Below are 72,089 nucleotides of genomic sequence, written 5' to 3' on the forward strand. Positions count from 1 at the left end.
CGTTTGGCCTTTGAGGAGATAACACAGCTTTTGCAGTCTGCTGTTTTGGAATCGTTTTTTCAAGGTAATTTGCGTTTTCTTGCATTTCACTGCAATTTCTTAAACACTTACTACAGTAATGGAGCTGTTTAGGGATACTATTGTCATGTTCATGCTGAATGCCAGTGTGGAGGAGGAGGCAGATATGGTGGACAATGGCACTAGTATTCCGGCGATAGCTCCATTAGGTGAGTCGGTGCGGGTTTCAGTCCCACGTCCACGCCAGTTTCGTACTAGGCGTGAACTGGGCGATCTCACAGAGGCGAAGGTGATTACTAATTATCGCCTTTCGTCTGCGGCAATCCATATGCTGTACGATCTCATGGAGCCAGACCTGGTCGCACGGAAACGGGGCAATCACGCACTCAACGGTTTCCAGAAACTGTTAGGTGCATTGCATTTTTTTGCGTCGGGCACATTCCAGCCCACTTTGAGCCAAACATGCGGTTATTCACAGCCAACCCTCTCACGCTGTATAGGCCAGGTCATAAAGGCATTCCGCAAATTAACGACCCAGTTCATTAAATTTCTTGATCAAGACAGTGGATGGAATGAGATCAAATTTGGCTTTTTCTCAAAATGGAAGTTCCTCAGTGTCTTGGGCGCGATCGACTGCACCCATGTGGCGTTCAGACCACCGCGTGCATCAGAGGAATGTTTTCGGAACCGAAAACACTTCCACTCGATGAACGTTCAGGTGGTCTGCGACCACCAAATGAAGATCACCAACCTCCTTGTGGGTTTTCTTGGGTCGGCCTACGACTTGTTCATTTTAAGCAAGTCTGCCCTGTATGCCGATTTCGAGCACGGCCGAATGCCGGACGGCTGGCTGTTAGGTAAGTAGATTTTTTACATTTTTTTTGTTATTTTTAATTTTGTCTTCAAACCCAAACATTGATTATAATGTAATTTTTTGGGGGGGTTTCCATAGGTGATGCGGGTTACCCCAACAAGGACTGGCTCCTGACCCCATTATCTGATCCTTTGGGCGAAGCTGCTGAAAGCTACCAAAAGGCTCACACGACAGCAAGGGCAGTAATTGAGCGAACCTTCGGTGTCCTTAAAAGCCAGTTCAGATGTTTAGACAAGACCGGTGGACAGGGACGTGCAGTCAGGGGAGGCAGGGGAGGCAGTGCCTCCCCTGTCATTAATGATGAACATAAAAAAAAAACACAAAGAAAATAATTATGACACATAATATATGTCATATATATATGCTTTATATTAGTCTAATATTTTTTACAACATCGTTTTTATCTTTAATGGTTATGGAGGCACCAAGAGCGGTGCCTCCAGCTGACAATGTTGAAGGACAGAATCATGGGGCGGGCGGTGGGCAGAGCGAAGCAGCAAGCTTCAAAAGATCATTAAAAATTACGTGCATAAGCGGCACTATAGAAGTGCCTCAGTGACAGGGACGTGCTTTCTGTCTATATGAAAGCACACCCCTCTCACTGAGGCAGATCTGTGATTGGTGTGTGGCTGTCTGCTGCTTATGTGCCTGCCTGTCAGCGCCATACCCGCAGCAACCCTCCCCTCCTCCCACCGGGACCCACCAGCAGCTGCTTGGCCTTGTTGTGATGCCTGACGAACGGATCTCCGCATCGTCGTCTCCCCTCCCCAAGCGGCAGGTGCACGGACCTCCGCACCCCAGCCCCTCTCCATGGCTGACCGCTGCACAGACATCCGCACCCCCATTTCCCTACCTGGCGGGTGCATGTACAGACGTACCTGGCATCCACTAAAGACCCGCTGCACCCGCTTTGCTGGTCGGGCAGCGGGCTCGCACAGCGCCTGGCCTGCGGAAGTTTTTAGAGGTATTTTTTTTTGTAAAGGGGACGTGGCCATGCCTATATGACTAGGTCATGCCCCCGATTTTTGCTGAGATTTGTAGGAGATAACTGCGTGGTGTGTTGCTGGGGGAGCCAGCTTACTGTCACTGTGTGTGTGTAACTGTGGTAATGCTGGCGTGTGTGTGTGTGTGTGTGTGTGTGTGTGTGTAACTGTGGTAATGCTGGTGTGTGTGTTTGTGTAACTGTGGTAATGCTGGTGTGTGTGTCAGCCAGTCTTGCAGGAGGGAACTGTGAGTACTGTGGCAATAGTGTGTGTGTGCGTGTATATACATATATATTTAATTATATACACACATACTGTATGAGGGTCAATAACAGGCAGCACCCACAGGGCTTGTAATAAGTGAAGAAACTGTTTTTTTTTATGTGAAGTATTTATATGGGTTGGGTATGAGATCCTGGAGCTTGGGATGACAGTGGTCAGAAATCTGACAGTGGTATCCCGAGGCGCACAATCCTGACACCTCCCCACCCTCCTAACCCCAAACCTCCCTACCTGCAGCCTAAGCCTAACAACCCGCACAAGCAGCCTAACCCTAGCCCCCCCTTTGTTCCTAATCACACCACCTGGCCTTCCCTTCTTAGTGACTTACCCTAACCCCTCCTTACCTCCCTTATACTGCCTAATCCTATACTCCACACTCCCTCTCCTATTACCTAACCCTAACCATCCCTGGGATACTCATGTTCAGGAAGCCGACAGTGAGAATTCATCTCCCCCTCCCTTGGCGGGTGCATGACAGACGAATCTTTCCTCTCCCTTCACCAGAACAGACCTCTGCACACCTCTCTCCAGCTGCAGAGTGGGCATCTCTCCGTACTCCTCTACCCAACCGCTGGCTGCAAAGCGGATGACCTTCTCCAGGAAAAGGCTGGAGCCATAGAGAACCGTGGCAGTAAAGCAGTGGTCTGGTGAGTAACATAGGGATGCGGTAGGGTATCCATAATTTGTGCTCAACACCAATCCCCCTTACTCTTCCATACACTCACTGTTTCATACAACTACCCCTACACTGCTTCTGAAACTCACTGCTATGGCACCCTTGATGATTGTAGGACTCGCTGCTCGCTGTACCAAGTCATGCTACTGTCATTGCCTCACCAACCACTGACCTCACCGCACGTCACTGCCGGTGGAGCCCTTTTATACTCACCGTCGAAGGTTTGCAGCAAAATTAACGCATGTTGTATTCTACACAACATTTGCCGGTGACTGTGGATGCTGAGGTTTTCCGGCATGGGGACCTTTCAACAGCTTTGCACGAGGGCATGAATGAACGAGATGATGCGAGAGCTCGACTCATCCGGTCGTATTTTGCCCACTGTGAGTATTTTTAGTCCAAAGTTTTCTACTTGTTTAATTAGTTTTATGATTTTTACATTTTTTCCTTAATTTATGTTTTTCAGAGTTCCGTTTGGGCGTGTTGATTAGTTGACCTGTTGCCGCTTTTAATTCCGTTTCTGAGGGTTGATTTGCTGTGTTATGGCTGCTGGCCTGTGTGGGTGCCTGGCTCCTTTCCCTGGGCTTATGTGCTGTTACCCGGTGAGTATGGCTTCCCCTGGGGAAAGGTGGGCAGGGATTGGGCCCTGTTAAGTGTCACTAACCCCTTCTTTCTTCTCCACAGCCTATTCCTGTTTATTAACTTATGCGGGACCCTAAAATCTGATGGATCGTGTCTGCAGTGGTTGCCCCCCTGATGTTCGGTGGCTGCTGGCTGGTGTGGGTGCCTGGCTCCTTTCCCTGGGCTTATGCGCTTTTACCCGGTGAGTATGGCTTCCCCTGGGAAAAGGTGGGCAGGGATTGGGCCCTGTTAAGTGTCACTGTTCCTAAGAAGACGAGTCGAAGAAGGAAAGCCGGCGATCTGCCCAGAGGGCAAGGTAAAGGGGTTACTGACCTGTCCATTCCGGTTTACCACATCTAACTTTGGCGTCCGCGAACAGGATCGGAAACATGTCGGAACCCGGCACTCCACCCCCGTCCCCCCGCAGACGTCTTCCGCTACTACCAGAGGACAGAGAACTGCCGAAGGCAGCGGCGGCACAGATCACGATGCCTTACTACTTCGGGGTCACATGGCTACTCACGTACTCAGGAGACACGCGGACGAAAGGCACAAGCACTTTTAAGGCATTCAAGGACCGCATGAATTCGACGTTCACCCTATATCAACTGAACGAACAGCAAAGCAAAGAAATATTGCTGGCGCAACTGAAAGGGTCCGCCCTAAGAGAAGTCAAATCATGGTCGGAAGGCGACAAGGAGACGGCGGACAAGATATTGAAAAAACTGGCAAAGATCTTCGATGCCAAAACCGTGCCAGTGCTGAAGAGCAGGTTATATGCCAGGAAGCAGAAACAGGGAGAATCACTGTGTGGTTTCACACTGGCATTACACGAGGCCATGAAGAGTATAGAAGCCGAAGACCCGAGAGAAGTACAACTAGCGGATGAAATGCTGATAGACCTCTTCGTAGAAGGGGCAAGAGAAGAGACCACCCGCACCCAGCTCGGAATGATAAAGCGGCAAGAATAAGGCTGCACATTTGAGGAACTCAAGGAATCGGCACTACAGGTGTTGGAAAAAGTCCAGAATGAGAAGCCAGAAGAAGGAGCTACGGTGGAAGAAGAGATGGAGGATCACTGGGAAGCCAGACGCCAGGGACCTGGTAGTGTAAAGAAGAGAACAGTACTACAAGAGGCACAATCACCAGCATGCCCAGACCCACTGTCCGCCATTAACAGCAAGCTCACAGAACTGGCCCTAAACATCGCCAGAATGGGCCAAAGGCTGGAGCAGAGCAAAGCCAGACATAATGAGTGGTGCTCGCGAAGAGAGAGAGGAAGCCGACCACGTTGGAGCACGCCCAGAGAATCGGGAGGAGGCTCATTCGATCAGTTCGATGAAGAGGGATTGCCGATATGCTGAAGATGCCAACAGAGCGGACATATTGAAAAAAATTGTCATCAGAATACTTTAAATGAGGAGACCCCGAGGAGGAGGACCGATCCTCGGGAAGAGACCCACTACTAGGTCCGCAGAAACAAAATTGGTGGCCCTGCTCCATACAAGATCCATCGATCAGTCCGCCAGAGCTCGTGCAAAGTCAGACCACGTAACACTGAGGATCGACGAGTCAGAACAAGAGGAGTGACCGGCCAGGTATCATGGTTCAGTGTAGCACGTGGCTATGGCTTCATAAGGGCAGATAACAGGAAGACCATATACGTACACTACACCGGCATCCAGAAGACCCCTAGGAACAAATACTTCCGAAGCCTAGAAAAAGGAGAATGGGTCGAATTCGAAGTGACCAATGGTAGGAGAGACGTCAAGGCAATTAACGTCACAGGCCCCAGTGGTGCTGCAGTAAGAGGCAGCAGATATGCAACAAGCCACAGTCAATATCGATGCCTCGTGAACCACCACAACGATCCATGAAGGCATCAGCCACATAGTGAGTACAACCTGAAGAGGAGAGGACCACAGGATGTTTATGGCGCGATCGATCGGCCCATCAGTAATCATCCCCGGCCTGACCAGATGCCACGGCCGCCAGGACCTAAAGGCTCGATGAGAAAAAAATGGCTGGAGACCAGTGAGAGAACAGACATACGGAGTCAGAGTGAGGCAGTGCGACAGTGCCATGAAAATGCCATTAGATTGCAGGGTCTTCCAGAACCCATTAGGCCACCGTCTCAACCGTATGTCCTTGTGGAAACCCCGAGAGAAGCAAAGAAGGCCAAAGCACAGCCGAAAGAAGTGAGGTCAGGAACTGAACCCAAGTACACCTCAAGAATGGTAGATACGGGTGACCAGACAGCAACTCTACAGCAGACAGATACAAGTACTGCCGAATGGAAGAGATGCCTTGAAGTTGTGGCCCACATGACCATGGCAAAGAAAATGGAGCCATTGGAACCTGAAAGCCCAAAGGCAACTGTGCCATCGCCCAAAGCAAAGGCCACCACAGAAATCCCAAACACAGCTGAAAAGGCCGAAACCCGTCCCATGGAAGAGAAAACTGGAACAGACCAAGAGTACATGACAATTACAGGAGAAGAATTCGTGTGCATGATACAACAGGCCATCAACAGATCCAGAAACAGTGGGACACCACGTGCTCATTGCAGACCACATGCTGTGATCTAAGGTGCAGTCGAAGGACCACTTTGAAAGTTAGGAGATCTGAGCGATGCACGAAGTGGGTGTTACCAGTCCGATATAGAATGTAAAACAATACTTGAATGTATACCCTGCATAACTTGTATGTGTGGAAAATTGTGTACAGTGTTAAGCTTGTAAATATGTGATGTTGCATATGGCCCATTCCTGAAAGGACATTCAGGGCCTTATGTTCATGTTCAGGACTTTATCCAGGACTTTTTGCTAACCCTTAAATTGATACCCGGGGACTGGCATCATTCGAGCAGGTGGCATGTGACACCCCAGAAGACTGGGACATCACTTCCTATGCCCAAAATGTGCATTGGTGGCCAGCGTAGCCCTACTTACACAGGACTACAGGGGGTTGCTAGGCAACCGCCCTGCAGCCGCACTTATCCAAGGTGCTGGCAGACAGACAAGAAAGGGTGCCCTGGGATTGGTGGCTAAAAGGCGCAAGAAGGAGGTGGGGCTGTCCAGGAGGCACGCAGAGAGAGCCGTTGTGCACGGACAACCTGGAAGGAAGCCCAGCAGAGACTGTACTGAAGAGAGGCAGCGACAGCAGAGAGCCCCGCACCTGACATCCAGCAGCAGTGAAAGGCTGGAGTCAACGTGCGTCCGAAGAGAGGGAGAGACTGCGTGCAGTTGCGGATGGGCCCCAGCGCAAGTGCAGCAGAGCATACAGGAGAGTCGGCGGCTACAGAGAACAGACACCTCCAGACTCGCAGCAGCAGCACCTGAAACCCGGCGGCAACACAGGAGTCGGGAGGGGAGAGACGCTGGGGAGCACCCGGCGCCTAGCGCCACTAACAAGCCCAGCGGTGATTGACAGCCTAGAGAGCACATATGAACAGCGTCGTCGGCAGAAGTGACACTGCCACCCCACACATCTGACCATCCAGGGGTGAAGGCCACAGCATGGTGGAAGGGAGCAACGCAGTGGCAGGCACCACAGGAGCCTAGCAGTAAGTCCCAAATGGCAGGTGCCGCAACTAATCGTAAGTTCTCTATACCTGCAACCTGCCCACCTAAAGCCAGGACCTCAGTAGGAGCCCACCAGAGGACCCGTTACCAGGCCCTCGAGAGCCATTATGCAGTAAGGGACACTCACCCCTCCAACCAATAGGAGATTGCCTCCCTTAATCCCCAGGGAACTATAACTAAGGAGATACTCTAATTACAGCGCTCCATAGTGGGCCAGAAAAATAGGGACTGGCATCCCATCCTCCTGATCAGAATCCCGAACAGTGCCCTCCTACCAGGCCTGCGCATTGACTTTCCAAACCGGGGAACATACCTACCTGTAGGCCCCAAGGAGGCCCTTGCCAAATAGTGACACCGATTGCCAGGCTACAGAACCCCACGACCACCGAGAGCCCCAGTGTTCAGATGTCATGAAGTCCTGGCCCCTGCGCTGTGAAGTAGAAATCCTCAGAGAAGGAGACACAGCTGAGGCCATTTCAAAGGAGATCCAGCAGCGCCATCACCTTCCCTATTTGGGACATTGTCCAATCCAGTTTATCTTTCTTACCTAAGGAGGACTGTTATTTCATGTTGTAAGAAGCACTGCGCAGTAGAACTTTCAGAGGCCTCCAATGGACCCTAAATCCTTGTGCACAGGTCTGTCTTAGAGACAGTAGGTTGTCATAGAAGCTGGGTACCCAGTAAGCATAGAATTGTTTAAAGTAAAGTATTAATGTGTGATGGTAACTTGCACGGTGAAATTGATAAGCTAAGAAGTCAGTATAATTTAATGTGATTGTTAATTGACTTACATTGTTGCAATGTGATAACCGTGATTGACTGAATTATCCTCCGAATGGTTTAGGCCCAAAAAGTGATTATATTCTGTTATAGAACGAGATGGTAAATATGTATATTCAGACTTGCCTTATGTTATTACTGTAAACCTACTGTGTTATGTAACGGTGCTCCCCTTTCAGTGTAAGCTATGCAATAGGTAGCCTTGCCTGCTACCCGATCTCCAGTATCCTATTTAATTATAAATAAAATCAGTTGCACCGTCCCCTTGGTGTGGTTCTTGTCCTGTTCCTAAGAAGACGAGTCGAAGAAGGAAAGCCGGCGATCCGCCCAGAGTGCAAGGTAAAGGGGTTACTGACCTGTCCATTCCGGTTTACCACACTCGTCTCACCTGAAATAGAAAAAAGAGGGGAAGGGGGTCCAGGGGTCCTGGTCTGATTTGACATTCCTGTGGAATATAAACACAAATAAAACAAAATTAATTAACATTTTTGCTCCCTTAATGTTAATTTAGACCACTTTAATGGAAATATGCAAAATGGCATTTAGGGGTGAGCCAAACCCCAAGGGGTGCGCTGTGCAGGCATGCATTTCAGGGAAGCTGGGGTGTGGTGAGGGGGATCACGACATGCTTCGGCCGTGACCCAGGGCCCCCATTTCAAAATGGCTGCATGATTTGTTTTTTTAAATGTCTTTTTTTTTTCAGTGCAGTCATTTTGAAATGGGGACACACGACCATGCCCAAAGCATGAAGGGCACCCCCCACAACACCCCAGCTCCCCAAAAAAGCATGAAGCATGGCTGCACATTGCACCAAGCACCTGTTAAAAAAAAAAACATGTAAAACTAGCAGGCACAGCAAAGTCCCCCCCAAAAACCCACAAGCATAAACACAAAGCCACTGCATGAGCTTGGGTGACCCACCCCCAAAAGCCATCCTGCAAACTTGCTGGGGAAACTGCACCCGCCCCCCCCCCCACCCCCCCCCCCCCCCAAAAAAAACCCCAACTGGCAAATATGCAAAATGGCATTTAGGGGTGAGCCAAACCCCAGGGGTTTAGGGGTGCAGGCATGCATTTCAGGGAAGCTGGGGTGTGGTGAGGGGGATCCCGACATGCTTCGGGCGCAGGGTTGCCGACCCTCCCGGAATTTCTGGAAGTCTCCCGAAGATCATCTATCTAAGATAAACACATCCAAACCCATACACAAAGGTTCCAAGGCATGTGGAAATTGTAAAGCGTGTAGATTTATGACTCCACAACAGAATTTCTCAGACAAATTCAATAAAATCTGGAATATTGAGAGTCTTATTACATGTACCACAGTGGGCACAGTGTATCATCTTGAGTGCCCATGTGGTAAAATCTACATCGGCAAAACAGCACGCCCACTGAAAGTACGCATCCTGGAACATGTGGGGACAATTTGGAACGCCTCACGAGATTCCCAGAGATATAAAACCCTCACCTCTGTGGCCAGACACTTCTTAATGAACCATGGGGGAAACCCCAATGGGTTGAAGGTGTTTGGCATGAGACACATCCAATTGGGTATAAGAGGCGGGGACCTTGACAGATCACTGTTACAATTTGAGACGAAGATGATCTTCTTAATGGACAGTTTGTTCCCAAAGGGCCTCAATGAGTACAACAGTTTTGTACCGTATCTGTAATAACACCTGGACAATCGGACTTTAATAACCTGGTCGATATGAACATCATGAATTTGTGGAACTTGACCTTCTACAATCTACAAGATATGAATATCGACTGACTAAATGTAGGGACCAGATGCCATGATGTCACAACTGCATCATGGCCCTGGGGATCTCACAGACATAATCCGTAACTGTGAGGATACTATACAACTACCCTTCTTCTAAGAAGATATCCGAATATACAATCCCCTGTATTAAGAAACATTATAACCATAATATACTAGTATATAATCTATTCCATACACTATGAGGGTCTACACATATCTATTGGAAGCTCTTTTACTTTTCTAAACTGCATAAACAGTTTTTGTAATAGAACTATTAATTTCGGAAGGGATGGTGGGGACTCCTCCTCACAGAGGATCACCACTATAACCTGTCCGTATTTGATCAGTCACCAATAATTATGATAAATATTTTATCTTATCTTTGCAAATACTTTATTTCTGTATTTGAGCTGCTAATTTCGGAAGGGATGGTAGGGACCCCTCTTCACAGAGGATCACTACTATAACCTGTCCGTACCTTATCAGTTATCAATAATTATGATAAATATTTCTCTATTTTTGCTATTAATTTTCATAACAATATATTTTTAATTTTTGATCTAATCCAATACCACGTTATACTTATCTAATATTAACTGTCCCCAAACCCCCAGCCCCAAAGTGTGACACTCACCATTATAATGACTCAATTCACCTCTCAATCCCAATGCACCCTATATTATGAGGCTAACACTCATATCACAACACTCAATTTATTACCACTGATGTTTTTATACAGTATTTACAATGCACATTGCATAAACACTTATATTAGAATCTCACCTTTTCTAAAACTCTGATTTTCTCAAAATTAGGGGATTTGGCACACAATCATATAAATAGATTGTAGTATATATAATCTTATTTTCACTCACAGTACACTGTATTATATATATTTCTTTATTTTTTCTTGTGGTTTTTCACTTGTTTTTTCACCCCTATTTATTTTATTTATATATCTACATATTTACCCATTTATTGGTGACCTTGTTATGATTTGAGCAATATTGGTCCAATGGAATGATATGTATGCTTATACTGAGTGTATCCATAACAACATCATTTTACATACTTTCAAGTATGGAAACCATCCATATGTAATTTCAATAGTACTAGACAGATACAATTAGAAATGGCAGTGATGTAACAGATTTATTGGGGTTGCTATATCCCTGTGAAAGCAGAAAGATTATTACCTATTCAGGTTCCAGGGCGAGGGCATCGTTACATTCATTGTGCCCCACTTCCTGGTCTATGACACACGACCCCCCGATTGGCCGCTACGCGATCACGTGACTGACTACGAAATGGGATGAACCCGTCACCTGACCTAGACTGCTAGTCAGATGACGCGGCACTCTAACTAAGGCCAGTCACATGATGCGGCTCACTGATCGTGCGACGCAAGACGCAGATCATGTGACACAGGACGCCGGTCACGTGACGCGGGACGCCGGTCACATGACGACGTACCTGACGAATACAAGCATATGCAGATGAGCATCACGTGATGCCCAAACGGCCTGATGATTGGCCGCCACTAATAGATAAATATAATTGATGTGAGGCTATCTGGTTGGCCTTGAAAAAGCTTAATAGCGAAACGCTGCGTCGGCATCTGTCAGAATAGGGACAAGTCCTCTCAGCTTACCTTATAATTGTTATAGGTAGAAATGAAATGTATTGCATGAGATAGGACGTGGATAGACTTAAGTTATGAGAAATAGAAGATATTGCAGCAGAAAATGTATCCAGTACACTCGTTAAATACAATGTTGCAACAGTAGTGTGCCTACAATTCATGTGGTTTAACCACTAGAGGGCAATCTAAGCCAGTAAATAATACCACTTGAATTGCTGCAATATAGGAATTTCACACTGAACTGTGCAATAATTTCTAGTGTTTCTACACTGGTATATTATCATACTGTACATGATTATTGGGACTAGCAGGAAATGCCAGTGAGAGTGGCATCACTGCTATCACTTCCAGGGTAATATAACCCAATTATCAGTGTTAATAGGTAATGCCAGTGAGAGTGACATACCTAAAAATAACACTAGATACTAGTGTGGTGATACATTACTATTGGTGGCAATTGTGTGGGAAAATTCTTCTCTTTTCTGTGTATTAAAATTATAAAAGGCACTAACGGGGTACTGCAATTAAGTACTACCCGACAGAGAATTTAATATAAATACCTCCGAATATTTGAGGAGTGTTATTCTAACCCGCCTCCTTTGTGAGGGGTGAACCAGTGAGAGGGGGTCACCCTTCACAAGAAGTGTCCATCTACAAGTACAAACACACGAAATACACTAATTTGCCACCACCTGTGATTGGGGAACCAGTGAGAGTGACTTACCCATCACAAGTGGACAATTTTGGTCCTGACTGTAATATAAACCACCCACTGTCAATATATACTTCTCCATTGTTATTTGCCAAATATATGGCTTAATGAACTGATCCTCAAATAAAGGATCTCATCTATCCTTAAGTCTATCCTATAACATCGCTCCCTAACTAACAAATGTGTTTTTAACACACAAACTCTTTATTCTTCCATCACTTACTTTGTCTGTGTAATATATGTAATTTTTTAACCTCTTCATTATTTTCGCTATTCATGAAGTGCCCTCGATGTGGATATAGGGCATCTTAATACATACCAATAAAAGTTACGTTTTAATAATTTGTGCGTTCCCCCATACAGCCTTTCTCCTCTTCTTGTATAAATACACTGTTTCTGTAGGGAACTGCACCCCCCACGCTGTGGATTCAATATCTGGGGGTCTCTTTTTCCATATTTTTGGACCAAAATCTTGAATAAGGTTGTGCGGGTATATACCCAACCCTGTAAAGGGTTAACCCAAACATTTCTGGAAGTCTCCCGAAAATCGGGGCCCCCTCCCGGCCCCCCGGAAGGGTGGGCAACCCTCCCGGATTCAGGGGGGACCCCCGCTGTCCCCCGGATCGCGGCATTAAAATGCTGCAATCCTCGGGTCTCAGAGGAGGGGGCGGAGCTAAAACGACACAATCGCAATATTTTAGCCCAGCCCCCTCCACGGAGATCCCTGAATTCGCTGGTTTAAAAGCATGGGGGCGGGGCTTAGTGATGTTACACTTAAGCCCCGCCGCCTGAGCGGCTACTGAATCTCTCCTCTCCGGGCTTCTCCCTGAGAGGAGAATAAGAAAGTCGGCAACCCTGTTCGGGCGTGGCCCAGGGCCCCCATTTCAAAATGGCTGCATGATTTGTTTTTTTAAATGTCTTTTGGTACTTATGTATTATCTGGACTCCCATGTTAAATGCACCCCATTTTTTCATACTCCTACTATCCAACTACGCATGGAGTTGATTTTATATAGTGTGGCGAGCGCAGCGAGCCACCGTGCCCGAAGCGTGGTGAGCGCAGCGAGCCCCGCGAGGGGACGCGGTCTCATAAGAAAAACGGGAGTCCAGATATTACATAAGTACCTGTCTTTTTTTTTCAGTGCAGTCATTTTGAAATGGGAACACACGACCACGCCCAAAGCATGAAGGGCACCCCACACAACACCCCAGCTCCCCAAAAAAGCATGCAGCATGGCTGCACAATGCATCAAGCACCTGTTAAAAAAAAAAAAACATGTAAAACAAGCAGGCACAGAAAAGTCCCCCCCAAAAACCCACAAGCATAAACACACAGCCACTGTATGAGCTGGGGTGACCCACCCCCAAAAGCCATCCTGCAAACTTGCTGGGGAAACTGCACCCCCCCCCCCCCCCCACCACCACCCCAAAAAAACAACTGGCAAATATGCAAAATGGCATTTAGGGGTGAGCCAAACACACATTAACACTCCCAAAAGCAGAAAACAGTGTAAATTCCCCCCCAAAATAGGGGGGCACCCACCACCACCCACATTAGCTATGCTACCCACTAAATGCACCATGCAAGAAAAAAAAAACTACAGATAAAAACGAACTATAACAAACACACAGCATAATACAAACAAACAAACATTCACCCCAGACTCCCACACATACAGCAAACCCCCATAGCAAATGCAATATAAGTGCATCACAATACTCACCTACAAAAGAAAAACTGCACTCTGCACTCTGCTCTCTCCTCGGGTCCTGGGTCCTGGGATAACCATTAGCTGCAGCAACTCACTCCACCCCTGCTGAAAGCTATTGGCGAAGCTACGCAGCAGGGAACTCGCTTATATGAGCGAGGAAGAGCGGGAAAACATGCTCCCGCCCTCCCCCCAGTCACCTGATACGCCGGATTGGCTGAGATTTGTCGTTAGGGGCGGCGAATCTCAGCTACGTTGAATAGGGTGACTCGTCGAGTCTCGGCGAATCGCCATACATGGCGAATCGCCGCAAAAAAAGCCGGCGAATTGATGGCGAGTGTAAAAATGGAATCGCTGTGGCCGGCGATAAAAGTCGTTGAATACTGCCCTTAGTAGCACACCTGGACTGATACGGCACACTTAGTAGCACCCCTGGACTGATATTGCACACTTGGCAGCAGCCCAGGAATTATACAGAAGACGGGTCACTCCAGAAATTATACAGCAGATCTGGCTCACCCCAGGAATTATACGCCACAGATGGTGGCACCCCTGGACTGATACAGCACACATGGAATTATATGGCACACATGGTGACACTCCATAAGTAAAAAAAAAAAAAACTTTTATTCTTTTAATAAAAAAATGGCAGCACCCTTGAATTGATACGGCAGACTTAGCAGCACCCCATGAATTATATGGCACACTTGGCTCACCCCTGGACTGATACGGCACACATAGCAGCACCCTGGACTGACACTGCACACTAAGCATTAGTGCTTAATGTGGTCCAAGGAAGGTGGTGGAACTCACACCCACCCTTGCGGGCCACACCCCAGCACCTCCCAACTGGCAGAAGCCACACCCCTACTGCCACCCTTACACGGTACCAAGGTTATTCAGTGGCGGGGGGCAGGTATTCATCAGGGCAGTGTCTCAGGCACTTGGTAAGCTGCCATGCTGCTGCGTGAACAAGCCCAAAGCGAAAAGTACGTCACAGGAGTTGCCGATCACATGAGCGCTCACGTGACCTGCTGTCGGTCTCCGCTCCATCCAGGATCATACCGGCGGCACTAGGAAACACAGGCATCGGTGTCTAGAACTGGTAATCGGACCCCCCTCTGATGTCCGTGGCTAACCCGACACAGGGTGCTGCTGATAGTCAATAGGGACCGGTCCGTTCAATTGTCTCTTTCCTCCCACTCCGTCTTTCTCTGCGCTTTATTTTTCTGTTTTCCACAAGGTTGTGTGTAAAACCCGGTAGATACTCAGGGGCAGCATAGTATTGCATATTGAAATGCATGGAGTAATTTTTAGTATGGTCAAAATTCGACCTACCACAGTCTAATGTTGCAATGAGAATATCATTACAAATGGCAACAGTGTTGCATTTGATAGCTGTTTTAAACCTTGATCTAGCGCTGTGTAATGAATGCTGAACAGTATAGCCATGCTTAAACCTTATATTTGTGAATGCTGTATGGTGTTTATTGTTCATTAATTAACACTTAAACAGCGCCTGAAAAATTTGCGCTAAAGTTGTGTCTAAAAATTGTGTCAGAAAATCAGTGGAAAGTCGACACAATGCTGCAGCATGATTAGGATGTTGATTTGAGTGGCAACACTGCTCTCCATGTTTCACATGATCTGTGCATGCTAAGCAAGGTATTGCTATATAAATCTTTTCCACATCATATAGCGCATAAAAATGTCAGGGTACTTTTGATTACAGTTATTATAAAGAGAAGGACTGAGTCAAATGTGGATAATATTTGTGCAATTGTATATATGTATATAAAACTGGTGTATATACTTTGTTTGTTATATGATGCATTTTTTCCTTACTTTTGACCAATGATTAGACCGTTATCAATCAAATTGAGTGAAATACCCACAACATCTATGGTGCATTGTTGATAGGGTTATATGATGGTCATCATTTTTTTCTAATAATTGTTTCTATTTTTTTCTAATAATTTTTTCTAATAATAATTTTTCTAATGAGTTTTCTTTAATTAATTCTTTCCAATAATCTTCCATCTATCAATATAATATCGATAAACATCAAACAAAGTTGCACCAGCTAGATATACCAGTATCTGCATAATTAATCTGTTAAAATCGCAGGGTTCTTGCATAAAATTAATTTTCACACAGCCATACATTGTATAGGTTTTAAAAAGCAATAAAAAACATAAAAAAAAAAAATCCTTCACACTCGTAAATCATAAAAAATATTTTCCAGAAAAAAACATAAATTGTATAAAAAAATTAAATAAAAAAATACCAAAAATTACAAAAATTGAATTTGGGCACAGCAGACAAAATTGTAAAATTGACCACCCAAATGGTGGTATGACCATTTGACGATGGGAGGTCAGTGATGAAATCCATTGATATATGAGTCCAAGGACCCTGAGGGATGGAGAGTGGCATCAATGGACCAACTGGAACTGAATGGGAGGACTTGTGTTGAGCACAATGAGGACAGGAAGCAATATACTCTTTGACATCTTTTTTCAAGGCAGGCCACCAATACCTTCGGGACAGAAATCCGTAGGTCTTCTGAATCCCCGGATGACCGGAGAAATTGGAATCATGAGCCCAACGTAATATTTATTTCCTTGAACTTGGCTTGACAAAGGTTTTACCTGGGGGAACTGACACCTGTACAGTTGTTGCAGAAAAAGCAAGAGGATTAATGATAGGACTTCCTTCATAAGACTTAGATTCCTCTTCAGTCTCCCATGATCTAGACAAAGCATCTGCTTTGCGATTCTTTACTCCAGGACAGAAGGACAATTTAAAGTTGAATCTAGAAAAGAATAATGCCCATCTGGCTTGTCAAGGATTTAGACACTGAGCATTTTTTAAATATAGCAAGTTCTTGTGATCAGTGATGATGTTTATGATGTGGGCTGCCCCCTCGAATAGATATCGCCACTCTTCTAAAGCCATCTTGATCGCTAATAGTTCTTTATCCCCAATGGCATAGTTTTGTTCAGCTGGGGAAAACTTTTTGGAAAAGAAGCCACATGGATGTGAATATCCGTCAGAACTTGTCTGGGAGAGAACAGCCCCTACGCCTATAGCGGTAGCGTCGACTTCCAGAGTGAAGGGTAAACTGACATCTGGTTGGGCCAGGACTGGTGCTGAGATGAACTTTTCTTTGAGAAGAGAAAAAGCTTTGGAGGCATCTGGGGGGCCAGTTGGAAGGTTTGGCACCCTTACAAGTGAGGGCAGTTTTTGGAGCTACAATAGTAGAAAAGCCTTTGATGAACTTTCTATAATAGTTTGCGAATCCAAGGAATCTTTGAACCCCTCGGAGGGTGTGAGGACGAGGCCATGTCTGGATTGCTTCAACTTTAGCTGGATCCATCTCCAGACCGGAACCTGATACGATATACCCCAGAAAGGGTATGGATGAGACCTCAAAAATACATTTTTCTAGTTTACAGAAAAGAAGATTCTTCCTGAGGCGAGAAAGTACTTCTTTGACAATTTCTCGATGTTTTTGAAGGCTATTGGCAAAAATCAGGATATCGCCGAGGTATACTACGACATGTTTGTAGAGAAGATCACGAAAGAGTTCGTTCATATAGGATTGAAACACCGCTGGCGCATTACTCAGGCCGAATGGCACGATGAGATATTCATAATGTCCATCTCTGGTATTGAAAGCGGTCTTCCACTCGTCTCCTTCATGAATGCGAATGAGGTGTTAAGCTCCTCGAAGATCTAGTTTTGAAAAGATGGTAGCCCCCTTGATCCTGTCAAACAGTTCTGTGATAAGAGGCAATGGGTAACGATTTTTGATGGTGATTTCATTTAACCCTCGATAGTCAATGCAAGGCCGTAACCCTCCATCCTTTTTCTTGACAAAAAACATGCTGGCTCCAGCAGGAGAGGAAGAGGGGTAAATAAACCCTTTGGCTAGGTTCTCTTGTATATATTCAGACATAGCCTGTGTTTCAGGTAAGGACAAAGGGTAGGTGCGACCACGAGGAGGACTCTTTCCAGGCATTAAGTCAATTGAGCAGTCCCAAGGACGATGAGGAGGCAACTTTTCAGTAGCTTTTTTACAGAGAACATCAGAGAAATCTTGATATGGAGTAGGTAATGCTTCAGGAAATTGAAGAGAGACTTGACGTGTAGGTGCCACGGACTTAAGACACGACTCAGTGCAAGTGGCACCCCAGGCTTGGACCTGGGACGTTACCAAATTGATACTGGGATTATAGGCACGTAACCAGGGGAGACCCAATACGATTGAGTAGGAGGACTTAGGAATGACGAAAAACTGAATTTTTTCAGAATGCAAAAGTCCGATTTGTAAAGTCAGTGGTTTGGTTTGAAGAGTAACTGTCTCACCCAGAATACGGCTACCGTCTACAGCGGTGAGATAAACCGGGTGACGGAGAGGTATGGTAGGTAGATGCCACCGCTTGACAACATTGGTGGTGATGAAACTTTCTGCCGCTCCTGAATCTAGGAGAGCCGGCAATTGTCTGAACTGCTGTTTGACTTGAAAAACATTTGAAGAATACAGTCTTTATTGTTTGGAGAGGTAACAACAACCCCTAACCTGCCCTCTCTCTTACAGGTTGGGTTCTGGCGTTTCCCGGTTTCCTGGGACAAGAATCCATGGCGTGATGAGGATCGGCACAGTAGAGACAGAGCCGTTCAGTACGACGACGCTTGTGTTCATCTGGAGTCAACTTGAAATGGTTAACCTGCATAGGTTCCTCCGCTGGTGGTGGTGGAGGTTTAGGAATATTAAAGGATGAACTAGTATTAGCTCAACTTTTCTCTTGAGCCCTCTCTCTGAGCCTTAAATCAATTTTTGTGCAAAGGGATATCAAATCCTCGAGTCTAGGAGGTAAATCTCTTGCTGCAAGCTCATCCTTGATTTTATCGGAGAGGCCATTCATGAAGGCCGCAAGAAAGGCTTCCTCATTCCAGGCCAGTTCAGCTGCCAGAATCTTGAATTGTATTAGATACTGTCCTACTGTTCGAGTACCTTGGCGTAGGCGAAGGATTTCAGTTGCAGCTGAGCTAAGTCGGCCTGGTTTATTGAAGATAATTTTGAAGGTGGAAATAAAATGAGGATAATCAGCTAGATGATGGAGATGCCCAATTTAGAGCAGAACCAGAAAGGAGGGATATTACATATACCACCTTGGTGCGATCAGTAGGGAAATATGAGGATTGAAGTTCAAAGTGAATTTCACATTTATTAATGAAGCCTCTACAATTTTTTGGATTGCCATCAAATTTAGTTGGAGTAGGAAGTTGGAGATGAGCTGTGTTACCTGTCGTTGGAGACACGTGTCTAGGCGATTGCGCTGGTGCGACTGCTGACCCTTGGCCCTTCTGAAGTGTTACTTGAATCGTATCCAGTCGCTTTGACAGTCCTTGGAGGGCATGAATGACTTGCTCCTGTGCAGCTTCCTGTTGATCTAGGCGGGCCACTAGTTTTTGAACTGGAGCAGCCCCTCGCTCCTGTCCCGATGCTGGATCCATGGAGTCACTACAAACTGTCACGTTTCGTGAGCTGGCTGAAGCACCAGCCAGAGTGTAACTGAGGCTGGGTGCTTTAATGTAGCGCTGTTGCATGAACGACAGAATGGAGTGAAGCAATTGAATAAAATTAAACCTTTTTTGGTACTTATGTAGTATCTGGGCTGCCGATTTTTTGATTGTATGCCTTAAGTTAAGGCATACAATCAGATGCGATGCGATGCGATATCGCATCGCATCGCATCGCATCCGATATCGGATGCGATGACCCGATTTTTCCATAGGAATCAATGTTAAAATGATTCCTATGGAAAAATGGGTCCTTTTCATACCCCTACTATCCAAGTGGGCATGGAGTTGGATATAAACCTGTGGCGAGCGTAGCGAGCCACCGAGCCCGAAGCGTGGCGAGCGAAGCGAGCCCCGCGAGGGGACGGTATTCGTCCCCTCGCGGGGCTCGCTTCGCTCGCCACGCTTCGGGCTCGGTGGCTCGCTACGCTCGCCACAGGTTTATATCCAACTCCATGCCCACTTGGATAGTAGGGGTATGAAAAGGACCCATTTTTCCCATTGAATTCCATGTTAAAATGGACTCAGTCCATTTTAACATTGATTCCTATGGAAAAATCGGGTCATCGCATCGCATCGCATCGCATCGAATCGCATGGTCGCATGGTCGCATGCGATGCGATGCGATCTCCCGATCCGACCCGATTTAGAAATCGGCAGCCCAGATACTACATAAGTACCCCTTTTTTTAATGAAGATACTGCGGTACAAAGATATGAATGATGGCACAATGAATTACTGTACATTTTGGTTAGAATGACAAAAGACAATAATAAATAATACTTATTGAAGAAGCTTGAAGATGATTGGGAGTTTGGATGATTGGATGATTTGAAGATTGGATGATTTGAAGATTGGATGATCGGATGGTTTGAAGATTGGACGATTGGATGATTATAAAGAAGACTGGATGATTGGATGAAGATAAGAAGATTGGATGATTTGAAGATTGGATGATTGGAAGATTGGATGATTGGATTATTTGAGGATTGGATGATTGGACGATGATAAAGAAGATTGTATGAAGATAAGAAGGTTGGATGATTGGATGAAGATAAGAAGGATTTGAACTGAGATGAAGTCCAGTAAAATCTTGTGCTGATTGAGGTCGTAGCTGCCAGAACCAGGGATGCTGGCCACGGATGTAACCGTCAGGAACCTAGGAAGAAGATGACACCCTTTGGGGGGTTAACCTTGTCCTTGTCCTAATTGGCGGCAGAGGATCTCCGTGGACGGATATGGTGAAGCAGAAAGATCAGGATAGACTTTACCCAGGAAGATGAGAAGTCAGCCTGCAGCAGACACTGCAGGAGTAGCCAGGATGCACAATGCTGCTAACGAATGGACAACATTGTACTGACTGTCGGTCTGGCCCGGCTAGTCAGTATTTAAGGGTGGAGCTGACGACTGACCGGCTGCACGTGTGACCTCACGATTAGAGCCGCGCAGCATAGGCTGTGGAAACCAAGAAGATGGCCGCCGCCTGTTGTGGCGACAGAAACCAGCCGGCGGAGGATACTACGCGGAAGCGCTGCAGCCGGCGCTTCCCAGTCTGAGGCCTAGAATGACGCAGACACCATCATGGCAGATCATGCCTCACGCTACCCGAAGCCAACACGCCAGGACACTGTACACCACAGCTGACACCTGGCAGATGGACACGGAGCCTGGGTGACAGAGGGACAGAATGTAACCAGTCAGTGTTGGCATCAGCAGCGGAGGTGAGCGCCAGTGCAGAGGGTATAGCGCCAGAAGTCTGTGAGACTGGAACAGCACAGGGAGCCAATGGTGGTCGTGACAGCTAGGCACCGAAGAAACACTCAATAACTTCATTTCATATCTCAACCGCAATAGTTTTACCACCACCTACAGTCAAACAAGAGTAGAATTCCTGGACCTTGACATTCACATAAAAGATCACAAAATCAAAACCAAAACCTTACACAAAAAAGTAGACATAAACAGTTACATTGCATCTGACAGCGGACATCATCAAAACTGGCTGAAAAGCATACCACTTGGACAGTTGCTCAGACCTAACCACATTCCAATCACAAAGTAAAGAACTCAAGACTTAGGGGCAGATTAATACCCCTTTTACACCAAAAACCCTGGTTGGACCCTGGTCTTTGAAGGCTGGAGTATCCAGGGTCTGACCCTGCTTTATACCCCATTTACACAGCACTTTGACCTGGGTCAGACCTGGGTCTGCACCATTTACACTGAACCTGGGTCAGCCCTGCCTTAAATATTATATATATATTTATAAATAATTACTACTGTTTGAATACAATTTTTGAGGGGGTAGATGGGGAGTGCTGTCCCCGGGTGCTGGGAGGAGGGGGGTCCCTGCGGCTGCTGAGGGGACGGGGGGTACCTGTCAGCCTGCGGTCGGAGCTCAGCGGAGGGGATGATGTGTGCCGCTGCTGTACCTCTCCCCGCAGCCGCGAAGTTCCTGCGGTGAATGTACAGTCAGTGGCGGGGGTGCCTCTGGCGCATGGGAACTAGTACTAGTTCCCATGCGCTGGAGGGACCGCCGACACTGACTGTCCATTCGCCGCAGGGACCGGCTGCCAGGGGGGTGGAACAGCAGCGACGCACATCATCCCCTCCGCTGGGCTCCGACCGCAGGCTGACATGTACCCCCCCCTCCTCTCAGCAGCCGCAGGGACCCCCCTCCTCCCGCAGCAGCTGGGCACATCTTCCCCCCCTCCACCCGCAGCAGGACCATTTACACCGCCATTTACACGGGTCCTGTCCGGGTTCTACCCAGGTCAGGACCTGGGTAGAGGACCCGTGTAAATGGACACGGATATACCCCATTTACACCGCCGATGATCCGGGTCTGACCCGCAGCTGACCCGAATTTTTCGGCGGTGTAAAAGGGGTATTATTAAGCTTGGAGAAGAGATAAACTGGAGATAAACTGGAGAAAAGGCAAAATCAGATAAAGTGCCAGCCAATGAACTGTGTTTGAAAATGACAGTTGGGAGTTGATTGGCTGGTGCTTTTTCTCCTTTTACCTTATCTCCAGTTTATCTCCAGTTTATCTCTTCTCCAAGCTTAATCTGCCCCTCAGTTTCTGGACAAAAACTATGACATAGAATTAATTAACAAGGCTTACCAATTAGCAGAACAGATGGAGAGAACCAAACTTCTGGAACCCAAACTCACAGGTCCCGACACACAGAATACCCATGACGACGTATATTTTATCACACAATTTAGTGACTCAGCACAACAACTAAAAACAATGATCAACAGACATTGGAAAATCCTTTTAAAGGATGAAACATTAGCAGGCATCCTACCCAAAAACCCCAAAATAGTTTACAGGAAAGCACCGGACATTGGCCCTTATTCAGATCTGATCGCAGTACAAATTTTTTGGAAAATGGGCAAAACCATGTGCACTGCATGTGGGGCAGATGTAACATGTGCAGAGAGAGTTAGCATAATTGAACTGTATCCCCCTTTCATTCCATTCGCCAATCTAACTTTGACCAGCATTTAACGACCCAAGCAAGCAATACTATCTCACCAACTTTATCACTCGGTTAGTATCCCGGAATCTCATTAAACCAAGTACATCCATCGTCCCAACACCAATCCGGTGCTCCCCTGAGAGTAAATATTACTATGCAGTACAGGAAAGAGAAGCACTCTCTTTTTTGGGGGGCACACTTTATAAAACTTAACGTTTATTTATTCATTTTTAAAACATTTAATAATTAGATAATTGCAGAAACACATATATGACATACACAGGAAACATACACACATATCAATCGAATGATACTTATGAATACATTAAGGGCATTATTCTAGTTCACTCTTTCTGACAAAATCCTTCTTAGATGGACAAAACCATGTGCACTGCAGGGGGGCAGATTTAAAATGTGCAGAGAGAATTAGATTTGAGTGAGTTATTTTGTTTCTGTGCAGGGTAAATACTGGCTGCTTTAATTTTACACTGCAATATAGATCTCACTTTGAAGTAAAACCCCACCCAAATCTAATTCTCTCTGCACAAGTTACATCTGCCCCACATGCAGTGCACATAGGGCCTTATTCTGATCAGTGCGGCCGGATCCGAATATGCGGCCAGGACCGTGCGTGCGAAACCCCGCCTTCCATACGGATCGCCAACTCCGTCCGTACGCGGTAAGAAGCTGGCCGAACGGACCGCACGTGTATTTTTCATGGAATATGCCTCCTCCGTCTCAGGGAACCTCCCCCATCATTCGATGGTCGCAGACCATCGAATGCAGGACCGAGTGGTCCACCAGCTCCCGCAACCTCAGACCACATGGACATTTTTCAGTGCAAAAGCAGGGATCTGGGCGGGCAGCTGACATCCGGCGATGTCATATGTCCGCCCCCTACACGTGCGTCACGACTGCATTACCATACGTACGCCCAGCGTTTGCATGGGAACGCTCATGAAATGCGGGGCGTATGCATATGGTAATGAGCCCAAATAGCCCTTCACGCCCCTCTCCACCCCCTGTTCGGAGTGTTCACATTTCATGCGGGATTTGGCCGTACGCCCCGCTCGCACATGCGCAGAGACGCCTCTGCACATGCGCAGACACAAAACATCGGCGGCACGAACGCACGCGGATATTACCGCACCAACCAGAATAAGGGCCATAGTTTGGTCCATCTAAGAAGGATTTTGTCAGAAAGAGTGAACTAGATTAACCCCCTGATCATTCAACAGATAATACATTTTTTGAACTAATCAAATAATCTTAAATTGGCAAGGACTGTTACTCAGACAGTGATCTCATATATGATAAATGTGTGGCGAACCGCGAATATTCTATATTGAAATCTTTTTATAAAGATTGTACATAGGCTAATAGTGTGTACAGAATTCTATGAGAAAAAAACAGTATTTTGTACTGTATCCTTTTCTCTCCAAAAGAATGTTATATAGGGGGAAATTTACCAATATGAAAAACCTAGTTTTTCGTATTGGTATTTCCCCTACGGCTGCATACGACTGTTTTAGTCGTATGCAAAGTCGTGTTCCGGAGGGGAAATTACAAAGCAGTCAGATACGACTGCTTTGTAACCCTCCGATGGTGTAATGATTCGTATTAGCTGGCCATATATACGGCCGCTAATACGAATTCGTACAGGCAGTCTGCACGGATCAGTCAGATCCGTGCAGGCTGCAAGGTGTAAAAAAATAGAAAAATTAAATTTAAAAAAAAAAAAAACGGCGTGGGGTCCCCCCCCCACAGCTATAACCAGCACCAGGCTGAAAGAGCCGGGGCCGGTAATTAAAAATCAGGGAACCCGACAAATAGGGGTTCCCCGATTTTTAACAACCAGCCCCAGGCTCCAGGTCCGGGGCTGGTTCCCAAAATACGGGGGACAAAATGACTAGGGGTCCCCCGTATTTCAAGAACCAGCCCCAGGCCAAACCAGCCAGCAGGGTAATGCCACAGCCGGGGGGAGACTTTTTATACAAGTCCCCCCGGCCAAAGCATTAACCCTACCGACCAGTCAGCCTGGCCAGGGGCAGGACTTACCTGGCCAGGGGCAGGACTTACCTGACCAGGCTGAAGCCTGGTGCTGTCCTCGATGCCCCTGGGCGGTGGGCATCGAGCTGATAAATGGTGTAAAAAAAATATGAAACTATTGTCTAATACTGGGGCACTATGAGTCCCAGCAAGCCTCCCCCGCAAGCTGGGACTTGGAGAACCACAAGTCCCAGCCTGCGGGGCATTAAAGGGCCCGCTGGGTCTTGTAGTGCCACAGTATTAAAAATAGTACAATAAAACACACTGACACACACTTAAAATAAAACTTTAATACATACAAAGCCCACACATACTAATACTTACCTATCTTCTTTCCGTAGGTAGCCCTGGTCCTGTGTCGTCTTCTGGTCCTGTGTCGGCGGTCTTCTGGATCCATGTCGACGTCCTTCTTCAAGTCGACGACGCTGTCGGCGATGGCGTCCGGATCCGACGAAATCCATGGAGGAAGCTGTGGAAGGAAACCATACTCACCTGTCCCAAGGCGACGTAGTCCAGGTAAGGGTCTTGGCAAAAAAACAAACCGACACCCGAAACCAGCCGGACAGAGGGAGCCGCACGGTGTTTGTGTACATCGTGCGGCTCCGCCTCCCGAATGCCGCTATTGGCCGCCTTGCGGCCTAGCGGCTCCTGATTGGCAACTAGGCCGCAAGGCGGCCAATAGCGGCATTCGGGAGGTGGAGCCGCACGATGTACACAAACACCGTGCGGCTCCTGCTGTCCGGCTGGTTTCGGGTGTCGGTTTGTTTTTTTGCCAAGACCCTTACCTGGACTACGTCGCCTTGGGACAGGTGAGTATGGTTTCCTTCCACAGCTTCCTCCATGGATTTCGTCGGATCCGGACGCCATCGCCGACAGCGTCGTCGACTTGAAGAAGGACGTCGACATGGATCCAGAAGACCGCCGACACAGGACCAGAAGACGACACAGGACCAGGGCTACCTACGGAAAGAAGATAGGTAAGTATTAGTATGTGTGGGCTTTGTATGTATTAAAGTTTTATTTTAAGTGTGTGTCAGTGTGTTTTATTGTACTATTTTTAATACTGTGGCACTACAAGACCCAGCGGGCCCTTTAATGCCCCGCAGGCTGGGACTTGTGGTTCTCCAAGTCCCAGCTTGCGGGGGAGGCTTGCTGGGACTCATAGTGCCCCAGTATTAGACAATAGTTTCATCTTTTTTTTACACCATTTATCAGCTCGATGCCCACCGCCCAGGGGCATCGAGGACAGCACCAGGCTTCAGCCTGGTCAGGTAAGTTCTGGAGGGGGGGGGACCCCTTCATTGGGGGGGTCCCCACTCCCCCAGGGCCCCTGGCCAGGCTGACTGGTCGGTAAGGTTAATGCTTTGGCCGGGGGGACTTGTATAAAAAGTCTCCCCCCGGTTGTGGCATTACCCTGCTGGCTGGTTGTGCCTGGGGCTGGTTCTTGAAATACGGGGGACCCCTAGTCATTTTGTCCCCCTTATTTTGGGAACCAGCCCCGGACCTGGAGCCTGGGGCTGGTTGTTAAAAATCGGGGAACCCCTATTTGTCGGGTTCCCTGATTTTTAATTACCGGCCCGGCTCCTTCAGCCTGGTGCTGGTTACAGCTATGGGGGGGACCCCACGCTGTTTTTTTTTTTTTCTATTTATTTTTTTTTCTATTTTTTTACACTAAAGCCTGCACGGATCTGACTGATCCATGCAGGCTAAAGGCATATACGACAGGGAAAGCAAGGTGTATTTTCCTGTTGTATTTGCGTGGGTGTTTTACACCATTTAGCAGCCGTATTATCAGTACGGCTGCTTAGTACATCAGGAACCACCATTCTTTTGAATGGTGATTTCTGTTGTATTCTATCGATGGTGTAGACATTCGTATTTGTAAATACAAATACGAATGTTCCATCTTTAGGAATACGAATTGTTGTATTTTTGGGATTGTAAATCCCGAAAATACAAATTCGTAAAAAAAAGGTGTATTTCTGCCTACGAATACACCTTTTTTCTAATCCATTTTGGTAAATGTCCCCCATAATTTCAGCTTATAATCATGACTATGGTGCCATCTAGTGGAGAAACACTAGAGAAAATAGAAAAATCTTTACATCAGGTAAGGAAGAAAAATAGGAAAAAAGGAGGAATCAGGATTGTGGTAGTATATCCCTGCAGTGTGCTTGATACACGGTAACTGCTGCTGATTGTTATATCTGGGTTGGCTTAACCAGTCCTCACAATTGAGCGAGTCAACCCGTGTGACAGTAGCAGATATGGATATTGAAACAGTGGGTGACTACTTTCTACGTTAGCGTGGGGACCCCCCTGATTGGCAAATAAGGCCCTTGCAGGGTGTTGTCTCCACGATCGCAGATGAGTGTGTCCAGAAAGTGGTTATAGATGGTGCAAAGGAAATTTACTTAGGACTACTATACACGCTGCTTTCTCCCATATGCTTGTAGTATTGAAGGGCGATGAGCGGTGTATTAAGTCTCCAGTATATTCGAAAGAGACGGGGGGGAGTGGGTTTGGTGGTATATAGTAAAAGATAAAGAAGAAGAGGGAAATTAAATAAAGAAGGAAAAAAGAGAAGAGAAGAAAAGAAAAGAGAAAAAAGTTTTAAATCTTTTATCTGCTCACAGAAAATAAGGTACTATGACACCAAGGCTGATGTATGTATATATATATTTATATATATATATATATATATATTGGTATCAGATATCTCACTGTGTGGGCAATCAAGCAATCTCTTAGTATCCAATCCCCTGCAAACAACAGCAGGTGAAAAAGGTAGCAGTATTAAATAAACCTCTGCTGCAGTGTGAAAAGGTTATGACACCAAGGCTGATGTATGTATATATATATATATATATATATATATATATATATATATATATATATATATATATATATACAATACCCAATAATCCACCACAAGCTGAAATTATAGGTCAATTATTATCAAATGAAATTGTCTGCCTCACCACAGTGTCCCCCGAGGGTTAAGGGACCAAAACAGATAGTATACAACACAATTGTGGTGTGGTGCCTAAATGTCCATACGGTGAATGATCCGCTGTCAAGTGAAGCAAGAGGAGACGATAAATCCAATTTCTTATTTTATTGTAGTAGATCTTGTTGTTACAGATAACATATGTACATGAGCCCAACGCATTTCGTCTATAACGACTTCATCAGGGGAACATAGCAATATATCTTCAGAGGAGATAAAAAAAAACTCCCCAGAATTCCTTGAGGGATACTGGTCCCTTTAAATTTCAAATTTGGTCTCTTATGCTTTAATGAGTACTCGATATTAAATTCGATATTTTCATCCAAAGTGCGTGTATATGCCGACAGGTAAAAATAACCCTCTAAGGGTTAAAAAACTGGGATTCCTTCCCTGTATTTAAGAGTCTCCAATATGAGCCAATACTGAAGTCTAACAATAGCTTCTCCAAAGTTTGGTTAATAGATCTCTCTCCAAGGGATCTCCTTTTCCTACAGGGAAAGGCTGCATCCTTTCCCTGTAGGAAAAGGAGATCCCAACCCTTAGAGGGTTGTTTTTACCTGTTAACAAATGGTCCCTGAGACCTGATTTTACATTGGTTCCGATGTAAAAATCGCATCGATCGCGTCAATCGCATCACATGCGATTTGGTTGCATGCGATGCGATCAACGCGATTTTTTAGGACCCGATGGATACAATCAAAATCGCAGGCGCCATGCTAGGAAACAAGTACCTAAAAACCATCTGCTACAGTGTAAAAAGGTATAAGTTGCCCTATAAGGGTCTTACCACTACCCAGGATATTGTATTGCTGCTGCATCTGTGGTGAGATAGAGATGGTGCTGCTAGTTGAATAAGCTGAAAAGGTCTTCTGGCACAATTATGTGAAGCCTAGGTAATCAGGCAGGGGTCTGGTATCTCCAGTCTGACATTGAAATGTGGACACAGAGGTTATGAATGGAGACTTTTGAAACACTGCATTATCATTGAAAAAGGCTGGTATAGGCCGAAACACATAGGACATCAAGGCACCAAGACCACACCCCTAACACAGCAGGTGTCACACCATCCAAATCGGCACAGTCTCCTCTGGCGCGAGTTAGAGCGCACCGGCACTGAACTGACATCACCCGGGGTATCGCCGCTGGTCTCGCAAGACCCGATACCCGGAAGCGACGCTGCAGACAGTGCAGGTGGAGCCTGGCCCCTAGGACAAACTCTGGGAAGTAAGACGCTGCGGCTGCAGCGCAACCCGAACGCACACACACAGACAGGCACCCGCCAGGGTGAGGGCAAGAGCGGCTGCACTGAGAACATCACTGTGCCACTCCCCGACACAGGCAAGGTAAGAAGTAGGTTAGCGGGACGCCGCTCCCTGCTTATCCCCTTATTCCACAGCACCATCTCAAAGACTTCCCTCGGGAAGCCCCAAGACTTTTTTTTTTTTTTTTATATAATAATATTTTTATTAAAACACTGTTCAATACATCCAGTTACATAAACGTATTTCAAATTGCAGATAACAAATGTTCATACAGTACGAAGTTATTATTCGTAAAGATAAGAAGTATGAAATTTCAATGAGGGAAAGAAACAGGCATTACATAACGAATCTCACTTGGTTTTCATGTTCAAACAGGTAGGCTTCGCAAGGTGTCCAGTTTCCCACATATCATAGGAAACATAGAGAGATTTAACGGTTCCCCCAGCCAAGCCCCCCCTCCAGAAGAGCGGCTCAGGGTGTAGGAGCCAACAAAGGGGTCCCCCTCTCCTGTAGTACCACTACGAGACCTCGATGGGTGGGTCCCCAGCAATCATTCTCATAATATACCATTGAGTGCCCTTAAAGGAGTCGTGCAGTTTCACTCTTATCTCTAGGGATAATGTTGAGATATAGCTCTCCCATGTATTAAAGAATTTTGCTGTTCGCTTATCTTTCTCCAAAAGGCACTCAATCCAATCCATATTAAATACATGGTACAGTTTTTCCTGAAAAAGTCTCAGGGTAGGGGGTGTGGTGTCGATCCATGTCTGCAGTACAGCTTTCCGTGCCACCGCGCTTATAATCACCAGGAGTCTTTTACATCCCCTAGTCACTCTTTGGCCCTCCGGCATTATTCCAAAAATGGCCCATTGGTCCGTGAAAGGAACGTAATTTACCAAGTGGTCAAGAGAGAACTTCCTGACCTTAAGCCAGAAAGTTTTTAGAAGGGGGCAACTCCAAAAGTAGTGATAAAGACCCGCTTCCCTGTCGTGGCAACGTGGGCAGGCCGCCGACCTCGTCATCCCAGCCAGGAATTGACGGTGTGGGGAAAAATAGGCTTTATGGAAGATGTTCAGGAACATCTCTTGATATTGCATGGCCAGTAACAATTTTCTAGATGTTTGTAAGGTCTTAACCAGTTGGTCGCATGTCAGTGAGGGCATCACTAAGGTCCATGCTTTCATACCTGAGCTTATATGATCATGATCTAGAATTTGGCGTAAATAGTTATAGTGTATAGAAATGGCTTTGCTCTCCGCAATACCCGCGGAGAGCATGGTATCTAGTGTGTTGTTCCAATCGGCTTCTGAGAAGGCTCGGGTGACCGTATCCACATAGTGTTTGGCCTGTATGTAGGTAAAAGGAAATTTTTTAAAGGTTGGGAAGATGTCTGTTGCCTGCGTGTATGACATTGGTTTCCTTGAGTCCCTGTCAATCAGGGCATGTATTGTTTTTAGGCCCTCTTTTTTGAGGTTGAGGAAAGGTTGAGAGGTAGTGCCACCCTAAAATTCTGGGTTGTTTAAGAAGGGGAGAAACAATGATTTATGTGCATTAAGATTATTTTTATGCCTGAGTATGTGCCAGAGTCTCTTTGTCGACCATAGTAAGGGGTTATTCCTAACCTTTTCTGGCACTTCTCCATCATGCATGTGCAGGAAACCCACCATTCTCGATTTTTGTATTAGCATAAGTCTCTTTGTTATGAATCCAGTCCCTAAGGAATCGTAGAATGGCTGCGTGGTTGTAATTCAATATATGGGGGAAGTTAATGCCCCCATTGAACGTCGGCTGCTGGAGTTTGACCAGTCCGATGCGTGGGCATTTTGAGCCCCATATAAATTTCCTGAATAACATATTTAATAATCTTAAGTCTTTTTGGGTTAATAAGAGAGGTAGGGCCTGTAGAATGTATAATAGTCTGGGGAAGGTTACCATCTTAATGAGGTTGGCTCTGCCAACATAAGATAGTCTCAACTGTTTCCAGCCATCTAGCTCCCCAGCAGTCCTATTCACCACCTCTGTGATGTTAGCCCTGTACAGATCGGAAGGACGCTTTGGGAGGCGGATCCCCAGATAGTCAATCATCCTCGGTTCCCACTTTACCGGGATGTGTCTCCCCCAGTGTGGTGTAGTCACATGAGGGTGCAGGTATAGTCCTGAGGACTTGGATAGATTAATCGTGTACCCCGACATCTCTCCAAAATCATTGAGTTTGTCCAGTATTTGGTCCAGCGACTGTTCTGGATTTCCTATATATAACAGTAAATCGTCAGCGAACGCAGACAATTTTAACTCTGACCCACCTACCATTATTCCTTTGAAGGACTGCCATGACTGTAAGATCCTAAATAGGGGATCGATACATACATTAAATAACAAGGGTGAAAGAGGGCAACCCTGACGGGTGCCTCTAAACATCTGAATTTGTTCACCTTTTTGCCCGTTTATTAGCAATTTGGTTAGGGGTGTGGTGTAGAAGTATTTAATTAGTTCAATAAATGAGTCGTCGAAATTTCTCTTTTCTAACACCGCAAATAGGTAGGGCCAGGCCACTGAATCAAAAGCCTTGTTTGTGTCCAGGCTCAATAACGTGCCTCTAGGGTGTGTTTTTTGGGTTTCCGCTATCACCCCCGCTATAGCCATCCGTATGGCCTTTACTGAGTGGCGGCCCTTCACAAATCCTGTTTGATGGGGCGTGAGCAGGACTGAAGACAATAATTGCAATCTATTGGCTACTATTTTGGTGAGAATTTTAAAATCTACATTCAGTAGGGAGATTGGCCTATAGGACTCTGCTAGCTGGGGGTCCTTTCCCGGCTTAGGGATCAGGGATGTATATGCCTCCGTGAATGACGGCAGTAGGGGCTTCTCCTTCAATATAGTGTTATACAAGTTCAACAATGTCGGTGTGATCCCTGGCTCTAGTATCTTAAAATATACTCCCGAGAACCCGTCTGGGCCCGGAGCTTTATGGGATCGTAGGTCTTTTATTACCGAGTGGAGCTCTTAGGCCGTTATTTCCTTCATAAGGCTATCCTTTTGTTCCTGACTAAGAGGGGGCAAGTGGGCGAAAGTTAGGAAAGATTCTTGCTTAGCTTCTTGTACCGGCCTTGCTTTATACAGGGATCTATAATAATCCTCGAAATGTGTTAATATATCTTTGGTAGTCAGGTAAATTTTATTGTTTTGGGGGTCTTTAACAGTGGTGATGAATGAACGTTTTCTGTAAGGTTTAGACATTAATGATAATAGTTTACCCGACTTGTTACCCCATTTATAGTACGTTTGTTTGGCAAAATCCAGTTTGAGGCGGGCCTGTGCTGTTAGAAATGATTCCAGGATCTTTTTATTGTTCAGGTAGGCTTCTAGATTATTATGTGTAGGTGTGTCTTGATATGTTCTAAAGGACTGTGACACCATGGAATGTAATTCTCTATAATGTTTGGCCTGTTCCCTTTTCCGTCTAGAGATGTACTGGATTATGTGTCCTCGTATTACCGCCTTGGACGCTCCCCAGAACAGACCAATATCCTCCCAGTGTTCTAGGTTATCGTCATGATAATTGTTCCATGCGTTAGTCAAGAATTGTTTAAAATCGTCTGATTTGTCTAGATAGTCCGGGAAACGCCAGAGGCGGTCCGCTACATTGCCTGAGTCCAGCCATAGGCTCAAGGAGATGGGGGCATGATCTGATATCAATGTGTCAAAGATGTCGGCCTGTGTCACTCCTGCCATTAAACGCCCCAAGACTTTTATACAGAGAGAGACATAAACCCATTTGGGCTTATGGTAAAAAGGGATCTGTTGATGCCCTGATTACCCAAGGGGCTCTCAGCATTCACCGAGACGGAATAAACACTGGTACCGGTCTTAGTACTGCCAGAACGTTCCCCGTATCCCTCTACGTGTTTCTCCGCCTATTCTTGCGATCAGCGGCTTCCTCAGGAGATGATACATCTCCTGAGGAAGCCGCTGATCGCAAGAATAGGCGGAGAAACGCGTAGAGGGATACGGGGAACGTTCTGGCAGCACTAAGACCGGTACCAGTGTTTCTTCCTTGATAGGACCGCAGCAATCTGGATAAAGTACCAGCGGTCGGGGAACATCATTGGGGACTGGCAGCCGAACCCCCATCTGCAAGTATTTACTAACCAACTAAAAACCACTAATATGTGCACATGAGTGGGGGACTGTGACTTTTATTATCATCAAGTTGGATACAAAAATCTGCAAATACTAACTTGTCACAAGGACAGCATGCATGCATCTAACCCTTCTAATTTAGTATAATACAGGGGAATTGTATGTTTCATGTGTATGAGTCTTGTCTTTGTTGCTGGTTACAACAGTATTAACACTGTATTTTTATAAATATTTTTATATTATTTTGCACAAGCGCTGCTCAAATCTTTCTTTTCGTTTGTTCTTGGGAGTGGGACTTCCCAATATGCAGGTATACTATTTAGGGTACTTGTTTCCTAGCACGGCGCAACCGTCAATTTTGATAGTATTGATCGAGTCTACAAAATCGCGTCGATCGCATCGCATGCCAACCAAATCGCATGCGATGCGACCGACGCGATCGACCCGATTTTTACATTGGAATCAATGTAAAATGGTCCCTGAGACCCGATTTTACATTGATTTCAATGTAAAAAGCCCCCAAAACCCCCATTTTAATAGCAACCCCCCCCCCGATGGTTGAAATGGCCCCCCATTGTTAACGCCACCCCACTATTGATGCCAACCCGAAGCGTGGCTAGCGCAGCAGGCCCGCGAGGGGCGGCGGTACGCGTCCTCCGACCTTTTCATACCCCCACTAACAACGTCGGCGTGGAGTTGATTTTATATAGTGTGGCCAGTGCAGCGAGCCACCGAGCCCGAAGCGTGGCGAGTGCAGAGAGCACCGCAAGGGGACGCACATAACTTCATTATAATGGCCCCGGATGGACCCGATCAACGCGATTTTGTCTTTCACCGGCAAATACACTGGTGATTGACATAAAATCGGGTCCATCGGGTTGATAGCAATGCCTTAAGTACCTTAAACTTAAGGCATGCGATCAACCCGACAGGCGCCGTGCTAGGAAACAAGTACCCTATTTAGCTACACAATTAGTCCATATTTCTGATTGGCTACAGGAAAGAGGGTGAGATACTTTCTTGGAATTTGACTCTATACATAGAAAGAGGCCTTTAGCCCTTATACAATTTCTGATGTCTGGTAATCCGACATCAACATTACCTCCCTTGCTTAGACAAGCTAAACTTGTATGGCAACAATTACATAATATATATAATATAAGAGATTGATGAGAATCAATCCTTATGGTATAATCTAGCATTTAAAGAATTATTTCCCTTATCTCAAGATAATATATGGAGAAGGGCAGGGGTTAATACAATAAAACAGATATATGGGGAAGGTACATTTAAAACATTTGAACAAATTAAAAGAGATTTTAATATCCCAAATGTATTATTCTTTAGATATCTGCAGTTGAGACACACGATACAAACACAATTTGGGAAATTAACCATGGACATTTCAAAATCACCAATAAAGATATTGGTTTATAAATTAGGGGTGAGAAAATATCTTCAGTATACGCTGCTCTGAACAGTCACATTAATTCTCATACGTTCGATCCTCTTAAAAATAAATGGGAGCAGAATCTGGGGGATATATCGCAGGAACAATGGGTACAAATACTGGGATCAGTAAGATCCACAAATCCATGTATAAGATATCAGCAAATATACCTGTATATCATGCATAGAGTATACCATACCCCAGTCTCCTTGTATAAGGCCCATTTACACTCTAATACACTATGCTATGCCACAAATGTGGGGGAGAGGAAGCTGATTTCGCAGGTTTTAATTGCGAGAAAATGGCTAGCGACAGAGGCACCTGATATTTACCAATGGAGAGCACTGGTAGATGAAACCTATGGACATGAGACATTTACATTTCAAAGTAGAGAGGCAATGGTAACATATCATAAAAAGTGAGATAGATGGAAAACATTAACAATAAATGTGGACTTTAGAATGGGGGAGGGATAGCAGTATTAAATTATTTTATTATAATATAGCATACTAATATAATTGATAGTGCAAAAGTAAAAGATATAAAATAAAAATATGATAAATAAATGAACAATAAATAGATTGATGAAGAAATGAGATTTATTACCTAAAAGATATATAATAAAGACATACATGAATTAGTAGATAAGAGATTATTTTGTTCTCTTCTTTTCCCTTTTTCCCTTGTTTTTTTTTTTTTGGTCTATTTATTTTTTTCCCCTTTTTTTTCTTTTTATTATGTGTCTCAGTATGGAAATGTATAAAAACTGTAAATAGCTATAACAGTGCATTATATTGCAATTTTGAAAACAGTGAGAAATACAATAGTATAATAAGGTGGATTTTAGGAGTCATCAGTTATGACTCCTATCTGTCTTGCCTGTCATGGGTTATTTCTGTCTGTTTTGGGAATTTACTCTCTGGTGGCCTCCAGTGGTCAGCCTGTGCTATTTCAGCCTAGTCGTCTGTGTATTAACTATGCACAAGTGTGTGGTCATCAGCCTGCTGGCCTGAATGGTGCACAGCTGCCCTAATCACCTGAGGTCTTCTTAAGGCATCCTCACCTGCTTAGCCCTGCCAGTTATAGTCTCACAGTCTGAGCTCATAGTCCTGTGGGTGCATGCTTGTCAGTCATAGCTCCTGGTTCCTGCCTTGTTCCAGCTCACCTGTTTGTGGAAGTGTTTGGTCTCCTGGTTCTAGCTGTGCCTGATCTCCAGAGTCTGTCCTGGTCAGGAGCGGGCTGGGCCAGGGGGCAGAGTGCCATGTGCCCCCCGGGCCACTCATTCAATTTGTTTGCGGGTCGCTTTTGTTAGGCTGCTGCTGCAGCCACGGCTGGCTGTCCAGCCTCAGACTGGTCTCCAGAAACATGGCCGCCGGCCTCCTGCGCTGGGGACATGTCTAGTGAAGGAGGCCGGCAGCCATGTTTCTGGAGACCAGTCGGAGAGAGAGACTGTGTTCTACTTCCTGCCTGTGCGTTCCACTTCTACATCCTCATGCTGCATCCCACCTCAGTCCGGCATCAAGATCAGGTAAGCCAGAGCAGCCTTTGGCCGGGGTCCAGTTATTATACAGGAGGGAGCAGCCTGTGGGGGGTCCAGTTATTATTATTAGGGGGAGCAGCCTTTGGGTGTCCTTTAATTATTATACAGGAAAAACAGCCTGTGGGGGTCCCATTATTATTATACAGGGGGAGAAGCCTGTGGGGGTCCCATTATTATTATACAGGGGGAGCAGCCTGTGGGGGGTCTCATTATTATTATTATTATACAGGGGTGCAGCCTGTGGGGGTCCCATTATTATTATACAGGGGGAGCAGCCTGTGTGGGACTCATTATTATTATTATTATTATTATTATTATTCAGGGGGAGCAGCCTGTGGGGGTCCTATTATTATACAGGGGGAGCAGCCTGTGGTGTCTTATTATTATTATTATTATTATAATACAGGGGAGCAGCCTGTGGGGGTCCCATTATTATTATACAGGGGGAGCAGCTTGTGGTGTCCTATTATTATACAGGGGGAGCAGCCTGTGGGGGTCCCATTATTATTATGCAGGGGGAGCAGCCTGTGGGGTCCCGTTAATATTATACAGGAGGAGCAGCCTGTGGGGGTCCTATTATTATACAGGGGAGCAGCCTGTGGTGTCCTATTATTATTATACAGGGGAGCAGCCTGTGGTGTCCTGTTATTATTATGAAGGGGAGCAGCCTGTGGGGGTCCCATTATTATTATTATACAGGGGGAGCAGCCTGTGGGGGTCCCGTTAATATTATACAGGAGGAGCAGCTTGTGGGGGTCCCATTATTATTATACAGGGGGAGCAGCTTGTGGGGTCATATTATACAGGGGGAGCAGCCTGTGGGGGTCCCGTTAATATTATACAGGAGGAGCAGCCTGTGGGGGTCCCATTATTATTATTATACAGGGGGAGCAGGCTGTTGTTGTCCCGTTATTATTATTATACAGGGGGAGCAGGATGTTGTTGTCCCATTATTATTATACAGGGGGAGCAGCTTGTGGGGGGTCCCGTTAATATTATACAGGAGGAGCAGCCTATGGGGATCCCGTTATTGTTATTATTATACAGGGGGAGCAGCCTGTTGTGTTCTGTTATTATTATACAGCGGAGCAGCCTGTGGTGTCCTGTTATTATTATACAGGGGAGCAGCCTGTGGTGTCCTGTTATTATTATAAGACAGGGGGAGTAGCTTGTGGTGTCTTGATATTATACAGGGGGAGCAGCCTGTGGGGTCCTATTATTATACAGGGGAGCAGCCTGTGGTGTCCTATTATTGTTTTTTTTTTTTTTATAATTTTTTTTTTTTTAAACTCAATTTACCTATGCACTGTTACTTATGGGCCGGTGCTCTGGACTTGCCCCCCAGGCTAAAAGTTGCCAGCCAGCCCCTGGTCCTGGTCCCTGGATTCTCCTGTTAGATATCTCTGTGATTCCTGCTTGTCAGTGCTGCTGCTTTATCTGTGGTTCACCATCTCTCCCAGATAAATCAGGGTTCTCCCTGCAGTCTTTTCCCCTGTAGCAGTTGTTGTCCCCCCCTTTGTTGTGCTAGTGGTCCCACACTGTTTGGTGGTGCAGCCCTGGTGGTTTTTTACCTCAGTGTGGGGTCGTTAGGGGCAGATTTATATTTATTTCATCACTGTGCATTGTTGCGCCCACACTGTGTGTTATTCCATCATAATCACCAGTGTGTCCTATTTCATTTGTGTGTCATCTCGAGTATTGTTACTCCCCTGGGGCTTCTGGGGTTTCCCCGTCTCTTGCGGGGTTTTAGTTAGCTTGTCCCCTTGCTATCTTCTGGCTTTGACGGATGCGTTGTCAAAACATAAGACCTGACTGCAATGGAGTCTGGGCTGACCTAATTCGCCCTTACAGCCGGGGCGGTTAAATGTGAAGACTAGCTCTGCACGAGTCCGTCAACTCCAGTCTGAGGCAACGGAGTCAGGGGTTGGCGGGGATACCCCCAGAGCCCTAACAGTGGGAAGGAAAAGGGGAGACGGTATTAAAACCGATATTTTAATAAACCAGTGGATAATGTAGTAATTATACTGTATATGTTACCTTCTAAACCATGTAACCGGTTACCCTTAGCAACCGCAGGTTGCCACAATGATTTCAGCAATCAATAGCTCTTCCAGTGTAATAGCTTCCCCATTCACAGACAATGGGATTGGCTAAAAAATACATTTGCATATGAATAGAAGCCGCTGGCTCTATTGTACAGATTCCATACAAGATTAACCTGTTCCCTGCTATATAGGAATTAAAGCCATACCCTTTATATGATGTCTGATCAATGCAGCCGCACAACTAAATAAACTTGCTATACAGACGCATCTGCGAATGAGACTATCAATGAGAGTTTATGCATTGAATATCACTTTATAACCTTAAGTACATGACCAGCTCACCAATTACATGTTATGGATTTGGGTGTTACCCACTGTTGGAGTCCGGAGACAGGGACGTGAGGATGTTGGTGTGGTGCTGCAGGAGGCAGGGAGCTGGAGATCAGGCGTGAGCCCGTGGCTGGGACCGCCGGTTAGGACGGCCACAGCAAAACCTACACTGACTCTGTTGAGTCCCCCGGGCAGATGGAATACCCCTGCAGAGTGCTAGGCTTCGCCTGTAGCCGCCGCGTTCGAAAGAGCCAGTTAAGCCGGCTCAAACCCCGATGCAGCCAGGTGTTATGAGATGACAATGGGTAAGCGATCACCAGGGAGTATCTCAAAAGGACCGTCTAATTACCGGGCCTAACGGGGGGAGAACCCCTGACTGCCGGCACCTGGCCAAGAATGGGGAGAAGCGACCCAGCCGCAGACACAATGAGGGAAATAGGGAATCTCGGAATGGAGACACTGAGAGACTATGATTCCCCAAAACCAGGTGCAGTGGGAAAAGGGTACAACCCCTGCCTGACAGAAGCTAGGGCGACAGACAAAAATAAAGCAGAGGAAAAGACAGGTACTTATGTAATAACCAGATAATGGACCCATGGAGGGGCGCAGCCACGGCGGGCCTGAGGTGTGACAGCAAATAATAATAACAAGGCTCCAAAGGAGCACTTACGTGACCCACAGGCAAGGAGGGTAATGGGAACAGGCACAGGGACAGCCTGGGACAAGATGAGAATCCTGCAGACAGAACGGCTAGGGAGCTTGGACAAATAGAGAGAACTCCAGGGACAGGAACAGAAGAGATCCTGGGACCGGGTATGGGCGCTGAATGCTTGGGAAGCAAGAAGCTGAGCTGCAGAGGGTATATCCTGGGATCCAAACAGGAGACAGGAACAAGGGACCATGAAGTGTGGCTGGGAGCAAACAGAAGTTCCCTGCATAGGCAGCAGGAACTTAAACAGGAAGCTATCACTGGCACAGATCCCCAGGAGAGCATGGCTTATAAAGGCCTCAGGTGATTGAAACACCTGGTGGGTCTCCAGGCAGCTCCTGATTAACGAGCTAATACCTAACAGCCTGTGAATAATGCTCACAGAACCCAGGGCTGTAATGGCAACAGACCTACCACTGGAGGCCACCAGTGAGTCAAAATGCCAAACAGAAACAAAACAGACTGAACCATAAAACCTGGCTCCTGACAGTACCCCCCCCCCCCCCTTGAGGAGGGGTCAACAGACCCCAAAATCCAGACCTCCAAAAAATGATGAGCATCTGGACCCTGGAAAGAAGGGGCAAAAACAAAACTAAAACAGACACAAACTGTAACCACAGCTTTGACAGTGCCCTCCTGAGGGTGACCACAGGGCACAACAGAAGAAAAAAAAATGATGATCCAGGAGAAAGATTAATGTTTCTTTCTTCTCTCCTTCCTAGACTTCGAAGGAAAAAACAATTTCAGACCCCACACATTATCAGATCTGATGGTACCCTCTCCCAAGATACCGCTATGGGTTACCAAATCAGAATCAGGGTTGGAACCCCGAACCAAGGGAATTATGAACGTCTCTTTCACAGACGGGATGGGGAAAGAGGAAGAATGAATGCCTTGACCGTAGATGGAATTTTTATGGAAGTCTTAAATCTCAGACTTTTAACTGGACAACTCAGCCGGCACTCTTTTGTCCTCCATCATTATGGCAGGAGCAACTGCTAGACTCTTGCATGTAGACCTACAAGGTGAGGCAAAAGCGCAATTGATTGGTTGGGAATTTCCCAACGCCAGGACCTCATATCTCTGGCTAATGTTGGAGACCACATCTCCAGGAGCTGGTGAAGCCTCAACCTTCCTCTTGGGACTGAATTTCTTAATAACAGCATCACAAAAAGAGGAGAGATCCTGAAGGCAAGGGTCACAACACCTGATCAGCTTGTAAGCCCATGTCTGAGGTCTTCCCCTAAAGGCAGAAATGATGAGGTCTACAATGTTAGCCCAAGTGACCCCTGAAGATGGTCCTGATTCAAACAGGGAAACATAGTGTCCAACTAGGGCAATAAAATGGGCAAGATCTCCATCAAATACGATGGACGTAGGGACATCCACCTCTGGGACCTCAGAACTGGAATTCTCTATGGGAACAACAACCTTGGGGGCTAAGATTTCTGAAGCCTCCCGAGAAGCTGGCAAGACAGAAACGCTCACCGGGTTTGCAGCCATCAAGACCCTTGCTGAGGCTGCGGTCTTTGGGACCTCAGACAAGGATATGGCCACCCCTTCCGGGGACACAGCTTCTATGATACCACTTGAGGCTAGATGGACTGAGCCCCCCTCAGGGCCCGGACTGACAGAGTCCCCTTCCGGGAACGGACTAACTTGCCCCCCCTTCTGGGGCGAAACAGACTTGCCCCCCTTCTGGGGCGAAACAGACTTGCCACCCACTCGGGGCTACGGCCTTTGGGCCCCCACTCGGGGCTACGGCCTTTGGGCCCCCACTCGGGGCTACGGCCTTTGGGCCCCCACTCGGGGCTACGGCCTTTGGGCTGAACACTTTCCGCACGGTTTTTAGGAAACCCGGAAGATCCCTTAGGATGGGATCGTCAGCCTCTATGAGAGGTTTAACCCACTCCAAAGATCTTCCTCTAAAGCATGATAAGAGATAACGGACAGCAGAAGTAGGAGTTATCTTCATATTATGTGAGAAGTCCCTTTTAGCGAGGAATTACTGAGCAATTGGTCGGAGCTGGGCCAAATCTCCATCGAAGTATGGAGTGTTAGGAGTATCATCAGACACGCCCAGCGGGCCTTGGGCATCAAATTGGCTCAACTGACCTCGAGCACCACAAACGTTCAATGAGCCCCAAGCGCCCTTGCCGCTAGATGGCCTATGGCCTATGGAGACAGGGACTCCTGGATCCACAACCTCAGAGGCAACTCCGAGAACCCAAGATCGGGGAAGATGTCACTAGAAATCCCGGCTGAGACTGATGTCAGGGATTCTTTTTTCGGAGTTATGCCTCATCAGGAGCAATGACCTCCATAACTCCATGTGGGGTTAAGTTCCCCAAGACCCTCTTAGGGGTGACGGCTTCAAGGACCCCCTCTGGGATTATGCCGCTTGAAGCCCCTTTTGAGGGAAAAACCTGATACTCCTCTACGGGACTTAACGGTTCCAATGTTGAAAGAACGTTGATCTCCCTGACTGGAAGATTAGTATCCAACGTCTTTCTGTCTGGAATCTTTGTGGATGAATTCCACATTCCCGTCTGATTCCGTACCTCAACATGGGGCGCTCTAGTCTTAGGACCCCAGTTGTAAGTCGGAGCGTTACATATGTGGGGTGTGTGGTCAGGCTCCTCCTGCTTAGAGGAGACAGGCATAGATGTAATCTCCTGATACCACTTGGATTGAGAAAAATCCTTCCCAGTACCACCACCAGGTCTGCGCAATTCGCAATACTGGAGAAAGTGGCCTGATTCCCCACAATACAGACATAGGTTAAAGTCTTTACGCCGTCGCCGCTCTTCTGGTGTGAGCCTTGGCCGTAAATAACTTCTATGTCCCTTCTGAATCTCCTGATCTGAAGTTTGACAGACTAACCCTTTAGCCAGGGTCTCCTTAGGAGCTGGTTGAGCCCCAAAAACCTCAGACAGGTCCAGGAAAATTTGGGTTAACAGATCTTGCAATCGCAGAAATGACTGCTGCAGACCCTTAACCCGCTCAGGTTTTAAAGCTGTAAAGGCCGTATTTAAGGCTATCAAGGAAGCTTGCAAGGCCTGCATAATTAAGTACAGCAATGAAACAAACACCAGACCACCTGGGCAAGCTGAATAAAGCAAAGCCCTATACCGGGCAAAATACTGGAAGGGAAAGAAGAGAAAAAAATAAATCTTGATATGGAAAAAAACTATTGGTCCCGCAAACAATCAAAAACACCCAAAACACCTTGAAACAAGATTTTATATATGCATGTATCCCTATGACTACCGTGAACACATGCATATATCGGTAGGGCCAGTGATAATGTTATGGATTTGGGTGTTACCCACCGTTGGAGTCCGGAGACAGGGACGTGAGGATGTTGGTGTGGTGCTGCAGGAGGCAGGGAGCTGGAGATCAGGCGTGAGCCCGTGGCTGGGACCGCCGGTTAGGAAGGCCACAGCGAAACCTACACTGACTCTGTTGAGTCCCCCGGGCAGATGGAATACCCCTGCAGAGTGCTAGGCTTCGCCTGTAGCCGCCGCGTTCGAAAGAGCCAGTTAAGCCGGCTCAAACCCCAATGCAGCCAGGTGTTATGAGATGACAAGGGGGAAGCGATCGCCAGGGAGTATCTCAAAAGGACCGTCTAACTACCGGGCCTAACGGGGGGAGAACCCCTGACTGCCGGCACCTGGCCAAGAACGGGGAGAAGCGACCCAGTCGCAGACACAATGAGGGAAATAGGGAATCTCGGAATGGAGACACTGAGAGACTATGATTCCCCAAAACGAGGTGCAGTGGGAAAAGGGAACAACCCCTGCCTGACAGAAGCTAGGGCGACAGACAAAAATAAAGCAGAGGAAAAGACAGGTACTTATGTAATAACCAGATAATGGACCCACGGAGGGGCGCAGCCACGGCGGGCCTGAGGTGTGATAGCAAATAATAATAAGTAGCAAATAGAAATAGTATCCTGCACAGGACAAGAATTAGGTTATGTAGTAGTCATGGAACCAACTTACACACTAATATGTCCGTATGCATAAAGGGGATATTTGATGTTGGAGGTGCCCCCAGGAATCAAGTACTAGTATACTTAGAAGAAAGGGAAACAGTGGTCCATAGATAGAGGGCCACCGTTCACAGAAAGGATTCCTTTTTGGAGGCACACTTTTAAGTAGATGATGATGATAATGTTACATGAGTGAGATAAAACTTAGCTTTTATTTCCAAATATTTCTAAAAAATGTCAACTCTATAATCACATAGATACACAATTTATCATAAAGAGTTGAATGGGTAAAAAAGACAAAGAAAGGCTTCTGAAATTTTACAATGTATTTCGGTTGATGCCGAGGCAGTTAGCCAAGTAATATTATCAATAAAGTAGCCGTAGGTGGTTACATAGTTACATAGTTACATAGTAGGTAAGGCTGAAAAAAGACTTGCGTCCATCTAGTTCAACCTGGTATAGATATCCATTGCTGATTTGGTAGGTTCTGGTATTTTACAGACAAATTATATTTCTTATTTGTACCCATGGATGTTTTTCTCCAGTAAATGTCTGTCCAACTTTGCCTTGAACGCATTTAATGAGCCAGCCGTTACCACCTCTCTGGGAAGAGAGTTCCAGAGTTTGACTGTTCTGACCGTAAAGAAATTCTTTCTACTAGCTGAATGAAATCTTTTTTCTTCTAATCTATACTCATGCCCTCGCGTCCTAGATTCCTTTCTAGTAGAAAATAGTGGTGTTAATCAATAATCATGTACTGTTAGTAAATTATAAATTGGGTTCCTTAATAGGTCCAGCTGATGACACGTCCAGCGTCTGTGAAAGGTCTATAATACTGGTATCTATTGTTTTATCAGATAATGATTTTTAGACCAGTTACAGAGATTTAATCACAGAAATACCCGTTGATGGTAAGAGATGGTATTAATATAAATTCTGCGTAATAGGTATATTAGGTATCCTTGAGGGAAGTAAAAGTACAGTGAGTTAGATTCAACTCTTTCTGCTGCCCAATGTCTTCACTGATAGGAGCGGACAGAGGGTGAGAGAAGAGGTTGATACACTGATAGAAAAGAAGCCAATGAAAAGAGGACACTTCTGTAAGTGGTGTTAGGTCCGCCCTGATACCTAAGCATTGCAGGTATCATTGCATTATGTAATATGATGACACCACTGATACAGAGCAACAGTTTCTCTATGTTGTCTATGATCTCCTGGGACCACTCTTAACCCAATGCCTTGGGCTCCACCAGGAGGTCCCTTTTCTAATTTGTTCATAACCTCCTGTGCAGAACCAATTCTCTGATAGGCTTGTAGCTCTTTTACGGTGTATCGGAATGGGTCATCATATGTCTCCATTATGTTATCCATTAAATCTGTCAATACTTGTTAGTATTGGAAGTTAATTATTCTCCTGGCAGTATGGGTGATATCTAATGCGAGGGGAATTTGACACCCGACGGTCTCATGGACTAGATCTGAAGCCAGAAGTTTCTTTCTGATACTCAGATCTCTTCTATGCAATTTTATGAAGCATGTATGAGTATAAGGAGAAGTTATACATTTGTGGATCTTTACCATTGAGTCATGTGAACGGTTCATCACTCCACCTAAATAACATCGTACAATATGAGTCCTAGAGCACATTTAGATGCTTGCCTGTTACACATAAAATAAACATCATCTGGAAGGAAGTGAGGTACAGAGAATTTCATAACCTTGTTATACAATATCCACATTCCCATTCCCTCCTTCCTGACCTGACTTTTACAAGAGTTAGGCTGTATGCACTCTACCGGCCATGATCTTCTTCTGTTTTATTGATAAGATAAGTTTATACTGCCTCCCGCTTGTGCGGATTTCTAACAATATTTCTTGGTCTATTGGCTCTCCATCTGGATGCTGCGAATAGGTTATCGTCTGATTATACCATGTCACTTCCCATATCCCTTGTAGGAGACCTGGTGCAAATGTATTTCTTATGCAAGGGTCTTCCTTTGCTTAGATTATGTATCTCAGCCAGAGATAGAGGGTATGGGATTAGATCCCTACTACTCCATTTCTGGGGTACTTGCGAACATACCCAACATTCCAAAGCTCCTCCTACGAGGAATGTTGCTTTACATCAGCTGTCAAGTTATGTTGACATGTGTGGATACAAGTTTCCTCCATATCAGGGCTACACCTCCTGCAAATACAATATTCATCAGACGACAACCCATCACATTACCTTCACCCAAAATATTCTTCAGACTCCTTACCAACTCCAGGGTTAAGCAAAGTATCAGGACTACTCAGGGATCCTAGCATGGCTTGATTATGATCGGCCAACTTACTGTCAGAACTCCGCCTTTCCTTATCCACCCTTTAGTAACCAAGCAACACCTTGGGGAGAAAAGAAATGAGAAAACAGGAACAAAGTAAGGTCTTCATCTTCTGCGTGTTGCTTCTTTCTTCGCCTGGCCAGGGGATAGTCAGGGTAGTCTTTCCTTTGTCTTTTCCTTCATTAGATATCTCGGTTTTAGTTGTCTCTCAGTCTTCCCGGAACAGCGCTTCTAGCGATACTTCTTTTTCATCGCTTCTAGCATCAACCGCTTCCGGATTATTAACCTTTTTACAACGGGATGAATGGATCCAAGTTTCCTTCTCTGCAACCTTTACTGATGTGGTGCTCATCATTAGTACTTGGTTTGGTCCTTTTCACCGATCTATCAAACAACTTGACAAATTTGTATGTGGTGGAATAGATTAGTTAAGTGTTGATTTGTTTTTGCACGCAGAAAAGAGGGGTGTGATGGTGCACATGCACACTGCTACTGAGCATTGTAGTGTATAGCCCAACATTCTGAATATGGGATGTATTTTAAGTTATACACTATTTCAACAACCCTTGTTATTTATAAACAGCCACAAATTGCTTCTGGAATTATGGTCATGTGTTTCTATAGACTTAGATGCAAAATACAAATCACATGTCATGTTGCTAGGGCCAACCAACATGAGTGTCTGTCTCATTTATGTAGCACCCTCAACAAGATAATAGTCAGGATGTGATTGTTTGGCCATAGCAACAGGACATGTTAAGTAAATGTAACATCTTACAAAATAAAAGGCCATGGCCTGTATGACACCTTACTAACCTATGATTGTAAGTATGGGAGTAATCATATGGTTTTGTTGAGCTTAAACACTTATACAATCTTTTTTTTATGGTATTGGATGTCATAAGTAAAAGGCATAAATAAAGCATATTAAATGGTGACATTGCAGTAACTGGTATGTGAAGGGGAACATCACCCCCTTCCCCAGCAGCTGACCCCCCAGCCCAATGGGGGCGAAGAGCTGCAGGACCAGGAAAGGGGCCTAGCAAGACCAAACTTGGCCAAAAATAATGATGTTGTGCCCTCCCTATTGGTCTCCTTCATTATTTGGTCCCAAACTTTGTCCTTTTGTGTGTGGCCCAGCTTCTTGTTTGCAATGTCTGTCCTATTCCATGCAAAGGGTACCCAAATTGCAGGTCCCTTCTCTTGAAAGGCTTTATCTTTGTTTCTTGATGTTGACGCAAAAAGAATGGGATATAGAAAACTATATTGGTTTATAGCTGCTTAGTATGGGTGTGCTTGGCTAGGAGCAGCAATCTAGGAAAAAGGGGGAGTCACCCCCAATACAATATACAAGAAAAAAACAAGGTGGTCGATTGCGCTAACACTAAAATAAATTTGTATGATATATTATATACGAAGAAATCTGGTCAGGTGTCAATAAGAATACCACCTTAAGAAAGGAATCAATAAAATTATTAAAATCAAAAAGATATTAAAATTAATACGGACAGGAGGGCAATAGTCACCCATTTGTAGATGAAGCAGTGAGCCAGTCCTTTAACTGTGACCCAAGTGGGTTTTGGTTGGTATCCGATGGTAAACAAATATTAGTAAACCAAAACTTTTTTCTTTTTCTTTGTGTATGAAAGAGAATGGATACTCCGGTACTGGTGTCACTTTTTCCACAACGGGTTGCCGGGCCTTTAGGAGGTGGCGTGCCTCCAAGATGTTCTTTTTGCCATGGAATGTGGTAAATGGACCAGTCCACTTTGTCTTAGGAGACAATGTCTCGAAATGGAGATTCAATTTTTGGGGATCCACAGTGTAGGAGGATGGAGTTCGTCTGGCAAGGGTTAAATGACCATGTGCCCTTTTGGGATAACCCCTACGCATTGACCACAGCAGCTTTTTCTTTTATCTTTGTTTCTTGATGTTGACCCTGGCTGCCAGGATTAGTGGCTGATGCCCAGGCAGTGTTGGTGTGGTGAATCACTTGGGAAAACACCTGTTGTGTGACTGTTGAATCTGCTGATGCAATATTTTGTCCTGCCTGTGTAATTTATTTTATATATTTTTTTTTCTTTTTACTTAAAATTTTCCTGTGAAAGTTAACAGGAATTAAATAAAAAATAAATAAAAACTGATTAAAAGATAACTTTGTGTTGTTTGTGAATGGATTTATCTGCATATTTCACAATAGATTTGTGTTAACAGGATAAACACACTTATGTTGTAAGGGTGTCCATGTAGTAATGGGCAAATAGAGCACATATGGCATCAATCAGAGATATAACTTAAATTAATGTTCCTTTTCCAAAAAAATGCTAGACTTCTTTTTGTGGCCTGCAATGAGGAATGGATTAATTATTATAAATTGAGCAGAGGACTCAGGGCCGGTGCAAGGCACCGGAGCGCCCCAGGCAAATCGGGGTGGGGGCGTCCCGGTGACGGGGGGGGGGGTACCTGTCCTGCGGCGCTGTGTATTTAAATCTGGCGGCGGAGGCAGCGGGGGTCCCTGTAGTCCATTAGAAATAATGAGCGCTATCCGCCGGGCTATGCGGAAGCGCTTCTAGTGCGAAAACACTGGCAGCACGCTGATTGGCTGCAGGGATCCCCGCTGCCTCCGCCGCCAGATTTAAATACACAGCGCCGTAGGGCAGGTACCCGGGCGGCACAAAATGACGCCCTCCAGTGGCCGGCGCCCTAGGCAAATGCCTAGATTTGCCTAGTGGTGGCGCCGGCCCTGAGAGGACTGGATTGTATTGTGTTCAGCTGGGAGTATTTTAGGTGCGGTGCGTACTGATTGCCCTATCCAAATGTGTTGCACATGAACCATTGCCCTCCGAGAAGTCAAAGCTACTTGTTTGCACCGAAGATTTATGGAGTGTTGGTTTGCGGCCGCTCAGTGAGCGGTCCGAATTCACTCCTACCAATTCTCATGCACACCCATGTTGATGCCCCACGATTTCCGCCCACTTTGAACCTGCGCCCATACATACGCCCACATTACGCCCATATTGTCCGAGAATGTTTGGTGGTCATTTTTTCAGTATAACGTTCCGACTGAGAGGGTTATTCACGTTTGGACGTTGCTAGGCGTATTCGCACGTAGTGCGTATTTTCTCACAATGCGCATGTGCAATTTCTCACAATGCGCATGTGCCAACTTTAATGTACGTACACTCTCCTAGCCTTACGCAGGAAAACAGCCTTAGGAGCGTAGGAGCGTGCAACTAAATAAAGGCGTGTTGTGGGCGTATTTTGGGCGTGGCCTCGCAACAGTTTAGAAATGGGTGTACATAGGGGGAGTACATTAGAAGTGGTGGGCGGTGGTTTCGTACCACTACGTGTACTCTAGCAATGTTGCTGTTGAAAATCATTCGCACAAAAAAGTGACTTAAGTCTCGCAGGACTGCACCTTACCCTGCTAACCTTCCCAACCCCAATCCTCACACTTGACCTGTGTAAAAAGAAGCACCTGCACCTAATCACACCTACATCATACATGTTGTCTAATTAAGTAATTAGCACCACCCAAATACTGAAGCCACAGGCACGCCAAACACAGGTTTCCTTACAAATTAGCAACTTTACTGTTTCATGCTTACTGTATGCGTTTGTGCATTTGAGTCTCCATTAGCGGATTAGCATTTCACATGGTTAGTTTCTTCATGGTTGCAATGGTATGTTTAAGCAAGTAAAATTTTAAGGCACAATGTGAATCATTGGTCAATCAGTGTGTGATAATAGTGGCAAATAATGTTTGAATCACCATTGCTATTTTACATAGTACGGCTGCCTGTATATCCATATCCACATAACCTTGAGAACTATTGTGTCCAAAAAATTCACGCTAAATTACAATGCCAACACACCAATGTCACTTGACGACATGTGTCAACAGTACCAACACTACATTAATGTGTTGCTTCATGATGCTTTTTCTGCTAACACATATGCAACCGGGTTGGGATCGTTTGGTCGAATGCATTATGGTCGAATGTCATTACATCGAATCCATTAGGTCGAATTGCTAAAAGGTCGACATGATTCTAGGTCGACATGGGAAAAGGTCGAAATGATTCTAGGTCGAAAGGTCATTAGTTCGACAGGTCATTAGGTCGACAAGGTCATTAGTTCGACATTGTCTAGGTCGACATTCACAAAGTCGACATGGGGTTTTTCACTGTTTTTTTACCTGAATGTCAACACAGTCAACATGGACACAGTTTAAAGTGCACTGCATCCCCTCGCATCGCTCGCTGCGCTCGCTATGCGTCGGGCACTGTGCCTCGCTACGCTCGGCACACTATTTTATTCTCCCACCACGCCCTAGTGGATGGTAGGGCATGAAATACCGCCTGTCAGCACATGTCGGCTCAAAAAACAGTGAAAAACCCCATGTCGACTTTGTGAATGTCGACCTAGACAATGTCGAACTAATGACCTTGTCGACCTAATGACCTGTCGAACTAATGACCTTTCGACCTTTTCCCATGTCGACCTAGAATCATGTCGACCTTTTAGCAATTCGACCTAATGGATTCGATGTAATAACATTCGACCATAATGCATTCGACCAAATGACCGCATCCCATGCAACCATACTCCGGTGTCAGTGTGCGCATTTGTAATGGCGCATGGTTTGATTAGAGTTGCCCTTAATGCCTATAATGTTTTATAGTGAATTGGGTACATATCCTCCTTAGTATTTGGTACAACCCTACATATATGTGTGGGGGATGTTTGTATTTTGATGAAAAAACATTTAAACATGTTGAGTAGAAAACATGTGGAGTATTGTGTGTCGACATTCTTACTGCTTAACCACAAATCAGACTGATTGTACACTTGACTATTGTACGAATTAACCAATCATCGAACTACAGCTTGTTGTTCATGGTATTTTATTTTTTATCAACAACAAAACATTTTTTTATCACACAAACATACCACCAACAAAATTGTTGCACACAAAAACAAAGCAAAAATTACTTCTTGCGGCCTCTTTTATCCTGGACAGCTTTAGTTGGCCTACCAGAGCGGCGACTGGGTGGCCTTGCTGTTTGTCGGGGATGCACCATGGAATGTGTGCCTGGCAAAGCAACTGGAGGGGTAGGGCATGGCGTGGGTGATAGGACTGTACTGGGGATAATAGTGCTGGCTACACCTCTTGCTAGTAGTTCCCTCAGGTCACAATGTATACTTTCCAGGGCTGCAGCTGTGCGCAATTGTGCTTCCACGATTTTTTTTGTAAGTTGTGTGTTTCCACACCTTGGTTGTGGATATTTTCCAGCAGCTTAGCAGTGGCACCATCAGATACTGGTGCTGATGTTGTTGCTCCTCTGTTGTTGATATCTGCTTCTTGGGCCTTATTCTGGTCTGTGCGTACTTTCCCGAACTGTTTCGGATGGCGTTTTTTAGCCGTCTGCGCATGCGTGGGCAACGCTATGTGCATGTGCCACGCATGGTCTCCGTACTTGTTCGCACTAATACCGTACAGAAATGTGCACTGCATTCACTCTGGAGATATGGGCGTATTATGGGCGTCATTCGGAAATACACAGGGGCGTAGTTTCAAAGTGGGCTAAACTGGGTGTAAACATGGGCGTACACGAGGGAGTGCACTAATTATGGTACGCGTACATTCGGACAGCACACCGAATGCACACGAACAAAAAGGCAGGAAACATGCGGTCTTCATACGCAAGTATTGCTTTGTGGACACCACTCGGTCATGCGCTAGGCATTCGGAACGCCCAATCAGTACGGGCGCACCTCAACCAATGTCAGCTGAACACAATACAATCCACTCCTTTACTCATTACTCATTAATTACACTCTTGTCATTGCTTCAATTGGAACCATTGCAGCTTAAATGGACCATGACTAAACACACAAATATATGCAGCATTTTTGACACACATTTACACTGCAAGCAATGGACAGAACTTCCTATCACTAAAATAAATATACATGTCACTTGTACATTTACCAATAAAACCACACATTTGGGGATCAAAATATAAATTTACTACACTAAGGTCAAACACAAAATTGAAAAAGCATGTTTTTGGACACATGCAACAAATTAAAGGTACCATACCAGGAATGTAAATAAAAATAAAACAATGTATTATTTACATACATAGCCACAGCAGAATCATTAGGAACACATCAGGCGGCTTCACAACAAAAGTATAGCACCAACACTTCAAGTACAGCAGACAGTAATGGTAGCCGAAAGAGGGCAACAGGGGAACCAAACAAGACATTTGAACCGAGGGCAAATGTGGGTACCCTGTGCACGGGATTGGACACAGGAAGCTGACACACACAGCTAAATTAAAGATTTGGGAAGACATAAGGGTGGAGATTAATGCGGACACAAGTTCATTTGCGGCACTTTTTGGCCGTGGTAGGGCCCTTGCCACGTGCAGCAGCTCCACGGCCACGTTGGGATGGTGGCCCAGGTGGAGCAGATGCTGGTGAAGGGGGGGGATGGTGTTCCCCCTCTGCCAGCAGGGAGTGCTGGTGTTGGAAATGCACCAGAAACGACTGACAATAGGGCCCTATTGGTGGTAACTAGCTCCACCATAAGCTCATTATGGTGGAGGAGGAGGTCATTTTGGCGCAGGGCTTGATCTGCCAGCACCTGCAGGCTGGCAGCTATGGCCTGCTGGGTGCTAGCCATGGCCTGCTGGGTGTCAGCAATAGCCTGCTGGCTCCCAGCTATTGCCTGCTGGGTGCTGACAATACCCTGCATGACCTCCTCGGTCCTACGCAGCCGCTCTGATGCTAACTCTCCCTGCTGGTGAATCTGCCCAAGCATCTGCACCCACCTGTCATAATCCGTTGTGGCCGTTGGCTGCTGCTGCTGCACATGGCTGCCACTGGTGGCAGGTGGCACTGACTCCTCCACCTCCTCAAGAGATTCTCGACCAAACGGTGGGGATGCTGCTGAAAGAAAGAGAAACGTACAATTACAACACATTCCTGGAAAAATAGTACAAACCACTTATGCCATGCAAATAAATTACCTTCTAAAAGAGAAACAAAAACGTCCACTGGGGCCTCACTATCCATGGTGCTCACCCCCTGGACCTCCTCAATTGCTATACAGCACTCCACCATCTCCTCCAGGGGGGTGAGCTTCAGGCGGCCTGGCATGGGGCCAGCCCCAGAGGTGTGGCTGTGTTCCCACCGTTTGGTCAGTTTCTTCTTGAGGTTGGTTTTGAAGTCGTGCCACCTGCAACCAAAGTTTACATATTACTACATGTCACTCCTGATGTTTGCTGTAGCAGCCATTGCAATCTGCAACAGATTACAACATGTGCTTCATTCCACATAACTTACATTATATTAAACTATAAAACCAACCCTTAGAAGATACATTCACACTCATCCTACAATAACTATCGACTAAGTGACATGGCAATCATGTCTGTTGCTCCTAGCAACGTGACCGACCATTTACCAACTCCATCTAACATCTAATAAAAACATTACTGGTCTTGTTCTGCTCAAATGTAACACACTTGAACTTGCCTCTTCTTCACGTGCTCCGCCTCACGAACTTGTGGAGCTACCGCATTAATCTCCACAGTTTTGTCCTCCCAAATCTTCCATCTCCTTGTGTGTGTCAACCTGTCCTGTGGACACTCTATCCAATCCCGTGCACGGGGTACCAGTATGGCAAGCTCCTGCGGTTCGAATGCCATGTTCCTGCTGCTTGGTTCCTCTGTTGGCCTCTTTCGGCCACGGCCACCTGTCGCTGTACTTGAAGTGCTGGCCAGGCTACTCTGTTGGGAAGCCACCTGCTGTGTTCCCAATGATTCTGCTGAGGCAGAAGATGGCCCAGCTGCAGATTGGGCATCTGTAGATTGGCCTGATGTTGCTGGGCCAGCTGCCTGCTCTTCTCCCACTGGCTGGTCTGTGGTGAGGGGCACATAGGAGGTGCTGGAGTCCAGGCGAGCAATGAGTTCCTGGTACTCTTGGTCTCCCTCAGATTGAGATCCAGCCATGTTTGCAACAACATTTTGTTTTTCTAGCACACCTTTATATACTATTTCTGTCATTGGCGTACATCAGCCACACCCTGCGTTCTTTGCGGCAGCGTTCCGTACGGCAGCGTTCCGTACGTACACCGTGCGGCGCTTAGGCCACGCCCATACCAGCGGACAAACAAAAGTTCAAAACCAGGAATAGTTTCTAAGTCTGATTTTGTACTTATTGGCAGATTTGAACAACAATAAACACCTACAACTTTGGCCAGACATAAAATCTATATGTGAATGTTCATTTGTACTGTGCACTTGTTTGGTATGTACAACAAATGACACTAACCCATTCCATATGTTATTCCACTCCACAACTCAGGCAATAGTAATCAGTGCTTGCATCCAAATCACATGTGATAGGTCTCTCAATACTGGCTTGATGCTAGGTACATTTGAATCCACATCTCTAGTGTGGGCCGGTATAAGGTAAGTGTTTACATGGCACCATGGCCTAATATTGGGAAAAGGTATTGCACTATTTGCTATGTTTCTGGTGTATTGCTTTCACACTAATAAAGCTGTCTATTTTAGTACCTTGTAGAGTTATGTGTAACTGGATAGTGTTACACACTATTTCACCTGTTGTTTTCAGCCATGTTTGGTGAGTATAATGGTTTCCCAACTTCTTTCACCCTGTCTGTTTTGTAGATACTAAGTAATGGCAAGGTCAGCTCAGCGATGCAAACCTACAGCAAGTGTTGTTTTGCGATGCAATGTTTTAGCCGTCTGTTGTGGCGCATACACGCTGTTAATGTAAAAATGAACAATAAAGTTAATACCAAATATCACTGTGAACAACCAATTACAGGACATTGTTTGCAGATGGGGAGGTACTGCGCTCACCTTCTGGGTGTCTGTACGGTGTGAACTGAAGACTGTGCGTGACCCTAGAATATTAAAGAATGTCACTATGGGCCTTATTCGAGTTCACTCTTTCAGACAAAATCCTTCTTAGATGGACAAAACCATGTGCACTGCAGGGGGGCAGATGTAACTTGTGCAGATCTAATTAGATTTGGGTGGGGTTTTACTTCAAAGTGAGATCTATATTGCAGTGTTAAAATAAAGCAGCCAGTATTTACCCTGCAAAGAATCACCAAAAAATCACCAAATCTATTTCTATCTGTACATGTTACATCTGCCCCCCTGCAGTGCACATGGTTTTGTCCATCTAAGAAGGATTTTGTCAGAAAGAGTGAACTCAAATAAGGTCCTATAAGTGACCTGTGGTTTGACAATACGTGGTGAATATTTACCCCTATGTGCAATGATGAGCGGAAAAAACAGATGTGTGCAAATACATTTATTATTGTGAAAGCAGGGAAGTGGGGCTGGGGCTGACCACCTTGCAACTTCCACTCGGTGAGTGGTGTCTGTTTGCAGGTGGATATTGGGGCCACAGGTGGGGCAATCAATGTCCTGTGGTGGGTAGGGAAACGGGTGGGCGGGTGGGTGAATGCAACAAATAGTCCCGAAAAAAGAGTCCAGAAACAATGAGGTATGTGGATGTCACCGGAGCGTTTCTGAGTACATTGCTGCATTAAAAAAGTTATCTGAACACTGTGAGTTTGAAGCAGGGTTATCAGATGCCTTAAGAGACTAATTGGTTTGTGGGATAATAAGTGCAAATACACAAAATAAATTGTTGGCTGAACCTAAACTGACCTTAGAGACTGCAACCAGAGATGCATCGGAATTGCAACAGAAGGCTCCAGAATGTTCTACCACTCCAATTAATTGGAATCGGAGACAGCCCTGTTCCTGCTATGGGAAGTCCTCACATGAAGCCAGTCAGTGCTGGTTTAACGACAAATTATGTCGCAAATGTAAGAAAAGAGGACATATTGAAAGGACATGTCAGTCAGGGAAAACACCCAACCACTCACAAGCATATAAAGCCCCTGGGAGAAAATATACAACACCCCAGGTGCATAAGGTAACCAACAATGAATCTGACTCTACTGATAGTACTGGGACAGAAAAAGGCAAAAGGTACCCATACATGTTACAATAATTGTATCCAATATTGGATACAATATCGCATCTCGGGTTTGCGATAAGATGAGATGAGATCTAGTACAAAAAGTATGTGCTGCACATACTTTTTGTACTAGATCTCATCTCATCTTATCGCAAAACCGAGATGCAATGAGATGTGATATTCTATCCAATATTGGATACAATAATTGTAACGTATATGGGCACCTTTAGGCAGCTTATATGTGCACTCTGTAACGTCAAAAGAGTGCCATGTGATTTGGGTCACCATAAAAGTATCAGGTATTGACTTAAAAATGGAATTAAACACAGGCTCTGCTCTGTCAGTGATAAATGCAAATGATTCCAAACGCCTATTTGCTGCAATTCCTTTAAAGAAAACATCAGTGAATCTCCGCACATACACGGGCGAACTGGTGTCTCCACTGGTAAAAATAAAGGTTTTGGTGAAATACAAAGGCAATAATTATGAACTCTATACGTAATTCCACGGGGTGGGCCGGCACTATTGGGTCGTGATTGGATAAGAAAAATTCAGCTTGACTGGCATTCCATTCACACGTTACAGTCTACCATATCCAATGTATCTAGCAGTGACACAGCTACTAAAGGACTTTCAAAACTGTTGGGTGCTGTACAATCCATTTTCCATGAAGGAATAGGCACATTAAAGGGCATCAAGGCCAATATAGAGGTGGATCCACATTTTTCATAAAGCTCGTACAGTACCATTCACTCCATTCCCCTCCCCCCGTGCAATGGAGTGAATAGGCTACGCCAGTAGTAAAGAAGGATAAAATGGGAAGTATCCGAATTTGCGGAGATTTCAAGATGACAATAAATCCAGTGCTACGAACTATACAGTATCCTTTGCCTAAAATAGAGGACATCTTTGCAGCTCTTTCAGGGGGCGACCGCTTTTCCAAAATTGATCTAGCTCAAGCGTACTTACAGATGGAAATTGAGGAGGCATCCAAGAAATACCTAACCATCAACACACACAAAGGCTTATTTCAAAATAACTGTCTTGTGTTTGAGCTATCTTCGGCCCCAGCACAGTGGCAGAGAGCAATGGATATAGTCCTACAAGGAACACCAGGTACACAATGTTATCTGATGACATAACTGTTACAGGCAAAGATGATGTGGATCATCTAAATAATTTGGAGAAAGTATTAAATCGACTACAAAAACAAATGTGCATTTTTCCAAGAAAGCATTTCCTACTGTGGATATGTAATCGATAGAGAGGGCCTACACAAGTCGGCTGACAAAATTGAAGCAGTACTGCACAACTGTGTCACAACTGAGATCTAACTTGGGTCTAGTGAATTATTTTCACAAGTTACCAGACATTTCCACAGTCCTACATCCACTAAATGCCTTACTATAGAAAAATGCTCGTTGGAAGTGGACAAAAGACTGTGAGGAAGCATTTACAGAAACAAAAAGATTGATTACATCTGATAAAGTCCTTACTCATTTTGATCCAAAACTGCCCATCAGACTGGCATGCAATGCCTCACCATATGGCATTGGAGCAGTGTTGTCACATAAACTAAGAGATGGAAGTGAGAAACCAATTGCATTTACCTCACAGTCCTTGACCGCAGCAGATAAAAATTATGCTCAAATTTATCGAGAGGCTAGTATGGGGTGTGAAGAAATGTCATCAATATTTGTATGGACAAAGGTTCACATTAGTAACTGATCATCAACCATTGGTGTCAGTTTTTAACCCCCAAAAGAGAGTTCCAGTCATGACTGCTGATCGTCTTCAACGTTGGTCATTATTCCTGGGTGCACACTCATATGACATCGATTTTAAGGGAACAAAACTGCATGGCAATTCTGATGGTCTACCACGTTCTCCCTTGCCCCAAAGCAATGAAGCCAGTGACCAAGATGACCTGGACATTTATCACAATATGTTGATAGAACAGCTACCTATTACCAATGAAATGATCAATTGGGAAACAAGGAAAGACCCCGTCTTATCTAAAGTAATGGTCTTAACTCTCAAAGTTTGGCCTAAACATGGCAATGCTCAATATTATGGGTTTTCAGCCAGGAGGGATCAACTTTCTGTCTGTCAAGGAACTCTGTTGTGTGGTTCCAGAGTGGTAATACCACCTAAAGTAAGAAAAAGAGTGCTGGAAAATTTACATGAGGGGCACATGGGCACTGTAAAAATGAAGAGTCTTGCTAGAAGCTATAAGTGGTGGCCAGGAATCAATGGGCAAATTGAAACATTGACAAAAGGATGTGAAGGGTGTCATGGAGTTTAAAATTCACCATCCACAGCCCCACTACACCCCTGGGACCGGCCATCATCTCCATAGCAGCGGGTACATTCATGAATTGTATGTTTCTTATTGCAGTGGACGCTCATTCAAAATGGCCAGAGGCAATAAAAATTAAATCCACTAAGTCTGAGAAAACAATTGCTGTTCTGCGAACCATCCTTGCCAGAAATGGTCTACCAGAGCAAGTATGCAGTGACAAAGGACCACAATTTGTGTGGAATGAATTCAAAAAGTTCATGCAAGATAATGGCATTAAACATTTTGCATCCGCTCCACATCATCCAGCCACTAACGGTTTGGCTGAAAGATTGGTACAAACATTCAAAAAGGCTCTAAAGTCCGCACACCAGGAACATCTGCCTTTACAACATAAGATTGACAACTTCCTTTTCATATATTGTAGAAATGAGCACTCTACTATAGGTCAACCACCTGCTGTGCTTTTTATGCAGCGAAACTTGCAGTCTCAGTGGGACTTGATGAAACCAGATGTGAGACGAAAGGTACAAAACAAACAGTTTCAAACTGTTTACCAGAAACCTACATGATCCTTCAACATTGGCCAAGAGGTGCTTGTCCGTGACTACAGAGGAGACAAATGGCAACTGGGTATAGTTTCTTCAAAATATGGCCCAATGATGTATTTGATTGAAGTTGGAGGGGAATTGTGGTGCCGACACATTGATCAAATAATTGAGGCCAGGAGACAGACGGATTGTAAATAGAAATCTGGACACAGCCAAGCTAGTGATGTAGGGGTTTATGTTTACCCCCCTATGCCTGCTACAGAGACTGCTATTTTTTATTTGTTTGCATTTCTGTAAGTTGGGAGGAGTGTGGTGTATATAGTTCCTATTGCTGTGTAAGTATCCGGTGGAAAGATATAACAGATCTTTTTTTCTTGTGTGTAAGCTGGCGTATGAATATCTGTAATCTATGTAGTCCCTTCCCTGCAGTTTATGAGTAAAGAAGCATGCTGAACTCCTGTGTACTCCTTCATGAAGGTTTGATGTAATATTAGTCACAGACTTAACAACCATGGGAATGCCCGTCAATTTCTTGGGAACGTCCATGAAATGCTGGGCTGGGGTGCTCCCTGTGGATGCCGCCCCCGACCGCACTGCTATGTGCACAGGCAGTGGCGTAACTACCATGGGTGCAGGGGGTGCGGCTGCTATGGGGCCCGAGAGGTTTGTGGGGCCCGCTGCTCCGCTGCACCAAGTCACGCTTCTCCTGTGGAACACAGGCAGGTCACATTAGCTGAAGCGGTGCTGACCGCTCTGCTGCGATGTCTCTGGGAGAAGCATGTACATCCCAGCACTGGCAGACAACACCGCAGCACCGGATTGGTGGTGGACTGGACGGGAATCATCTGGCTTTTGCCCCATTGCCGGCTTGCTATGCGTGTGCATCGGCGCAGACGGCTGCGCTCCGCTCCTGTCTGCTTGTGCTCAGAGCGTGTGGGTGCTGTCCAGCACCAACCTAATGTTGTTCTGTGCAGGCAGGGAAGGATGTTCATGCTTGCTGGTGCAGGTGAGGGGAACCATTGGTAGCTGAATTCTTATGCTGTGTGGTCGGATATTTATGCCGACTTTCTAGTGCATGTGCATGGGATGTGGGTACTGGTCGTAGTGTGCAGGGGGAAGAAGGTATTGAAATACTATGTACTGAGATAAGGGGTGTATGCTGTGTGTTATCTATGTTGTGCCCTCCATATTATGTGTGTGTGTGTGTGTGTGTGTGTGTGTGTGTGTGTGTGTACTGTATGTGTAGGTATGTATGTGTGTAGGTAGGTATGTGTGTGTTTTTTTTTTTTTAACTGTCCTATATTTTTCTGAATCTATACTGTACCCTCCTATGTACAAACCTAACCCTCCCACACTCCCCGCCACCTCAACCCTCCACCTCACAGCACGGATGTTCCTACACTCTCTGTATCATCACTTTGTCCAGAGCACGCAGGTGGTTGCTATTTAAGCAATAAAGCTGGCCATACATCAGAAAGATCGATCTTAAGATCGATTGCGCTCATGATTGTGTACAATTTCCCTTGAAATCCCTGGCAGTCCTTGATGGTTTTTGGACACACAATCTACACACAATCCATCATACAATCAGTCATACAATCCATCTGCTGCATGATTTTGTACGCAAGATGTGCACACAATCTGCATACAATCCATCATACAATCAGTCATACAATCCATCTTATGATTGATTGTATGATTGTGTACACAAGATGTGCACACAATCTGCATACAATCCATCTTACAATCAATTGAGATTGTATGATTGGGTACAATATCTTTCTGATGTATGGCCAGCTTAAGATTGCTGAACCAGTTGCGGTCAATCTTGGTGTGATTTATTCATGAGACCTGAGAGTGCTGCCATTTTTTGCATACTGCTCTAGGTCACATGTTATCCTGGAGGGCACCAGGGCAAGTATATTGAAGGATACAGTGAGTGACGTCTATTTGGAAATATATAAACTACCGACCGCTCACCTGGTAGTGCCTCTCCACTTCCCTCTTAGCCACCCTTTGGGGGGAGGGGGGCCCTTTTTAGAATTTTGCGTAGTTACGCCTCTGTGCACAGGGTCCGGCAAAGGATCAATTTGCCACACCCGCTTGCACAAAGTTTAAGCACATGCGCAGTTGCACAACATCGCTACCCTGTGCGAACACACAGGGGTACGAATCAATCTGAATGACAACCACTATCTATTATCTTCTAGAAAGTGCTAAATAAATAAGTAGATTCTGATTGGTTGCCTATAGCAACATCCCATGTAAAATACAACTCCCATCTCAGTAAAATTCCCTCTATGTGTAATAGCAGGAGTATTTCAAATGCTAAAAGCTAAAACAACATTATTGGCCTGATTCAGCTTTGTTATCAAAGCAAAAAAATGCTGCACTGCAGGTTGGGCAGATGTAACATATGCAGAGAGAGTTAGATTTGGGTGGGTTCTATTGTTTCTGTACAGAGTAAATACTGTCTGCTTTATTCTTGTACTGCAATTTCAGTTTGAACACATCCCAACCAAATCATAAGCTCCGTACACATGGGGCGACCCAGCTCTTTTGCTGAGCAATAGTAATGGAGCAGCCCGCCGCCCCACGCCACTCTCAGCCCCCCGCCCGCAAGGCTGCTTGTGTGCACCCTGCAAGCAATCTGTTCCCCGTTCCCCTATCAAAAAACATTGGTCCCTGTGCAAAAGAGTGGCTATTGGGAATGGACCTGAATAAGGTCCATTGAGTGATCAGTGCTCTGGTCAGATCATTTAGAAAAGGTGCTGAAATCGCCCCATGTGTATGCCCCTTAACTCTCTCTCTCTGCACATGTTGGGGAAATTTTACTAACATCCCCGATTGGAAGAAAATATGAACTGAGAATACAGCTAATTTACTAAGGTCCCATATTCTCAGGACTAGTTTTTTCCTATGGTGAAGTGATCCGTATTTGCATGTTGATTGAAGTGCAGAATGGGTGTGGCGTGAGTGAAGGGTGATAGGAGTGCAGGATGGTGTGGGGTGAGTGCAGAGTGATTGGAGTGCAGGATGGTGTGGGGTGAGTGCAGAGTGATTGGAGTGCAGGATGGTGTGGGGTGAGTGTAGGTGATTGGAGTGCTGGATGGGTGTGGAGTGAGTGCGGGGTGATGGGAGTGCAGGATGGGTGTGAGGGGGGAGGTAGTGAGATTGGAGTGCAGGGTGTGTGGGATGAGCGCAGGGTGATGGGAGTGCATGATGGATGTGGGGTGAGTGTAGAGTGATGGGAGTGCAGGATGGGTGTGGGGTGAGTGTAGGGGAATGGAGTGCAAGATGCGTGTAGGGTGAGTGCAGGATGGTGTGGGGTGAGTGCAGAGTGATTGGAGTGCAGGATGGTGTGGGGTGAGTGTAGGTGATTGGAGTGCTGGATGGGTGTGGAGTGAGTGCAGGGTGATGGGAGTGCAGGATGGGTGTGAGGGGGGAGGTAGTGAGATTGGAGTGCAGGGTGTGTGGGATGAGTGCAGAGTGATGAAAGTGCATGATGGATGTGGGGTGAGTGTAGGTGAATGGAGTGCAAGATGGGTGTAGGGTGAGTGCAGGGTGATTGGAGGGCAGGATGAGTGTGGAGTGAATGCAGGGTGATTGGAGTGCAGGAGGGTGTGCATCAGTTGGTCACCAGCAAGTTTTTTAGACAGTCATTAGGCTCGGCACACTATTTTATTCTCCCACCATGCCCTAGTGCATGGACTGGCAACTGGCGGACCGCGGTCCATCTCTGGACCGCAGAAGCCAGATCTCCGGACCGTGAATTACCAAAACGGCAGGGGACGCGTACACAAATCTCCTCCGTCTGGCCCCATCCTGCCCGCAGCTGCTTTGTGGAGCCGGGACTTCAGGTAACTGCAGACTCTCCCTTCCGCGGCTGTGTGAGTGCTGCTGTACACTGCCTCATACACCCCGCATCTCCCATTGACGTGCGCTGAGCGCAGCATTACGCACAGAGAGACACTGTGCCCTGACTGTCCCCTAACTGCGTCAAGGATGAAGTGTGTGCGCCTCCTGCTGCCCTGCATGGTAGCACTGCTCTGTGCTCAGGTGGCTGCAGCTGTATCAGTGGAAGAAGAGCTGGTGGCCCCTGTCAGGGTGGAAGCTGATGCCGGCCAGGGGCCACCACCACAGGATGGAAAGGTGCTGTACCGCCTGGATGCATTTGGAGAAGCCCTGACCCTGGAGTTGGAGCCTGACCCCAGCTTCCTTGCACAGGACTTCAGTTTGCAATACGTGGGTCGCCCCAAGGCTAATGGAGAAGAAGAGGTGGCAGGGACCCTGGCTGACCTGGCTGGCTGCTTTTATTCTGGCACTGTCAATGGGGACCCTACGAGCAGCGCAGCCCTGAGCTTGTGCGCTGGGATCAGGGGTGCATTCTATCACCAGGGGGGAAGAGTACTTCATCCAGGCAAGCAACCATACACTGACAGAGGCTGCTGCTGCTTCTGCCAAGCCGGCCAGTCCTCTGCTTCTGCATCTGCTCAGCAAGCGCAGCTGTGCCAGTGATCGCGAAAACCTAAAAAAATGTGGGTCCCTGGGATCCCTCACTTACAAAAATCGGGGTCCTACCTGACCTTTTCTGGGTCCCAACGGAATAAAGAGTCCTCTCCCCCCCCCCCCCGTTATGCCCATTATGCCACACACCTTTATGCCGATTACGCATTATGCCGCACACTGTTATGCCCATTCCAAAACATGCCACACACCATAATGCCCAGTACATATTGTGCCGCACACCATAATACCCCAGTACTCTTATACATTCTGTAATATATATTGCACCATCTCTGAAAGGGGGCGCCCAGTCTTCCCCTGGGACCCTTAGTGCTGCATATACTACAGCAGACAGGTGTGCAGACTCACTTATCCAATCTGGCCAGCAGGTTCTCCTCTGTGTCATTACTCCAGTCTCTTCTTCACTCACTTGGAGGCAGTGGTGCAAGTAGAAAAAAAGGCTCAGTGGTACTGTGCTGCGTGGTCATATGACATGGGCGTGGTCATATGACACAAGGGGGAGTGGCTACATGACAAAACTTTATGCCCCCAGTGCCAGATATGCCCCCCACAGTGCTAGGTATGCCCCCAGTGCCACACATATATGCCCCACAGTGCCAGATATGCCCCCACAGTGCCACACATATGCCCACCCAGTGCTAGTTATGCCCCCAATGCCAGATATGCCCCCACAATGCCACACATATGCCCCCCACAGTGCTAGTTATGCCCCCAGTTCCAGACATATGCCCCCACAGTGCTAGTTATGCCCCCAGTGCCAGATAAGGGGATTTTTGTAAGAACTTACCGTTCAAACCCCTTTCTCTGAGTCCAGTCTGGTGACACCGCTTACGATGGGATGTAGGAGGGTCCGCCAGGAGCCAGGCACCTATGCTTCTAATTCTTTGGGAGCAGTCTCCTTCCTACTGCATCCCATCATACTTCAGTTAAACTTCAACAGCACACTAGGATACACAACTCAGTACAATGCCTGAACATCATATATGCAACTTATAACACATAACATGGCAACCATGAACGGTACAACTTACTGAGCGTTAGGGAGGGATCGCTGTGTCACCGGACTGGACTCAGAGAAAGGGGTTCGAACGGTAAGTTCTTAAAAAAATCCCCTTTTCTCTTTCGTCCAGTCCGGTGACACAGCTTACGATGGGACGTTCACGAGCCGGTCCTTTGGGAGGTTACGCTCAGACTGCCAGTTCTCATCACTGCCCGTCCAAATGAAGCATCCTCCGACGCGATGAAACCTGTAGAATTTTGTAAAGGTGTGAACAGAGGACCAGGTGGCTGCCCTGCACAGCTGCTCCGCTGTGGCCCCATGCCTCACCGCCCATGACGAAGCAACTGACCTTGTAGTATGGGCGTTTATGCGAGATGGCACAGGTCTACCTGCCTTACAGTAGGCAAACGCAATAGTTGATCTCAACCAGCGGGCTATAGTCTGCTTTGAAGCAGGCCACCCAATCTTATGTACATCGTACAAAACCAACAGAAAATCTGATTTGCGAACATCCTTTACTCTACTGACATAGATTCGCAATGCGCGAACCACATCCAACTTTTTCAAACTGTCCCTATTCCTGGTTCCCTCGAGCACAATGTCCTGATTCAAATGAAAAGAGGAAATCACTTTAGGTAAAAATTTTGGTACTGTCCTGAGTACAGCCCTGTCATCATGAAAAATCAAAAATGGTGACTTGCAAGACAAGGCACCCAATTCTGATACACGCCTAGCCGAAGCAATGGCCAATAAAAAAGTAAGCTTCCAGGTAAGGTACTTGAGATCAGCTGATCTCAGTGGCTCAAAGGGAGGCTTCTGCAGCATGGACAAAACAAGAGACAAGTCCCATGGTGCAACCGGCTGCTTGTAAGGAGGCTTAATCCTGGCTACACCCTGCAAAAAAGTTTGTACCTCCGGCAGCAGAGCTACTCTCTTTTGAAAGAAAATGGAAAGCGCCGAAATTTGCACTTTCAGAGACTGCAAACTTAACCCCAACGACAGGCCATCCTGTAGGAACTCCAGTAGCCGCACTACCTTAAACCTGGAGGTATGAACTCGCTGCCTTTCACACCACCTGATGTAAATCCTCCACACCCTGTGGTAATTGGCCGCAGACACCGGTTTTCTGGCCCTGAGCATGGTCTGTATGACCTCTTCTGAAAACCCCTTCTTTCTCAATAAGGAGGATTCATATGCCACGCCGTCAAATTTAGAAGAGCTAGGTCCTGGTGCAGAAACAGTCCTTGGCTTAGCAAGTCCGGCTGAAGAGGAAGTCGCCACGATTCTGTCGAAAATCTCAGTATGTCTGAGTACCATGACCTCCTGGGCCAATCTGGTGCAACCAGAATGGCCGATACTCTCTGGTTCTTTATCCTCTTCAACACCCTCGAGATCATTGGGAACGGAGGGAAGATGTAGACCAGATTGAATGACCAAGGAATTGTCATGGCATCCACTGCCCAAGCCAACGGATCCCTTGACCAAGAACAAAATCTAGGCACTTGACAATTGGTCCGGGAAGCCTTAAGATCTATATCTGGCAGTCCCCATCTGTCTGCGTCTTGAAAGTCGCTACCATTTTGCCCAGCAGCCTTACTCCCTGCCACACCGTCGGTGCAGGGGCCCGGAGAATTGTCAGCACCATCTGCCGAATCTCCACCGCTTTGGGGTACGGTAAAAACACCCTGTGAAGGTGTGTGTACAAAATAACCCAGAGGAACTGTAGACTCTGTGTAGGTGTTAGATGTGACTTAGGAAGGTTTAGCACCCAAACCTGTTCTTGCAAGAACTGCGTCGTCACACTCAGGTGTTCCTGAAGTTTTCCCGCCGACTCCGCCTTGAATAAAAGGTTGTCCAAATAAGGAATAATTACTATTCCTTTTAGACGGAGAGCTGCAGCCATGACCGCCATCACCTTTGTGAAAACTCTCGGAGCCGTCGCCAAACCAAACGGCAGTGCCTGAAACTGCCAATGGTCTTCTCCAATTGCAAACCTTAGGAGAGCTTGGTGATCCTTGAAAATGGGCACATGGAGATATGCATCCTGAATATCGACTGATGCCAGAAACTCCCCCGGCTCTATGCTCAGGAGCACAGAGCGTAGAGACTCCATTCGAAAGTGTTCTACCCACAAGTGAAGATTTAAAGACTTTAAATTTAGTATGGGCCTGAAAGACCCGTCTGGCTTGGGGACAAGGAACAGGATGGAATAAAACCCTTGTTTTCTCTCCTCCTGGGGAACCGGAATCACTACTCCCTTCTCCTTGAGAGACACAGCTGCCCCCAACAGAGTGGACCTTAGTGACGCTGTCCGCGGCAAGGGTGTAGGAAGAAATCTCTTGGGCGGCATGCCCCTGAGATTTATCCGGTAACCTTCGGAAATGATGGAAAGGACCCAAGGATCCACTGTGGATTCTCTCCACCTGTCCCGAAAATGTCCACTCTGAGCCCAGAAGGGGGAGTCCCCGCCCCGTCATGCAGAGGACTTGTCATCCCCCTTGGCTGCATGCTTTTTTGTAAAGGCACCAAAACGGCCTTTGGAAGCCTTTCCGCTGCCGGCCTGAAATCTGCCACGGCCAGACTGTCCTCTGTTGGACGCCCCGCCCCGAAATGGCGGCCGAAAGGACGGCTTTAAAACTCCAAACTTGGAGCCTGTACTCTTGGAAGTAGTGGAAAGAAAAGTACTTTTGTCCCCAGTAGCCTGCTTGATAATGGCTTCCAGCTCCGAGCCAAACAATAACTCCCCTTTAAAAGGCAAGTTTTCAAGGGACTTCTTGGACTCACTATCAGCTTCCCAAGCCTTGAGCCAAAGGGCCCTTCTAGCAGACACTGAGGTTACAGATACTCTGGACGCCATTTTAGCTCCTTCCTCACCAGCCTCACAAACATACTCTGCGGCAGTTCTCAATTTCTCTGCCAGAATAAAAACCTCTGAATTTTGGTGGAGCAGCCCAGCTAGCTCCTCCGCTCACTTAATCATGGCTTTTGTGACCCAAGCAGACACAATAATGGGTCTCAAAGTATAACCCACACCTTCAAAAATAGCCTTCAAACAGCCTTCCACTTTTTTGTCCACAGGGTCCTTAAAGGCAGCACCCCCCTGGACCGGCAAGGCAGTGGCTTTAGACAGTCTAGCAACTGATGCATCCACTAATGGGGCTTTTTCCCATAATTTGGTATGCTCCTCTGGCATAGGGTACATATTAGCATACCTTTTTGCCATCAACAATCTCTTATCAGGAGTCTTTCCTGCCTCATTTAAAAGAGATGACATTCCCTCATCAGAGGGAAAACACACAGGGTCCCTACAACTCTTTTTAAACACACAAGAGACAGGAGTCTTTTCCTCCTCTGCAAGGTTCAAAGTCTGCTTAACAGCCACAATCAAATCCTCAATGCCTGAAGTTAACGCCTCAGCTTCATCACTCATGTCCCAACTCCAGTTCTCATCACACCCACCATCATCATCCAAATCCTGAATAATTGGTGGTGTAGACACAGGGTGCCTAAGCACACTCTCATCAGAGGATTTTGTAAACTGCTCCATCAGGGAAGTCATTTTATGAACTCGCTGGGCAGTATCCTGCATAGCCTGCAGCAAAATGGGGTCCCCCTGAGCCGGGGTAAGTGACCCCGCAGACACCTGAGACGAAGTAAAGTGGCCAGGAGACCCTATCAAGGAATCCTTCTGCCTATTCAAAGCCTCAGTAAGAGCATTCATAGATCTGCCCAACGCCAAAGCCCAGGCAGGTTCAGCTATCTCCGTTCTGGGGGTGCGTGACCCACTGGGAACAGCCTTACAGGACGGACATAAATCAGTGGCAAACGCAGGATTTTCAGAAGGGGGTTTCCAGAGGGGTGGAGCAAAGCACTGAGATGGACACTAAGGTGACCCAGTATATGCCGGGTCAGTTAAAGTATTATAGATAGACCAAATGTATATAAATAATAATAATAAAAAAAAAATATATATACAGGTATATATATACAGGGGCATCAACAGCAGTGTAGACCCCTGGGCATAGCAATGTATTGGGGCCCCTACCGATCCTCCAGCGGTAGGGGTGGGGGAAGCTTTGATGTCCCGCGGGTGGTAGGGGGTATTATATCAACCGCTCAGCATGTAGGGCCTGGATCAGTAATTTCCACTTATTACCCCTTTACTGCACATATGGTGGGAGATGGGATGGGAGGAGGGGGCATTAGGCTGAATGAAGGGGCCCTGATACATAACTTCCAGGGTGGTAGAGGATGTTTAATATGCAGAGGAGGGGTGTATAGTGGAGTGGGCTTATTATTCATAATTTTCTGGTGGGAGGACAGCTTGCATGACGGCAGATATCTCCAGTTCCCAGAAATAAATTACTTAGATTTTAATGGAATTAAAAACTAGAGAATCCCACCTACCAAATGGTATTGGGGACTAGGTGATCAGAGTTCAGGAGGCAGAGCAATCTGCCAACGAGGATATTAAACTACATACCAAGTGTTTGGAGCTGGAGCAGTAACCAGCTGCTGGAAGGCTGATATCTCTGGTTCTGGGAACAGTAGAGACAAGCTGCTAGCGTCCATCAAAGGGGGAGAGTCCCAGCTTTTGGAATATACCCTCAGAAAAACTGTAAGTCAGACAGAACCTTAAATATCTGACTGGGAATAGCAATCAACAGGCTTGGATGGGGACCACTGCTTTGAAGTCAGATATCTCCGGTTCCCAAGGGCTGATTTTTAAAATTCTTGTACCCATGGAAAGAGGAGACCCTCAGCTATCAGCCCCTGCGTGCGCTACTGTAAATCCCCCTGATCCTCATGTTCACATGTAAATTTAGCATCACACTTTTTACAGTAAATAAACATGTCCAGCGCTCCCTCCTCCACAGCAGCAGAAGTAAAACCCTCAGCCATGTATTTAACACAATGCAAATGAACAGGCACCGCACAGAGCAATGTATCAGTGTACTTATCTGAGCTGGTAATCCTGTCAGCGATCAGCGAGGGAAGCGCTTCTGTGAAGAGACCGGAGTCTGTGTAAAATCACCCTCTCAGCTCCGCAGCACGGTGAAAATGGCGCTAAACACAGAGCAGGAAGAGACCAAGTCTCTGCATCAGCGGGGAGACCAGCCCATCTGGTGCTTTCTCCCCCTTCAGCCACTCCCGCAGATGTCTCTATCACCTCCTTGTACCTCCCTCAGTGGGACCACAATGGAGTTGTCCAGCAGGAGCCGGTTAGGACACCCCCGGGGCCCAGGAAAGTCTCTTTCCTAAAGAGACTAAGCGCTGTGCAGAGGGAATAAAAAGGTGTCCCTCTGCACACAGAGAGCTGACAGGACGCGCTTCTGTCAGCCTCTGCTGCGCTCTCAGTGTGTATGCACTTCTGTGAGAAGCGACACACTGGAATACCTGCTCTAGCTAGTGCATTAATAAAATAATAAAAAAACCTAACTATTCTGAAAAAAATCCGAAGAAAAAACGCAGCTGCAGCGCATAGCACCCACTCCTGTGGGCACCTAAAACTAACTGGAGCATGATGGGATGCAGTAGGGAGGAGCCTGCTCCCAAAGAATTAGAAGCATAGGTGCCTGGCTCCTGGCGGACCCTCCTACATCCCATCGTAAGCTGTGTCACCGGACTGGACGAAAGAGAAATGCCCCATAATGCCACACATATGCCCCCACAGTGCTAGTTATGCCCCCCACAGTGCTAGTTAAGCCCCCAGTGCCAGAAGCCAGCAGCTCCACAAGTAACTCACCCTTCTGGTGTCCGGGTCTCCTCTCCTCTCCTCCCCCACCCCAGCTGCTTCTTCCGGGGACAGGGGAGCGCATCGCGCGTCTCTCCTTCCCCAGCTTCACTGTGTCCGAGCCGCCAGCCAATCATACCTCGCAGGCTGGCTCCTGATTGGCTGCCGGCCCGCAAGCTATGATTGGCTGAGAGCCCAGTCACAGTGACACAGAGAGGGGAAGGAGAGATGCGCGATGCGCTCCCCTCAGCTCCCTTCCCCTTGGCTCCAGTGGCAGCAGTGGCGGGGCGGCGGAGACCCGCTGCTCAGACCCTGCCTGTCACACTGCTGCTGCTGCTGATCATCGGCGCCAGGCGGCCAGTCCTGACGAAGCGCTTCCCGGAGGACCCGCCTCTTTTATAAAAGTGAGTCCTGTCTTTGATTTGGGGTCAAATACGCGCTATAGCGCATATTTGCGAACCCTGCGTGCCAAAGCCAAGTGTGGAGTGACAGATCTCAGCACCCAGCAGTTGGAAACTGATGAGCCACCATCCACCAAAACCATGCCACCACCAGGTAGGACAGACCCTCCACTTTCTTTAAGCCAGGGGCTTCCATGTGTCACAAAAACTTTGCAGAACTTTTTTAAACTTTATTAGTTGCCAGGTGGAAATATACAGGATTGCACAAAAAAAGTCCATGGGGACTGCTGTTGAGAACTGTCGAGCACTGCCTGTGCAGTCTGAATATTTCTAATTATTTTGATCGAGGTCTCCGAACTTGGCTTCAGGATGACTGACAAATAGGGATGCCTTGAGAAAGCCTCTTTAGGTGGAACGGCTCTTAGGGCCACTGACACTGAATTAAATGTGTATATATTGTCTGTAAAAGAGCCAATTTGTAAGGGAGAAATATTTGTAGAATATCAGTGCATATCAGTGTATTACAGGTCCCCACTGGTACCTCTTAGTCTGCACAGGACGGGCGACGGGAGAGTGTGAGTGGCGCTATAGCACTGCTGCATAGCCGACTCACGGACTCTCCGTGACACTGCCCGCCCCCCGCAGCAGGGGGGAGATAACAGTAAACTACGGTACCTGCGACTAAGTTAACGGGCATATCAAAGCCCTAATCGCAGTTACAAAGTACCGATAGAAATTTAGACTGTATACTACAAAGCCAGTACGCTGAAACTAGCATAATATGGAGGAACGGCAAAAAATAAATAAAAGCTGCCAATACATCCGGGGGGACTTGTATAAACTGTCACAGCTATTCTTTGGGAAAAATTAACACAAATACATAAAACAGTATACTGCAGGGTTCTATGCTAGAATTGATTAGCGGTATCTGCAAGAAACCAGGAAATTGTCCAATCAATTAAAAATTGTATGGTGTGTATGCAACTGTTAAAATTGTATAACAATCCACAAAGAATTTAAGGTGGTTGAGACAGTATGCTGCAAAACCAGTGAGCTGCAGCAAACAGAGAACGGTGGACGGCAACAAATAAATAAAGAAAGAAAGAAAGAAAAGCCGTTAATTCCCCTGGGGGACTTGTATAAACTGTTACATTTATTTCTGTGGAAGTCCAATATAAAGACATTAAACTGCACACTGCAAAGCTCTACATTAAAAACAGAGAAAAACGTATTGAAAATTGCATGGTGTGTATGTGAGTGTGAAAATATACAACCCCACAGAAACCATACATTTACTAACTCCCAAAAGACACATTGGCAACATAATAAAAATAAAGTGACACACACTATCTCTGTGCCAGAATAAAAATTATACTAACTTACAAAATATTGGGGACACACAGAAAATAGTGGTGCACAGTATGAATTAATTTTTCTGACAGCAATATACAAAAACACACAGGGACAACATAACCCTGCAAACAAAAGATTTAATTAGACAGTGGTCCGACACAATTTTAAACACTTTTTCTAATCTATTTGTCTTCTTCACATATGTCGTTCTATCTTTTAAAAAAAAAAAACTTTCACCTTTTTATTTTTAAATACTCATTAAAAGTTAAATTTTATACAATATTGAATGGGACGCCCAGTGCACCGCACTATATTTTTCTTATGACTGACAAATAACCTGGTGCCCTCCGTGTAGCAGACAGCCCAGCCGGACTGCCTGGATAAAGATAATTGCGGTGCACAATCAATTATTATAAAAATTTCAAAGAGTTGTTAGTCCTAATGCTGCTGAAGGCGTTTAATGAAATATCAAGTGAAAAGCACTTCTCCCCTCAATCTTTAGAAGCACATATAACAGTAATACATAAGAATGGAAAGGACCCATCCCTATGCTCCAGTTATAGGCCGATCTCTCTATTGAATGTAGATCTCAAATTATATTCCAAACTTAT

This window comes from Crinia signifera, chromosome 12 (genome assembly GCF_055691185.1).
Source record: "Crinia signifera chromosome 12, ASM5569118v1, whole genome shotgun sequence".
In the NCBI taxonomy this organism is placed as follows: Eukaryota; Metazoa; Chordata; class Amphibia; order Anura; family Myobatrachidae; genus Crinia; species Crinia signifera.